The sequence below is a fragment of the Manihot esculenta genome, chromosome 4 (genome assembly GCF_001659605.2).
Source record: "Manihot esculenta cultivar AM560-2 chromosome 4, M.esculenta_v8, whole genome shotgun sequence".
NCBI lineage: Eukaryota > Viridiplantae > Streptophyta > Magnoliopsida > Malpighiales > Euphorbiaceae > Manihot > Manihot esculenta.
In genome coordinates, this window is record NC_035164.2 from 28743479 (window position 1) to 28815086 (window position 71608).

At 34.2% G+C, this 71608-nt stretch overlaps 6 protein-coding genes across 10 annotated transcripts; 3 read left to right on the forward strand and 3 right to left on the reverse strand.

The window, feature by feature from the left end:
• Positions 1–10807: 10807 nt before the first annotated feature.
• LOC110612615 (purple acid phosphatase 2) lies at positions 10808–14287 on the forward strand. Its single transcript, XM_043956002.1, has 8 exons — positions 10808–11230; positions 11435–11635; positions 11740–11851; positions 12157–12386; positions 12775–12913; positions 13142–13362; positions 13653–13774; positions 13859–14287. The coding sequence occupies exons 1-8, from the start codon at positions 11045–11047 to the stop codon at positions 14058–14060; spliced, it is 1413 nt and encodes a 470-aa protein (XP_043811937.1). The 5' UTR covers positions 10808–11044; the 3' UTR covers positions 14061–14287.
• A 797-nt stretch (positions 14288–15084) lies between these two features.
• Positions 15085–21215, reverse strand: LOC110614097 (chromatin remodeling protein SHL). 5 transcript variants are annotated; one of them, XR_006350476.1, is made up of 6 exons: positions 21050–21215; positions 20627–20972; positions 20116–20184; positions 19261–19388; positions 16692–16827; positions 15085–15473 (listed from the first exon to the last, which is right to left on the reverse strand). XR_006350476.1 is itself a non-coding variant. In XM_043956003.1 (5 exons), the coding sequence occupies exons 1-5, from the start codon at positions 21120–21122 to the stop codon at positions 15447–15449; spliced, it is 651 nt and encodes a 216-aa protein (XP_043811938.1). In that variant the 5' UTR covers positions 21123–21210; the 3' UTR covers positions 15085–15446. The 5 variants fall into 5 exon arrangements, 3 of the variants coding, with proteins under 3 accessions (XP_043811938.1, XP_021611264.1, XP_021611265.1); XM_043956003.1 differs by lacking the exon at positions 19261–19388 and having other exon boundaries at positions 21050–21210; XR_006350477.1 differs by lacking the exons at positions 15085–15473; positions 16692–16827; positions 19261–19388 and adding exons at positions 19402–19528; positions 19679–19856 and having other exon boundaries at positions 21050–21213.
• Positions 21216–36531: 15316 nt separating this feature from the next.
• On the forward strand, positions 36532–37716 carry LOC122723466. Its single transcript, XM_043955618.1, has one exon. It carries the CDS (start codon positions 36532–36534, stop codon positions 37714–37716), a length of 1185 nt encoding a protein of 394 aa, XP_043811553.1.
• Positions 37717–39354: 1638 nt separating this feature from the next.
• Positions 39355–49540, reverse strand: LOC110612616 (RNA-binding protein 28). The gene is made up of 19 exons (XM_043955963.1): positions 49258–49540; positions 48504–48641; positions 48280–48340; positions 48089–48125; positions 47800–47930; positions 47336–47419; positions 47143–47221; positions 46309–46442; positions 45371–45510; positions 45031–45081; positions 44861–44943; positions 44711–44765; positions 44502–44616; positions 42096–42615; positions 41801–42014; positions 41593–41663; positions 40983–41151; positions 40715–40844; positions 39355–40612 (listed from the first exon to the last, which is right to left on the reverse strand). The coding sequence occupies exons 2-19, from the start codon at positions 48615–48617 to the stop codon at positions 39888–39890; spliced, it is 2913 nt and encodes a 970-aa protein (XP_043811898.1). The 5' UTR covers positions 48618–48641; positions 49258–49540; the 3' UTR covers positions 39355–39887.
• A 3893-nt stretch (positions 49541–53433) lies between these two features.
• On the reverse strand, positions 53434–59735 carry LOC110613397 (protein CHROMATIN REMODELING 35). Its single transcript, XM_043956074.1, has 7 exons — positions 59490–59735; positions 59334–59395; positions 58163–58605; positions 57274–57459; positions 56766–56924; positions 53780–55530; positions 53434–53690 (listed from the first exon to the last, which is right to left on the reverse strand). The coding sequence occupies exons 2-7, from the start codon at positions 59368–59370 to the stop codon at positions 53687–53689; spliced, it is 2580 nt and encodes an 859-aa protein (XP_043812009.1). The 5' UTR covers positions 59371–59395; positions 59490–59735; the 3' UTR covers positions 53434–53686.
• A 4741-nt stretch (positions 59736–64476) lies between these two features.
• Positions 64477–71243, forward strand: LOC110613399 (SUMO-activating enzyme subunit 2). Its single transcript, XM_021754494.2, has 11 exons — positions 64477–64793; positions 64914–65003; positions 66448–66531; positions 66617–66835; positions 67446–67547; positions 68080–68538; positions 68645–68874; positions 69248–69341; positions 69440–69622; positions 69714–69811; positions 70653–71243. The coding sequence occupies exons 1-11, from the start codon at positions 64761–64763 to the stop codon at positions 70981–70983; spliced, it is 1923 nt and encodes a 640-aa protein (XP_021610186.2). The 5' UTR covers positions 64477–64760; the 3' UTR covers positions 70984–71243.
• The last annotated feature ends 365 nt before the right edge of the window (positions 71244–71608 follow it).

The window sequence follows — 71608 nt, forward strand, 5'->3', positions numbered from 1 at the left end:
ATGGATACTTCTGAGACTCTCTCCATGTCAGGTGGCCATTTAATTCTTTTCGACGTGTAAGTAGACAGGACTGCGAAGTGACTGGCCTGCTGTCTTTCTTCTTGTCAGATCTCCAAACAGGCGGCTCCACTTGTCATTTGTATTGGAATATGAGCTGTGAAAAATATAATATATATATAATGTGAAAATTTTAAAAAGAGAACAAATAAGAAGACTTTTGTGACTTTCTTTTGTATTATTGGTGTAATCTTTTTTAGGAGTTGGTGTAATTTCGTGCATGATTAAAATGTGTATATATATATACACACACTCCACACATGGTGAAATTTTTTTTAGGAGTTTTTGTAATTTCGGGCATGATTAAAATGTATATACACACTCTCTTATCCGTTAGTGACATGTAACGGTCCCTCTATTATAAAACCACTCCTCTTGTCACTTTGGTTTGTATGTATGGATACTTCAGAGACTCTCTCCATGTCAGGTGGCTATTTAATTCTTTTCAACTGTGTAAGTAGACAGGACTGCGAAGTGACTGGCCTGCTGTCTTTCTTCTTGTCAGATCTCCAAACAGGCGGCTCCACTTGTCATTTGTATTGGAATCTGAGCTGTGAAAAATATAATATATATATAATGTGAAAATTTTAAGAAGAGAACAAATAAGAAGACTTTTGTGACTTTCTTTTGTATTATTGGTTTTTAGGAGTTAGGTGTAATTTCGTGCATGATTAAAATGTGTATATATATATACACACTCTACACATGGTGAAATTTTTTTTAGGAGTTTTTGTAATTTTGGGCATGATTAAAATGTATATACACACGCCACACAAAATATATTTTTATAATCAATAATATATTCAACGGACACGAATTCATTCTCTCTTAATTAAATATCTCAAATTTAAATTTTAAATATAAAATATTTTTAAAATTCAAAAAAAAATATTTTACTTTAATAATTACTCAACATCAATTTAATAATTTATACACTAATTTAATTTTAATTAAAATAATTTTAAATCTAATCATACACTTATTAAATAAATTCAACATTAATTATCCATTAATTTAATAAACCCAATACTGCTTATTTATCAATTCAACAAATTTAACATCAATATAAAAAAAATTAAAAATAATAAACATAAATCTTGATAAAACAATATTTTTCATAAATCATCCATAAAAATATTTACAACTTCAATTTATTACAAAATTAAAACTAATCTTAATTCTTTTGATTAAATTCAAAAAGGGAGAAAGAGGCACCGAAAATTAAAGAACTGCGCGGCAGTAGCAACGGGCAGCGAGCGGCGGCAAGCGTGGAGCATCGCGGAGAAGAAAGTCGGCATCTCGAGTGGTGGCAGCGTAATATTATTAATTTTGTAATATTATTTATAACATAATTTTTATTATAAAAAATATTTTTAATTATTTTTCATCATATATTATTATAAAATTATATTTTATTATTTTTAACTTATTAATTTTACAGTACAAAAATTAAATAATATTAGTAACATATTTATTGATACACTGTTGTCATATATTTTTTACAAAATTCTATCACTATTACAAAGATTTGTTTTTAGCAAAAATTATTTATTTTTCTCTTAAATAGCATAGTAATGGAAAATTCTCATTTAAAAAATACATAGTCTAATATTCTCGTGGATTCATATATGTTTGATCGCAACATAAGGCCATTTTATTTTTTCTGTGCTTCTGTTTTTTTATAAAATAAAATTTATAAATTAAAAAAATTAAAATTTTTCTTTCCAAGTAAAAAAAAATTAATAAGAAAATATTATTTATTATATAATTCTTCTTATTATCCAAATGGTTATAAAATATAAAAAATATTTTTTTAGTATTAATAAATAGATTTATTTTAGACTGGCTGCCGATAGTTTTTTATTATTATTGATATGAAATCATTTCGTTTAACAATGCTATAAAATTCGGGAAAAAAAAAATCCTATAAAACACCAAACTCCAGCACTTAAGCCCAGCTAACCGGAGCCAGACCAAGGAATGACCCAAACCCAATCCTCCACAGCCCTTACCCAGCAGCACGTCTTCTTTCTCCTCAACCATCACCACCAACGGATCAACACCCGTTAGTATTCTTCTCCCTGGAGTGCGGCATAATTCTATTTATTTCATAAAAAATATTTTTTAAAAAGTACTTTAATACATTTTTTAATCTTTAAAATAAATAATTAATTAATTAAAAATATTGTTATAATAAAAAATTAAATTAATTTTTCCACATTGAATATCTTATAACATTATTATATATATTATTTTTAAATTACAATGAAACTATAAAAAATAATTTTTTAATATTTTTTAAAAAATAAACCTTTTATTTTAAATAAAAATATAAAGAAAAGAAATTAATTTCGTTAGAACTTTTTAATTTCAAATCAATGGAGGGAATAAGTGGTATTTTTTTAAATCAGTAATTAACAACTAAATTAAGTAAAAGAGATGAAAGAATTGGTAAAATTAAAAATAAAATTTCTTACTTTTTTGGTACAGCTAGATTTTATTAGATTCAAATTTTAAACCTTTAGATCTCGAGATAACTACGATATCAAATAGTTAGAAGTTAATATCTATTTTTTTAAAATAAAAATAAATAAATAAAAAATTGAGATACGGGAGATTTAATAGGGTGTGTACTCATAATAAGAGTTTAATCTTATGAGGAAGTTAATAGATATTGATGGGTTGTTGAAAATCGATAGAGTTTAATACTGATTCGGATAAATTAAGGTTTGAAAAAAAATTTCAATGAGTAATTTTTTCAAAAAATTATATGTTTTAAATATGGTTGATTCAAGAGTATTAATATTCTGATTATCTTGGTACTCTTTGATTTATGTCCCATCAGATTGAATGATGACATGTTATGACAGTTATGTCAGACGACTCATTAATAACTATTAATCGATTAATAAATATTAAGTCGGTTAGCTGATACCATATTCATCGTGTATATCATATCAATCAGTTTTACTGCATGCTGCAATTATAATTTTAGTGATGTGCCGAGGAGGTGACCGGTATTTTGGAAGTCGACTCCATTCTCTATTCTCACTAAATGTGCTCAGTTCACTCAATTCACATTAGAGGCTTCTCGATTACTGAGATCGGTGTAAATTTATATTTAATTTTCATTCGTGATTTGAATCTTGAAGTGGTCAGTTTGTCTGTTCTAGAAAAGAGTAAAGTCAGGAATGTTAGTGGATCTTTATACTCCATATATCAGGTTTTCTAGTGTCTTATTAAACCGGATGGATGGATTCGCATATGATCCTTCTAAATTTCATGTACACATATCATAATTTAAAAAAAAAAAAAATTATTTTTCAGACCAGAATGAAAATAAAAATTATGCACTTAATAGATGTGGTAAAATTTATTGCACTATATTAAGCTTCTGCTTAAAAGAAAAAAAATTAAAATTAATATCCGGTATTATTATTATTATTATTATTAAAGTTAATTTACCTTATAGTCCTTAAAATTTAATAAAATTTACAATTCAAATTAGGAGGGTTCATGAATCAGTTCGATCTATAAAATCTCTTATTCAATTCAAACCAATAAATTTAGTTAAATGATTAGTATAAATATTTTATATGATTTATATATTTTTTTTATCGATTAACTAAAAAATAATTATTTTATATTCAATATATTTGGTTTAAATACAATTTTAATTAGATTTTTTTATTTATATTATTATTAAAATATAATATTTTTATTTAATTATTTTTATTTTTTAATTTTTAAAAAATTAAAATTAGTCACATTTCTAACAAAAGTTAAAATAATATACATAATTATTTTAAAATTTATGAACAATTAAAATTAACCATATTTTTGAAGAAAAAAAATAAACTAATATGTAAAAATTATTTAATTTTTTAATTCATGCAAAATTTAAACGTAGCTACATTTTTTTAAAAAGAAACTAAAATCATGTATAAAGTATATTTTATTTTTTAATTTTTACAAAATAAAAACTAATCACATTTATAAAAAATTAAAATAATATACAAAAATTAATTTAATTTTTTTAATTTTGAAAAGTTAAATTTTAAGTTATAATTTTTATTTTGAAGTTAACTTTTTTTTTTTTAATTTACAAATTTTAAAAGTATAAAATTTATAAAATTAATTAGATATTTTTTCTTTTTTATTATTTAAAATATAATATCTAAATTTAATTAGTTTATTTTTATTTAATTATATTTTTAATTTTTATGATATTTTTTAATTTATATTTTTCAGTTGCGTTTTTATTATATTAGTAAATTAACAATTAAAATCTGAATTTTTTTTTATAAATATATAAAAAATATATTTTAATTGAGTAAATTTGAAATATATATTAAATAGTTAATTTTGATAAAATATAGAGATATAATAGTTGTAATACCCAGCTAAATTCCGGCGTCGGAATTCCAAGATTCCGGCGTCGAAATTCCAACCTTCCGATGAAATTTCCGTTGGAATTTGAAATTTCAGATGTCGGAACCTCTTTCACAAAATGAATTTTTATTATATTTTTTCATTTATATTTTTCAGTTATGTTTTTATTATATTAGTAAATTAACAATTAAAATCTAAATTTTTTTTATAAATATAGAAAAAATATATTTTAATTGAGTAAATTTGAAATATATATTAAATAGTTAATTTTGATAAAATATAGAGATATAATAGATGTAATACCCGGCTAGATTCTGGCGTCGGAATTCCAACCTTCCGATGAAATCCCCGTTGGAATTTGAAATCTCGGATGTTGGAACCTCTTTCACAAAATGAATTTTTGGTTTTACTGATGGTTTTTGTGTTAAAGATTTAAAAAAAAAAAAGAAAAATATTTTTGGAAGAAAAACCAAGGTTCGGCCGCCGAATATGGTGCGGCCGCGGAGCTCTCGTTTTGGCCCCCAAAGGTGGTCTGACCAGCCATCTATAAGAGGCCTCCAATCCAAAAATGGGAGGGTTTCTCTCTCCATTTTCGGGTAAAGGTGAATTCTTGACCTTCCATTGTTGATTTTATTGTTTTTCTTTCAAATCCTTCAAAATATTTATGAGTTTTCTCTTGTTTTTGAAGTTTTAAACTTGAATATAAGATTTTAAAGTTTAAAGACTTCAGGAGACCGTTTCTCCTCAACTCCAAGCTTGGGTCACATGTACTTTAGATCTTCAAGAGGTAAATGTACATCCTTACCTTTTCCTATATTTTGAGTAAGTTTTAAAAAGGGTTAAGGGTTAAAAATACATGAAATGGTTAGATCTAAAGTGTTAGGGTTTGTTTTAGCTTTGATGATGAATGTTTGCTCTTATGAGTTTTTATTGTTGTTTGTTGGGGTTTAGGTTAGTTTTTATGTCCCCTATGCTTGATAAGTGTGTATGCATGTTTTGAGGGGTTAGATGTGAGGTTTTAAGAAGTTTTGGTGGCGGAGTGCTTAAGGCAGAATCGGATTCTGCCATTCTGGAGAATCCAGGTTCGACCATTCTGGAGAATCCAGATTCGGCCGCCGAACCTGCCTATGGAGGCAGCCTTTGGGCGCCCAACCTGCCCTCGAAATGATGGACTTTTGGATCTGGGAAGACTTTCGGCCGCCAAACCTGCCCCCGAAGGTTGGTGACTTTCGGATCTGTGATGGGGTTTCGGCCGCCGAACCTGCCGCCGAAAGTCCCCTGTCCAGCCTTCCTTTGCTTGTTTCCTATGCATGTTTTGTTATGTTTTAGGGGATTTTGGAGAGTTGTTTAGAGTCTTGTTAGAGTTATGTTTGGTCCCTCACTTGAGTTCATTTGTATAGGATTGGACCTTAGAGACCGTAGAGGCCAGCAGTGAGTTAGCTGCTACAATTTTAGTCAAGCGTCAGCCAGAGGTGAGTAGAACTAAACTAATCTATTGTTTTAAAGTAATCAAACTTTTTGAGCATGTTCATGCATCACGAATGCCATGATATGTAATAGGTTGTTTGCATTAGAATTCATGAATATGATGCATTGCATAATTTACTTTTGTTGTGGATGGATATTGGATGACCCACTAGCCCTCGAGCAGATTATGTTATGACGGATACGGAAGATAAGGGCTGCCCATTCTATGCGCCCTGGCACTATGTAAGAGAAAGACCAGGACTGCCCATTCTACGCCCCTGGCATTTATGGATATGTTATGTTATGTTTAAGCGAAAGTCTTGAGGAGCTCCGTTGAAGGCCGGACACATTGGATATGTAGAGGATTACTGGTGATAAGTCCATCTTGTTGTGAATTGTCTGTGCTGTGACGCATTCCATATGAGCATATGTTTATTAAACTGTTCTTATGTTCTGCTCACTAGACTCTTATAGCTTATTCATTTTCCCTAATCCCAGGCTTGCAGGATCAGAGATAGCACAGGGAGTCAGCTTAGTGGCTAGTATAGCTGAAATAATAGAACAATTGTGAACATGTAATGTTTAATGGATTAATATTGTGCTTGACCTAGTTTTCTTTACCTTGTAATCCATGTTAACATGATCTTTATGTAAAAGTTTTAAATATGTTTTATATTTGAACCAAACTTTAGGAATGTGATGTTAACCATACTAGAGTATTTGATGAGAGATCTAGTATGTGTTTTATGTTTTCAGTATGATACATGCATAGGTTGAGCTCAGTTTGATAAAAATATTTAAATTTTTATTATAATGTTTGATCATGTATGGGATTTCATCAGGTACACATGATGTATAGTAGAGTTGCTACGGATTTCGACGACCTTAAGTCGATCTGAATACTAACGCCGGTAGCAGTCTGGTTTTCGAATCGTTACAATAGTAATTTATTTAATGGAAAATTTAAATTATAATCAATTTCAAAAGTTATTAAATACTTTTGACTTAAATTAGAAAAATTAATATTTATTTCCTAATACAATAAGACTTAATATTTATTTACTAATATGATAAAAAAAATGGTCCTCTTTTTTCCCTGCATTTTTTAAAAATACGCTAATGTAATTTTTTCATGAAAAATAAATAAAAATTTAGCTTGTAAATTATATAAAAATAGTAATAATAACAATATTAACTATTATTGAGCATGAGCGGATATGTACATATGTTATTGGATGGAAGAGGAGGGATAAGGGATGGAGATAAGTGGAGAAAGGGGGAGAGATGAGTGAAAAAAAAAATAAAAATTTATTTTATTTTAATTTTAATTTGTTGTTTAAGGAAGTTGGTTTGAGTATTCTAAGCTGGTTATCTATACTCTAAGGTGCAGTGTTTCAGATTCTCAGGTTGGGCTTTGTGCTGAGGTTAGGCCTTTGAACTTTTAACTTGCTTGCAGGGGGAAAAAGTAAAAGAAAGAAAGAGAGAGAGGAAAAGAGAAGACTTGCATAATGATTGGAAGTGGAAGTTTTAGACATAAATAAAGAATAGATGGGAGCTTTTTTTTAAAGGACTTCTCCACCTTTTAGCCTATCAGCTTCCTCCATCCAATGTGGACTTTTCTTGATTTCAGCATCAATAGAATCTTGAATCTTTATTGCATTGACTTCCAAACCCTATTTTACTCCATTATTTTTTCTTTAGTTGATGACATGAGTCAGAAAATATTTTATTCTATTTATCTCCGAAAAGTTTAGGGTCTTTTTAAATGATTTTTTATTTATTACCATTTTATATTTAATACATATCAAATTTTAAAATTTTAAAATAATTTAAATATTTATGACCATATAAATTTATAAAGATTACTAATTATTAATTATTATTATATTAATATAAAAATTAAACAAATATTTAAATATTTTCAATAATATAATTACAAACTCATTCTCATAACTAAATATTTGCAAAATAGCAACAGTTGAAATATGACAAAGTTTTATTTCAAATAAATTTCTAAATCCCAATTTCTAATGTTTAATTATAAAACTTAATTTGGTAATAGAAACTTGAGAATTTTAATTAAATTAATTAACAAAATGAAATTTTTTATTGTTTATCAAATTTAAAGACTTATCAAATGACATCTACGTATAATGAATGAACTCATTAATTATAGTATTTAATTCAAAGCTTGGACAATTCTAATGGGTCAGCTATCTTGGCCAGACCATACCCTAATAATGAAAATATTTTTTTTAGTTGAAAATATTTTTTTAGTGTAGTTTGCTTCGATCGAAAATTGAATTTAAGACATTATAATTTTAAAAAATGAGTGGAATATTAATGTGCTAAAAATTATTTATAATAATTAAAATGTTTTGGATCACCTAAATTGCCACACCTAACTTTCCTTTCTACTATCTCCTTTTAATATATATTAATAGTTGTATTTCATATGCGAAAAATAATTAAACAGTTATTTTATATTCAACAAAAGCGATTTTAAAACTCTTATAAATAACTTATTTATGATATTTAAAATAAATTTTTTAGATAAATTTCTAAAAAAATTAAAAAATCTAATATATTGCGTTTAATCGAAATTCTGATTTTACAGTTTTGGAATAAAAACTTTATCATCTCATTTAATAGAATTTGAGAGGAGGAACATGAAATTCAAAATTACAGAGTATTCTATACTCCCCAATAAAAGAAGAATTGATTTATGGTCATACACTAGTAAATAAATACAAAATTTTTATTATATTTCGTGAAATCCATTTACCTATAATTACATTAAAATATGTAAAATAATAATTTATAAATGCTATTTTAAATTTATTTTTGTAAGAGTGATATATTTAATTGATAAAATAATAATGTCGAATCTGTCAATTTAAAATAATTTTTTTTTTAAATTAAAAGATTTTATTATAGAATAAATAAGTATCGATTTTGAGATCTTAACTTTATTTAAATTAAATATCAAGTAAAATAAAAATAATAGTTTAAAATAAAAGAAAGAAGAATAAAATTTGCAATTAGAGAAATTGATTTGAAGGAAAACTTAAAGAGCACTCACATGTTTAGTCTAATGGAAAGTATATCTGAATAAATATGAGAGATTTCATGTTCTACTCTCTTAATTTCTGATTTTTAATTTAAAAAAAATTGTATTAACTCAATTAAATAATTTCATATTTACTTGCATAATTAGCTATATGCTTTCTACCTAGAAGTGATCTAATTTCTAAGAAGACAACAATAAAAATAGCATTTTTCAAAAATAGAAATTAATTAAAAATATAAATAAAATAAACAGAAGAACAAAATCTCATAATTTTAAATAAATCTCTATTTGATTAACCTCCGACTAAATAAAAGAGTTTAATATCTAAAAAAATAGAATATTTTTAAGATAGATTTTATATAGCTTTTTTCTAAATAAAAAAAAATTATTCACATTTAAAAAAATAAAATAAATCGATTAGTCCTATAATAATTTTTATTCTAATCTCGATTTGATTGTATTTGCATTTATTTAAAATGGTTTTAACTCTATACCGTTGATAAAATAAAAATTTTATAATCAGTTAGTCGAGTTTTGACTATAATTTTAAATTATGTTGTACCTTTCAAATGAAAATAGATTTAAAACAACATTTAATTTTTTTTTATATTTTTAATTCAAATTTTATTTAAAATAAAATTTTACATAGAATTTAATTATTTATGTTAAAATTATAGAAAAATTATATAATTTAATATGAAAAAATAGTGAATTTTGTCAGTTATTATAAAATAATAAAAAAACTATTTATGTAACAGTCCGGACGTGATCCCCGGCACTGTTACCGTTCACGGCCCAGGGCTATCCCTCGCCTGGCCCTCTCGCCACCTCGAGCTTTCCACTGGCCCCGTGAACAGCTCTTAACATCCATTCACCCTCACGGGTTCCTGGCAGGATTTGTCCCCTTGGGTTCTTGCATCGAATGTATCCTTTCCCAAATGGATTTGGCCCAAATTTCCCTTTGAAATTAGGTCGTCTCCCCCACTACTCGAACCCTTAGCATGTTCTAAGTGATTATAACATTAATTAAATTTAAGGAGATTTCAAATTCAGCCCCAATTTTTTACTCCCTTATAGAAAAACTATTAAATTAATTAAAAAACGACAACCAAATCGATCAAAAGCACATGTTGATATTAATTCCAAAGTGCAAGTCACTAAAACAAAAAATAAATTAAATAATTCTTAAACGTTTGTAAATAAATATATTAATTCAAACTTTTAAATAGCCAGACACTAGCCTGTGCAATGCACGAAAATTTCTATTTTGAAAAATTATTAATAAAATAAAAAATAAAAATATAATATATAAATTTAGAAAATATAAAATATAAGAATTTAAATTTAAGAATATATTTTAATAAATTTTTGTGAGAACTTTAGTTCATTATCTCCAAATATATCTTTATTAAAATTTTTAAGTTTTAAAATTAGATGTTTATAATAATTTTAGATTTATCTAGAATTTTTTTTAGCTATTAAAAAGTCTGTAGATTTATTTTTTAATAGTAATTTCTTATTTTTTTATATTCCTATTTTTATACTTGTCATTTGCTTGTTTTTATCTTTTTATTATAACTCAATTATATATTATAACCTTATTTAATAATTTAATTTTATAATATTTATATACATATATGTTCATATAGATGTTATATTAAATTAATTTTTAAAAAATTAAATAGTTACATGAATAAATATTTGCTGATAAAATTTAAAAAATATATATATATATATTAATTTTCCTAGAAAACTACGATTTTTTCCTTTCACATTTGATTCAACTATATAAGTCTTTGATGTGATGTGATATGATATGGTTATATTCACATTCTGATCTCACCAGCAGCTAAGTTTCCAAGAAGCGGCCGTTTTTGTTCAAACCAAGAGGAACCATACTGGTTTTTGTTTGACAATTTGAAGTCTCTGCTTGGTATAATCACTGAATATTCCCCGTATTCTAAGCTGCCCGACAAATTTTTTCTATCCATTAATATTACAAGGGGAGGACTTGGGGACTAGGAGCTTGCAAACAGCTCGAGAAGATCACAATCCAAGATGGGTTCTCGTTCTTTTTCTTGTTCTTGCTTGTTTCTTGTTGTTCTTGGTTTGGTTTTGAATGTGGCAGTGTTGTGTAATGGGGGCAAAACCAGCAGCTTCGTTAGGCCAGTGGAGAAAACTATTGATATGCCTCTTGATAGCGACGTTTTCCGAGTCCCTCCTGGCTACAATGCTCCTCAACAGGTTTCTTCTTCTTTTCAGTTTTCAGCTACTGAGGAAATAGTTCTTTATTTCCCATTTGGGATTTTGGAAATGGGATTTGGGAATTTTTAGTTTCTTTTTTAAGTTTAAGCCTAATCTTGGTTTCTTTTTAAAGAAATTCTTCTTGATAGGAAAAAAGAAAAATGGTGGGTTGTTTCTTTAATTTGTTGATGTGTGGATGATTAGGTTCACATAACACAAGGAGATCATGATGGGAAGGCAGTGATAGTTTCATGGGTCACTGAAGATGAGCCTGGTTCAAACTCGGTGATTTACTGGAGTGAAAATAGCTCACTAAAGAAAGAGGCTAAAGGGCAACATTATACATATAAATTCTACAATTACACCTCTGGTTACATTCATCACTGCAACATCAGAAACTTGGAGGTAATTTTTGGATTGTTTGTACACATTAATAGTTTCTTATAATTTTTTTTTTCTTTCTTTCTTGAAAATTTGAGTTGTTGAATGGAATCATTTTCTTTTGGCAGTATAACACCAAATACTACTATGTAGTTGGGATTGGTAACACTACAAGGCAATTCTGGTTTATAACTCCACCTGCAGTTGGCCCTGATGTACCCTATACATTTGGTCTCATAGGTACTCATATGCTTTTTGGAAGTCTTCTTCTTGTTTGATAAAATTACTGATACAATGGTATTGGCATATGTGCAGTTTGTGTCTGATAGGAAATTTCATGGTTTCTTGTTTTGTATAGTTAAATGAGGTAGCCCTAGCGTAGAAATGTTCAAACATAAATAACAGTTCAATAGAAATTTACTGCTTATTGTGACAGACAATTTCCCATATTGAGGTTTGTCACTTAGGAAGGATGATTTTCGGTGAAGAAGAGGGTTTGAAATTTTTACTTGATCTTGTATCCTCACAATGGGAATTATTTGCAGGGGATCTTGGTCAGAGTTTTGATTCAAACAAAACATTGACTCACTATGAAATGAACCCACAAAAAGGACAGACTGTTTTGTTTGTTGGAGACCTATCTTATGCAGATAACTACCCAAATCATGACAATGTGAGGTGGGACACATGGGGAAGGTTTACAGAGAGAAGTGCTGCTTATCAACCTTGGATATGGACTGCAGGAAATCACGAGATTGATTTTGCTCCTGAGATTGTAAGTAAATATTGACTTGAACTTGTTGTCTAATTTGGAGTAACATCTTTAACGTTTCTGAATATCTGAAATCTAAAATTATATAGTTAATAGAAATGCTTCATCCCACTAAAGCTTCCTTTATTTGATGGATTTTTGGGATGTGAAGTCTAAATATTGTTGTAACTTTGCTATTGTGGTTTGTTATACATTTGGAACTTGTGAGGACTACCTCCATTATCAAATGCAAGGATATCCCCAATTTTAGTGTAATAATTACACGTGGCAGTATTACTTGTAGAAGTTGATCCTCAATCTCAATTTATTGTAGTCCAGATTTATATTCTCTAAATGCGTACAAGTTACTCAAAGAATCGGGTCCTAATGAGAAAATGTACTATTGTTGCAGGGCGAAACAAGACCATTTAAGCCTTACACTAACCGCTATCATGTCCCATATAGGGCATCAGGGAGTACTGCTCCATTTTGGTACTCAATCAAGAGAGCTTCAGCATATATTATTGTATTGTCTTCATATTCAGCATATGGTAAGAACAGTTTTCTTTGGGTATATTGTTAAAGTAAAAGAGCACCTATGTATATGGTCTAATCCAAACAAGGGGTATCTGGGTATGGAAAACTGAATATGACTCGAACATTCTGCGAAATGTTTAGATGTTTCTGTTTTCAGAGGCAACTAATATATCATGCCACTTTGTTTAGATCTGGTTCTGGGTATTCTGGTATTTTATTCCTGTTTATCTATCATGTTTTAGGTAAATACACTCCTCAGTATAAATGGCTTGAAGCAGAGCTGCCAAAAGTTAACAGAACTGAAACACCATGGTTGATTGTTCTTATGCATTCCCCATGGTATAACAGCTACAACTATCATTACATGGAAGGAGAGACCATGAGAGTTATGTACGAGCCATGGTTTGTTAAGTACAAAGTTGATGTCGTCTTTGCTGGCCATGTTCATGCCTATGAACGATCTGTAAGTGTACCTTGATCCCGTGTCCAATCAGTTCTATATGAACTTGTTTGTAATTGTAATGGTTTGTAATCTTCAGTACAGTTGTTGTAGCTTTTATATTTTGAAACCTTAATGGTGATCACTTGTACTATCAATTTTGATTCAGTTCTGTATGAAACTAAACTAAAATCCAAAAACTTCTGAAGCTTTAGTTAGAATACAGGAAGCTTCACTTAATGTCAAAGATCAAACATGACATATTCATCCTGACATATGTCTATAATCAAGATTTACATTTCATTCCTTCGTAGGAACGCATATCTAATGTCGACTACAACATTGTGAATGGGAAGTGCACTCCAATAGCAGATCAAACTGCCCCGGTATACATTACAATCGGCGATGGAGGAAATCTTGAAGGCTTGGCTACCAAGTAAGATCAGTACTACTTAATGTTCTTAACATGTCTTGCTGTCGAGCAGCATAGTTGAACATAATGTCTTGTTCTGTAATGCAGCATGACTGAACCACAGCCAGCGTACTCAGCGTACCGAGAGGCGAGTTTTGGTCACGCCATTTTCGATATTAAAAACCGAACCCATGCTTACTACAGTTGGCACCGTAATCAGGATGGATATGCTGTAGAAGCTGATTCTATGTGGTTTTACAACAGACACTGGCACCCAGTAGATGATTCTACAAGTGCCCAAACAAAGTGAAGAAAATAAATTTTTTTTTTTTCCTGAACTTTGAGGAATAATTAGCCATGTCAAAGTTGGCCATACTACAAAACCTCTCTCTTCAACCTTTGTTTTTAGCCTCATTGCCTTTTCTGAATTTGTTTGGTCAATCTTCTACAATCTGAAATGCATATTGTATCACAATGAGTCGGAGGTTTTCTTCTACTCTGTAACTGTTTCCATGTGATATGAAATCTGTTTTCTTATTTCCTGTGATTCAGATAATGAGATTAAATCTATATATATTTGTAAAGAGTTGTCATGTGGTGCTTTCTAAAAAGAGTTGCTTGCTATTTCTCTTTAAAATTTACCTGTGGAGCTCCTTTCAATTAAATTTAGTTGTAATTTATTTTTTTTTATCCTTAAAGTAGCTTTAATGATGGTTATTTTCATTTAATTAGTGGTAGAAGTACGTAATTCAAATTATTTAAAATTATTAATAAATTAACATTGCAATTGTAAATTTAATATAATTATATTTCAAGTATTTGTTTAATTCTGTTGGAAACCCATTAGTGGGTAGTTACTATGGGACCTACTCATATACAAATATCCATATTTTATTGGCTTATCCTTTATAGCCTACATAGAAATAGAATCATTTTTCATGCAAATGATTTCTTGAGATGCAGACAAAATAACCATAATGCAATATAATATTTTTGATGTAGATGATTTAGATATTAGCATCTGCAAAAGCGGACATATTGGCAGAAGCAGTTCGTACTGGGTGGTCAGAACAGAACAGAAATGGACAAACTAAGCATGCCTAAAGGATATTGCTTCAAAACTTCTGCAAATGCAAGAATTCTTCAAAATCCTCCCAAGTTTAAACGAATTAAATTCCTCCATGTTTGAAAAAGAAATAAAATGAAGTGAATTATAAAATTCTTAATCTCAAACAATAGGTATGAGTCAAATAGGAGGAAAATTTGCATGGTAACATTGCTGGCTATGATCCAATGCTTGTAGAAGCCAGAACAAGTTGCAACAAGAAGAGGCATAAATAAAGATGCTTGTATCTATTTGCTATTCAATAAAGTTAAAATAGTTTTGGTTTATACACAAACCTAAATTTTATAAACAAGAAACCAGAATATTAGAGATCTACGTAACACAACTATAAACAACCAAACACGTCCTCGACTTCCAAAGGAAAACAAGGTGACAACCTCAAACCATATAAACATAACAAAGGTTTTCAAACCAGTTTCCCTCTGCCATTGACTCGTAAATTAATACAGCTTGCTATGCAAATATCTTTGCCTCCGTGTTTGTGTGACGCCTACACAAGTTAAAGAAAAGATAGTACTCCACTTCCTCCTTTATCCACTCTATATCAACATATTCTTTTTATTTACTTTATCACCTGCGTCGCCTCTTTGTTTCCACCTGAAACAACAACAAAACCCACTAGTATTATTCTATGCTATTTCTACTCAAATTCGACAGTGTTTCTTTTCGCGTGAACACCATAGCAGAACCTCATCCAAAGCTCTTTCTCATAAGATGACAGCATGCTAAAATATATTAACTTTAGATCCTCTCGAAAGCAGTTTTAACACAAGCAAGGCAAATAGAAATATGCTATGAACCACTTAGCACACCGTTAGGATAATAGACCTTCTACATGTACAATTTTATGCACCTTTTATGCTACTGCAAATCATAGTATTCTTGACAAAATCAAATTTGAAATTATCGATACATCAGATATTTTCCACAGTAATGCAGATATTAAGATGGATATTTGATAACACAATAATAGATAAGATTAGAAATGAGATATTATCAAAGAACATATGTATCACATACTGAAGATCAAATGAGAGATGGTTGTTTAAGATGGTTTGATCTTGTCAAAAATAGAGTGCCAAATACCCAAGTATAGAAGAGTGATAAGTTAGTAAGCGAAGGAGATGAGGAGTGAAAGGAGAAGTGGGATACCCAAGATGATTTGGAGGGAAGTAGTATCAAAGGATTTACAAATCTTAAATGTTAATGCAGACATGGTGTCTAATAAAGCTCAATGGCAGTTAAAGATTCATATTGCCGATCCCAACTATTCTGGAATATTAGTCTTAGTTGATTTATTCAGTCTCCCCAATGTGAAGTCCTGATTCGTTTGCCCTTCTGTTTCTGCTTCGTGTTACCATGTCTATATCCATGCATCTTGAGAAACAAGGGAAAAAAAAGGAATTGATTCTCTTTCCTTAGCATCACATATCATCAGTGTTGCCATTCACATGTTCTGCATAAACTTTCAGCAAACTCTAACAGATGCATCATCCATGCAACAGACCACATGTACTCCATAATTCACATCCACAGCCTATGCCTATATCCAACCAAGTACATGAATTTCTATTTCAATATCATACTTCTTATCCAATAAAATAAATAAGTAAATTTTGAAGCATGTCCAATTGTGTGGCAGAAGTTGATCTATCATGAAGCCCAAGCAATTATATACCTATTGGCAAATGAAGTGCATAAAGGTGGCAGAGACAAAACCATTCTATCATTCAGCTTGCTTACAAATTAAAAGATGTTCTTGGTTGCAAATAAATGCAGCAAGATTTATACGAAACTCTCAGAAGGTGGGAATACCTTTGTATCTTGTGTTCTGGAAGTAGCATGGGAATTTTGCAGCTTCTTTTGACCTTCAGATGAACAATTCTCGCAAAAGAAGTGATCAAGTCTTTTAGCTTCCTCTGCAGTCATTTCTATGCATGCAGGATGAAACCTGAATGAAAAGTAGCATGTTGAATGTTGAACCAGAGTTGCACAAAGTGGAAACATTTGCAGCATGAAATGTGTTCTATAACAAAAAGCAATAATGTGAAGACAAACAAACCACAACTTCATGAAATGGCATGTGAAAAATAAGCCCTTTACAAACTCTTTTTTTTACTATTTTATAACAAGGTCTGGCAGAAAGCATCAGACCTCAATCTAACAAGTTCCTTGAAGTGAAGGCCTGGATATTTCTCAAGGTTACAGAACGTTTCCCATTTCTAAGCCACAAGAGTAACCTATCCATACTTCTGTGCAAATACTTCAAAACATTGAGCAGATGACTCATACTTCTTTACTTTTTAACATTCTGGCATTATCATTGCTTAATGCAACAAACTTCCCACAGTATTCATCTCTAGGAATGACTTTATTAGCCTGTGGATGAAAAACTTAACATTGATAGTAAACAAAATATAACCCAAGCTTTCACAGGCTTCAAGAGAGTACAGTGCTTGAAGATATGCAGTAATTCAACACAGAGAATAGTGATGACATAAAGCTTTTCAACAAATGAAAAGATGTTAATTCTTTCTCAAACATTTGTCCTAAAATCCATGTGAAGAATAGTGTTGCAAAGGCAACCCAAGGAAAACATATGTGTGTGTGCGCGCGCAATGTATCCCTTATGGCAAGTAACAAACAAACAGTTCTCAACCCGTATCCCTTATGGCAAGTAACAAACAAACAGTTCTCAACCCGTTGTGTGGACATGAACAGTGCAGTTATAAACAAAAAGTAGTTCAATCAGTCCATTAGTCACCAGATTACTAGCTTTAACAAATACAAACCCTCTGTTGTTTTAGCAAGGATCTATATCTCAAAAATTTGATGTTGAACTTGCACTCCACCACCATGCTAGAGATATTCTAGCAATAAATTACCCATCACACCATTAAGGTTTTTCATGCTAAGTTATCAAAATGGAAATATAAGCGTGTAACATAATAGGTTCCATTGCCACCTAACGGGGATGCTGAGGAGTTGAAGTCTAGGACTTTCACAATTGTCTAGGATATAAGATTATTGCCATAGTTATTAAAGGCTCAAGGCGAAAAGGAGTCTTGTGGCCTAGGCACAAGCTCATGCTTAAATGAGACGAGGCGCAAAAAGATATAAAGAAAAAAATAAAGTAATAATAGATGCTGCTTTATTTAAGCAAACTTATTAAATTACCAATCTACAAAGCATTAATAAGCATAAAAAAGGTTTAAGATAAAGACTTTACCACTAATATCCTTTTTTTAGAACTTGTTAGAAAATAAAATGAACATAAATTTTTGGATATTCAAAAAAACCCTTGAGATCTTTTGTATTCACAAACAAATCTAAATAGCCCTGTTAGTGCCAAAAAAATGAAAAAGCACTTCTATATAATCTGGAAATAGAGGACCTAATTTACATGTTAATATTACTTATAAATAGATGCCAAACAATCATGGAAACAGTATGTTATTAACTTCTTTGAAAGAAGATAAATCAGAAACATCAAAACAATGTTGAAATAAAGAACCCAAATAACTTTGAAGTGCTATTTAAAAAAAAAAAAGATTTCAGATAAAATAGGAAGAGTCAATAAACTAGTTCAGATGAGAAAGATAATAAGAGGATATGAAACCAATACTAAAAGGATCATAAGCACTGAAAGTGGAAATATGAGAGGTTTGTGTTCATGGGTGTGGGGTTCTGATGATACTTTAGTGACTAGTTATTACAAGCTATACTAATGTAGAAAACTTCTTAATGTGTCAGTATTAGATTCTAGTAGATTGGCAAATTTTGAGGTAGAGTGGTTGGTTTTTTTGCCAATGGAAGTGCTTACAGAAGGTGGAAATAAAGAAGGCGCTTGTCTCTAAGGCCTTGAACCAAGAACAAGACACACCTAGGCACATAAAGCGAGTGCCTGGGAATGTAGCATGCCTTTTCTCCTGTAGAGGCACTAGGATTGGAAAGCCTAAGGGACGCCTTTAAATTTTAATAACTATGCTTAACACAAAGGAGTGTGTTTGGTAAAAAGTTAGGGGGATAATAAATGCAATTTCTATATTTACGCATAATGTAAAAACCAAATAACACATCATAATAGTGATTATTAATGGCCATTGTAATGGCAATGGAAGAGGTGGAGGTGGAAGGTGATAATGGCATGAAACTGCTTCTTTTTCCTTTATCCAAATTAACCCAGTGCACGTAGGATGAAATGTTAGCTTCTCTAAAAATTTTCCCATCCCACCAAATATAGAGAAAGGCTAGTAAAATGTCATTCTTATTCCACTAACAATAAGCATCCATTAAACTCATTCAAAAAACAAAAGTTATTTATCTATAATATGTACAAATATGAATTTAGAAGAGGAAACTAATTATCTAAGCAAAGCATTACCCTAGATTCCGATGGGACAGCACAAATGAGACCTAAATTGAATCAATTCCATCATTGCACTCAATAGGGGGCATACTTTTAAATTGTTGCCCCTAAACTCTCTCCCTTCTTGAATTTCTGCAAGAATGCTTTTATACCATATTATATTAGTATCTCAAAATTAAAATGCCCATTTCTTGTTTAGAAGAAAACTTATGAAATCTAAAAGATGAGCATCTCCAGTTTCCAAACAAATATATAAATCTCCAAGTTGCATTCCATATGTGACCTGCCACATTGATATAAATAAGACCTTAGTATACCACACTTGCAAATTTTTATTCAGGGACTAATTAACTAGGTATACACGTAACACATCTAAACTCTGCCATATAATAACATTCTGAAAAAATATTAAATGTATGGAATGACGATAAACCTCGAGTAAGGCTGGTTCCGGAAAAATATAATTCATCAAGTACCAAGTCCCCTAATCTTTTAAATGTCTCTCCATTGCTATGGCCATCATGTTAGAACCTAGCAAAAATTGTTCAAAATCTGGTGCGATTTCAGCCTATCAAACTTGTAAGTGGCCCCACCATGTCAGAGTTCCCTGCCTCCTCAATTGAATGGAATATGATGAAACAATTAATGAAGGGCAACACTAACCTACGCATATCTGGCTTAGATAAGTCACTATCTGTGTTTCGAACGTGCAGCAAGGATAAAATCAGAGATGATTGACTAACTACTAATTCATGTTATTCACAAGAAAGTTTGCCTTGGAAATGTCCAACAATTTCAAGAAACTAAAACCATACGTGAGTCAACTCCAAAAGGGGTTCAAATTGAACTATACAACAGCATGCAACTTACCAGTCACTGCAGCCTTCACATTGAACCATCAAGTCATCAGGGTTGTAAGGCATCTCGCATTTGCAATACCTACAAGAGAAAAACAAGTGGCATATCGGCAATAAACTCCAGTTGTAGCAGAAATAATCAAACACCAAGCTCAAAAAACTTCAGTACTTATCCTAAATGAAACCAATCAGTTCTCATCACCCCATGAAATAAATTTGTTAATTCCATGAATCAAATGATCGACCGTCGATAAATTAAGGTCATATCCAGAAAACATATCTTGGAACATATAAAATTACTAATAACTAAGCCAGGAACACCAAAAACAATCTCGAATAATCAATAATTAAATTAGCTAAATTAACTTCCCCCCTTTAAAAAAAGGGCCAAATTACCAAAACCACAATAAATCGACCTGCAAACTAATCAAAACCATAATTAGGAAATAGGAAATGAAAATAATCCTACACAATCAATGCCGGCAACAATCACAGAAACAAACAAACCAAAATTCGCGACATACACGGCGACTCTATCGGGATTGAATGCACCAGTGGAAGAATTGTACTCAAAACGACAGAAAAAATCCTCGTTCCCAACAGCGTCAAGTTTCGTGTAACTCTTAAAACTGTGAACCGTACACTTGGCTTCGATGGTATCAGCGCTCTGTATATCATAATGATCAGAAAGGAAGACCTCTTTAGAGCCATGAAATTGCCGGCGGCCGCCGATCGACTCCTCCGGACGGTAGTACCATCGGACATGGACCCTGACGTTGGCACCACGGGCGTCGGATTCGATCCGCTCGATCCTGGCAACGTAGGAAGAGTTGGATGGATCGGAGGGTCGCATCAAGACGCAGTCACCAGCTGAGAAAGAGGGAGGAGGGGGGAGTTAGGGAGTGTTTGTTTGACGAGAAAAGGAAAGGAAAGGAAAAAGGAGTTACCTTTAATGGTTTTGTTGATGTGCTTGAGAGTGTAGGAGTCAAGAGTGCGTCTGGGTGCCTTTAGTTTGGCCATGGAATGGAAGTGGAAGTGGTGTAAGTATGCTGTCTGTCTTTCCAGGATTACATATGACTCGCACGAAGACAAGAGAGAGATTGTGTGGAGAGAGAAAGAGAAACAGGAACACCAATATTTTTTATTATTTTTTAATTCTATTATATCTCATATTTTATTCAACTTAATTTTTTATTTTTTATTTTAAAATTACACCGAAACAATAAAAATAAATTATTTACTTAAAAAAATTTATCATTTTTTATTATTAAATAATTTAAACATTAAAAAGAATATATATATGAAATAAAATTTTATATTATTTTGAAATTATTAAAATAATAAATAGTTTAGAGAAAAAATTAAAAAGAAAATAATTATTGTGGAAGAGTGCAGTAATTAACTCCAAAAATTTAAGGCAACTTAAATACGAAGTAGTCGGCGTTTATTAACTTTATTAAAAAGGGTAATGTGGTAAATAAGGGAGGGAGCAAGGGGTATTTAGGGAAGCAAGAAACGAGGGATCCACGTCAACATTGTATGGATTTGGTAAGTATTGTGAGGTGGGTGTTGCGGTTGTGTTCAGGTTATACAGGGAAATTAAAGTTTGTTTTGGAAGGGAGCTCCGATTGTGTGTTGCAGACACCAATCTAATTTAGATAAAACGTATCTACCCTATTGCCACGTCAACTATCCTTGTGATGTCTCACCAGAATCTGCCACGTTGAATTGTGATTGGGTCACTGCTGCTGCTACCTCATCATTCCAAATAACTAGAATTTATGGGGATTTGATCTGCCATTTCTCTAATCTTAAGGCTCGGTTAGTTTGATAGAAAACATTTTTTAAAAATATGTTCTTTTATATTTTTTAAATATTTTAAAAAATTAATTACTAAAAAATATTTTTTTAATAATTTAACGAAAATAACTTTTTTTATTTTTAAAGATAAAATAATTTTTTACACTTTATTAATATACTTTATTTTTAAATTAAATAAAAAATATATTATTTTATTAAAAATATTTTTTATGTGCAAATAAATGAAGTCTAAATAATAAATTATTTTGTAATTTCTAGAATGTTACATTATTAATTCATTTGTTCTTATATTAATCAGTGTTAAACATAAATAATTTGATATTTTTAATTTTTAAATAAAATTGAAAGTTTAATTTTTATAAATAAAATAAATACTTATTTAAAGTATTAGAATTTTAATAAATTGAATTAATTTAATATAAATAAAATTTAATTTTAATTTAGTAAATTAAGAATAACACGTTGATTCTTATAACTTACTAATTTAAAGGCCTTTAATGTAAATGTGAAATTATAGGGACGTATTAGTTAATAATATAAAACCTTAAGGACCTCCAGATAATTCATCCCACTTTAAAAGGAAATAAAATAAAGATATGAAAATATTTTTATTTTCTATTACTGTTTTCTATACTAAAAGAGAAATATTTGGAAAGAAAGCGTATGTTACATAGCAATTAGAAATTTACTTTTGAAGTTCTTCCTATTTAAAAAATATAAAGAATCAACTTGTAAGTTTATTATGGTTTCTTTTTTATTGTTCTAACTTTTTTAAATGGAGAAAAATAATTTTATTTGTTTACTAATATAATATTTATAATAAACCAAAATTTTAATTTGATGAATTTCGTTTAAAAAAAATTAAGAAACTCTCTAGTTTCTAACAAGAGGGCATCTTTAATTTTTTTGGGAATTTTTTCATTCTTTGAGAGTTTTTTATTTTTTGTTGTTTTTGCAATTTCTCTTTGTCCGGTTTTAAGTAGAGGGAGCCTCCTTCCTTCTATTCAGAAGTGAGTTTCTCTTCGTCTTTGAGTATTTTTTTTTCTTTTTTTTATTCTTCAAACGATAGATGAAAATTAAAGATAATTATTTTAAATTCATTGTTCTTATTATTTTTCGGACTTCTCTATTTGTAAAAAAAGAGATTATATTTAAATATTTACAAAAAGCGTTTTTCTTAGTTTTATTTATATGAAAGGAGATCGTTGGATATGGTTTTCTCACCTTGTATTTCCTTCTTTTCGAGCTAGTGTTTGTTGTTTTGGTATTATAATTTGATTATGGAAGATTTTGTTCTTCCTTTCTCAAGAATCAAAACTATACTTTCGACCTAATTCGACGGTTACATGTGCTCTTTAAGGTTGAGTTTTGTTCTTCCTTAATTTCAAAGTTGTGGTTCTTTAGAGTTCTGATCAATACAGATTTTGTTTTTGTTCTTCTATCTATTGGAATTATAATTTTTGCGAAAGAAAGACTTTTTGCATTGTGAAGTTTTACTGGAATTTTTATATTAAAGTAAACGGTATGATTGTTTTAGGTTATTCGGATTGAGAGTTGGATTAATCTAGATTTAAATTTTTAGGTTCCGTAGTTATTTAAACTTTATTTATTTAAATTTTAATACTTTTTGTTTGCATTGATTTTTTTATATATATATACTTCTGGCCTTTTCATGCCATATAAATGAATATTCATTTTTTTTTAAAAAAAGACATTTTTTAATTCATAGTTTATTATGTTATTATTTTCAAAGAATCTAAACCAGTCACACAATAAATTAACCAGAGGTAAGTTCATAAGAATTAATTTTATGTCATCCAAAATGTTAATTAAGTTATCTTTATATGTTATATATAAACTAATATTTTTAGTATAAAGTATATTTAACATAATTCTAAATTCATATTAAAATCATTTTAATTAATTATAAATTTAAATTTTAATTAAATCCATGCAATATCAATTCAAATACTTAAAATAAATAACCATATTTTATTATATAATTTGTAATTATAATTAAATTTATTAGCATTTATATTTTATATGGTAAAATAGTGGGAGCATAGTTTATTTTAGAACAAACATTAGGCGAGTATAAATCAGTTTTAATTTAAAATGAAACTGAATTAATTTAATTTATTTTTTTTTTCGATTCGATTCAATTGTTTTAATAATATTTGAATTATATATATATAATATAAAAGTGAAAACTATAAAATTAATTTTTTATTTATCTACTATTATTATATATAGATAATTATATAATATATTTTTTATTTTTTAATTTTATAATATTTAGATTTATTTTCTTTTATTACTAAGATTGTTTATTTTATTATGTAAATTTTCAAGTTATGAAAATTTATTTTAAATTTATTAATATATTTTTAATGAATTTATGTTTTTTTAGTTGTTATAAATTTATTAAATATAAAATTTTTGATAAAGTAGAATTTTTTTAGAGTAATTTAAAAAATAAAAAAATAAAATTTTAAATTCTCATATACTAAATAATGAAATTTATTTTAAATAAATTAAATTTAAAATTCAATTGAATTTTATATAATTTTATAAGATAAAATTGAATCAATACGATGTAAGTTATAAAGACGAGGGAGAGCAGCACATCGATAAATTAAACTGAACTAAATTTTTTTTTGGTTTTATTTATTTTTTTAATAATTTTATTTATTTTGACTTTGATTATTTTTAAAATTCAGTTTGTAATTATTTTAATTTATCAAACCGAAAACTGTATGCTATTAATTAATATAATCATATTTAATTATCAAGAAAATAGGCATAGCATTATTTTTTAAAATTTTACTGTTCAAAGTAAAATTGATACAAATAATTTAGGAAGAAGAAGACCCTTTTCTGAAAATTTAAATAAACTAAATTAAAAGATAAGAACACGACAAAATAACCTTCAAAACTGTGGAATTAAGCTTTTGGATGTTTTACAACTGCTTAATAATTCAGGAACTGCTTAATTACCAAGAAACTGAGACACCTGTTTGCAAATTGAGTTTTACCTTGGAGTGAAAAGTCAGGGCCTTTAACAAATTGAAAATGAGAAGCTAATGGTGGAAGGGTGCGCAGAAGATGGGGGCCAATAGAAACTAGGATGGGCGTGGAAAGACAGGAGCAAAATTTCGTTTTTCGCGTGTTTTGCGGGTGTGGGGCTCCTCCTGGTCCTGGTCCTGGTCCTAACTAGTGAGTCGCGTCAACTTATCCGTTTGCTGACTTCACCGGCCTTAAATTTGGAAAAATTTATAATTTACTCTCAATATTATTATTATTATTATTATTATTATTAAATTAATTTCTACGTATTTTTAAAATTTATTAAAATATTATAAAATAATAATTCAATCTATTTTTTACTATTAAAAATATAATAAAAACATAAATTAACTTGCCTCGTATCTTTCTTCTCCTTTTTTCTTCTTCGTCTTATTCTTCTTCTTGTTCGTTATGTCATATTCCTTCTCCTTCTTTTTTTTTTTTTTTTTTTTCTTTTCTTCCTTATATTATTTTCTTTTTTTTTATTTCTTTTTTTTGAGACAGAGATTATTTCGTTAACGAAAAAAAATTCTAAAAATATTTTAATAGATCCGAAAAAAAATAAAAACATTTTAATAAATCTGAAAAAAATAAAAATATTTTAATAAATTTTTAAGAATATAAGAACTGATTTGTTAATAATAGCAATATCTAATAACTAAATAAAAAATTTTATTTAAGAATAAAATTGAATTTAAAAATTATTTTTTTTATCTTTCATCTATTTTTAACGAAAAAAGGACGAAAGGACTATTTCGTTGATAGAAAGAAAAAATAAAGACGTTTTAATAAATTTCTAAAAATATAGAAACTAATTTATTAATAATAATAATATTTAAAAATTAAATAGTAAATCTATCTTAAATTTATTTTTTTCTAAATACTCCAATCATATTACGATAAGTCGGCAGCGATGTTTACTCCTAATACAGATTATGTTCTTCGTGCAAGTATTTGTCAATGTTTGGGAGTACAGGAGGTGGAAAATCATGGTAATTATCTTGGCATGCCTTCGGACATTGGCAGAGATAAGAAATTAATTTTTAATTATGTGGTGGATAAAGTGGCGAAGCGTATCCAAGGATGGAAGACAAAATTTCTTTCTAAGGCTGGGAAAGATATTCTTTTGCGTACTGTTGCGCAGTCAGTTCCCAATTATATTATGTCATTGTTTTTGTTACCGATGAATACTTGTAAAGATATTAAGACTATAATGAATAGTTTCTTTTGGGGCAATGGAAATAACACTGGCAGTGGTATAAGATGGTTTCTGTAACAACCCGAAAATCGGACCGCTACCGGCGCTAGGATCCAGATCGGCTTAAGGCCGCCGGAACCCGTAGCAAGCCTAACATATAACCTGTAAACCTGTAAACCTGTATAATCCCATACATGATCAACAACATGCATAAAAATTTAAAACTTTTCCTTCAAATATCCAACTCAACCTGAACATACATGTACATAGTCATAATCATAATCGTGATCCCTCTGTGGGATCTCATCAATGCCCCAACGGGCGATACAACATGAGATGAGTTGGCTTTCATGAAAATACTAAAACATTTTTGATCATGTAATAAAAGGGATACCTCATACAAAATGTCAAGCACAATATCTAATCCTCAATATCATTACATGACTGAAACTGTACTTTTACATAACTTTAATACATTTATCATGTCCACACTATCTATTACATAAACCAGACTTCATTACTCTTGTAAACCTCCTGGTCTACCCTGTACCTGCAATCCTGGGGAAATGGGAGAGGGGTGAGCTACTAGAGCCCAATGAGCAGAATAATAAAACATTTAAATTATATGGATCATGGAATGCATCACATCACAGCTAATCACATCAAGGATGAATTTGTCACCAATAGCCCTCTACATGGTCCAACTGTGCCAGAACGTAGAATGGGTCCTGGTCTTTCCCTTACATATCATAACATAACAGTATCCAACTGTGCCAGAACGTAGAATGGGTCCTGGTCTTTCCCTTACATAGTGCCAGCGAACGTAGAATGGGTCCCACTGGTCTTACTTTCCATACCGTACACATCACATCGTCATATCATAGATCGAGGGCTATGGATCATTCAACATTCATCCACATCAACATTTAACATATGCAATGCAACATATTCGTGAATTCTAATGCAAGCAACCTAATTCATCACATGGCATTCATGATGCATGAAGCATGCTAAAAAGTACATTATTTGCTTTAAAACATAATAGGTTATTCCACTCACCTCTGGATAGCTCCGACCAGACACTGGGGCAACAGACTCACTGCTGGGGTCCTCGGTTCCTCGGGTCCGAACCTACACAGGTGGACTCAAATGAGGGACCAAACATACATGAACATAACTCTAAACTACTCCCCAAAAACCCCCTAAAACATCATGAAACAATCATAGAAAAACATGCAAGAAAGGGCTGGACAGGGCACTTTCGGCGGCAGGTTCGGCGGCCGAAAGTCCCTCCAGAGCCGAAAGTCAGGCAGGTTCGGCGGCACCTTCGGCGGCCGAAACTCCCAGACAGAGGCGAAACTCATGCATATTCGGCGGCACCTTCGGCGGCCGAAAGTCCCAGACAGAGACGAAAGTCTCTTTTCGGGGGCAACTTCGGCAGCCGAAAGGCCTGCCTCCCCAGCCATGTTCGGCGGCCGAAAGTTCCTTCGGCTGCCGAACCTGGTTTCTGCCAAAGGGCAGAAACTTGGCTCCCTTATGCATTTATGCCTCCAATCTCATCCAAACATGCACAAACCTATTCTACAACATTCCCAAGCATTCACAAGCAAACATACAAGCTCCTAGGGGCATCAAACCAACAAAAAACCCCAACTACAACACACAAGCAACTCACATTACTCAAAAACACATATAAAACCCATAAACATAACTATGACCTAAACATGCATTCTACCCTCATAAACTTCATAAAACTTACTTAAAACATAATATAAGCTAGAGATCGACTCTTACCTCTTGAAGATCGAGAGTAGAGGCGACCAAACTTGGAGTTGGGAGAGATTCGAGTTCTTGAACCTCAAAGCTCCAAAACTTTGCTCAAAAGCTCAAATCTTCAAAACGAAGTTAAAACAAGTGAAAAACTTGAAAGATCTAGAGGAAAAACATCAAAGATCGGTGAGGGGCGGCGGAAAGCTCACCTTGGCCGAAAATGGGGAAAAGCTCGCCCGTTTTCGGCTAAGGGACCCTTTTATAGTGGCTGGCCAGGCCACGTTCGGGGGCCGAATGTGCCTCCGCATGCATGCCATGTTCGGTGGCCGAACCTGGACTTCCCTCACTTGTGCTTTCGGGGGTCTAAAAGCACTCCCGAAGGCATGCATGTTCGGCGGCCGAACCTGAGTTTTCCTCCAAGGTTGTTTTAATACAAAAACTCATTTCCATTTTACTTAAAACTATGAAATACCTTAAAACATTTTATGAAAACATGTTTCTACCCTACTAGAGGCTTCCGACATCCGAGATTCCACCGGACGGTAGGAATTCCGATACCGGAGTCTAGCCGGGTATTACATTCTCCCCCCCTTAAGAATATTCTCCCCCCCTTAAGAACATTATCCCCCCCTTAAGAACATTCTCCCCCCCTTAAGAACATTCATCCCTGAATGTACCTCAACTAGCACACATGGCATGGCATAAAACATAACATACATACATAGCACATAAACACATAGAGATCTAACCTTAAAAGAGATGAGGGTACTGCTGCAGCATAGACTCCCGTGTCTCCCAAGTGCATTCCTCCAAATTGTGGTGGTTCCACAGGACTTTCACCATCGGGATTTCCTTGTTTCTTAGCTTTCTGATCTGGGTGTCTATGATCCGTACTGGCTGTTCAACATAGGTGAGATCCTCTTGGACCTCCACATCAGGCTCACTAAGAACCTTGCTCGGATCTGACACAAACTTCCTCAACATTGAAACATGGAAAACCGGATGGATTCTTTCCATTGAAGCCGGTAAATCCAGCTTGTACGACACATTCCCAATCTTTTGCAAGATTTCAAAGGGTCCAATGTATCGTGGGGCTAGTTTACCTTTCTTCCCGAAGCGAACCACTCCCTTCATAGGAGACACCTTGAGCAATACCAGATCCCCCTCCTGAAACTCTAACTGCCTTCTGCGGACGTCTGCATAACTCTTCTGCCTGCTAGCAGCAGTCTTGATTCTTTCTCTGATTATGGGTACTACCCTGCTGGTAATCTCTACTAGCTCAGGCCCTGCCAAGGCCTTTTCTCCAACTTCCTCCCAGCAAACAGGTGATCTGCACTTCCTTCCATACAAAGCTTCATATGGAGCCATCCCGATGCTAGCATGATGGCTGTTATTGTAGGCAAACTCCACCAAAGGTAGGTGCTGCCTCCAAGAACCGCCAAAGTCCAGCACACGCATTCTTAGCATATCCTCGATAGTCTGGATGGTCCTTTCTGACTGTCCATCAGTCTGGGGGTGGAAGGCAGTACTGAAATCCAACCTGGTACCCATGGCGTTCTGCAGACTCCGCCAAAATCTGGAGGTAAACTGGGGCCCTCTATCTGACACTATCGAAACAGGAACCCCATGCAGTCTGACGATCTCATCCACATATACCTGCGCCAACTTGTCCACAGAGTAGCCACTCCTGACAGGAATGAAGTGAGCAGATTTGGTGAGTCTGTCCACAATCACCCATATGGAGTCCACTCTGTTGGACGCCGCCGGTAACCCCACTACGAAGTCCATAGCTATATTTTCCCATTTCCATTCTGGAATAGGTAGCGGGTTAAGCATTCCAGCCGGCTTCTGATGTTCCAGCTTCACCCTCTGACACACTTCACAGGCTGACACGAACTGTGCCACTTCTTTCTTCATAGCTGGCCACCAATAAACCTTCTTTAGATCTTGATACATCTTGGTGGCTCCGGGGTGAATGTTGTATCTTGCATTATGAGCCTCCCTCATAATGTCTCCTTTTAGCCCGATGTCATCTGGTACACACAGTCTGCTCCCATAGCGGAGGATCCCTTTGCTGTCAAATCTGAACTCACTATCATTGCCTGACTGAACAGTCCTGGCAATCCTCACTAACTCCGGGTCCTCATGCTGTTTCTGAGCCACCTGCTCCAGAAACACGGGTGCCACTCTCATCTGGGCCACCAAGGCACCTGTACCAGACAACTCCATCTGTAGACCTTCCTCAATGAGCTTGTAAAACTCCTTCACCACTGGCCTCCTTTCTGCCGATATGTGGGATAAACTACCGAGTGATTTCCGGCTTAAGGCGTCTGCCACAACATTCGCCTTACCCGGATGGTACTGAATCTTGCAATCATAGTCACTCAGCAGCTCCACCCATCTCCTCTGTCTCAAGTTCAAATCTCTTTGACTCAGGATGTACTGCAGGCTTTTATGATCTGTGAAGATCTCACATTTTACCCCATAGAGGTAGTGCCTCCACATCTTGAGTGCAAAGATTACTGCTGCCATCTCAAGGTCATGCGTGGGGTAATTCAACTCATGCTTCTTCAGCTGCCTAGAAGCATAAGCGATCACCCTCTCATTCTGCATTAGTACACAACCCAGTCCCACATGGGACGCATCACAAAAGACTGTAAAGTCCTCATCACTAGATGGCAGAGCTAAAACTGGTGCTGAAGTCAACCTCTTCTTAAGCTCTTCAAAACTTTCCTCGCACTGGTCGGTCCACAGAAACTTCTGATTCTTCCTGGTTAACCTGGTCAGAGGAGCTGCTATCTTTGAGAAGTCCTGAACGGACCTCCTGTAGTAACCTGCCAAACCCAAGAAACTTCTAATCTCTGTCACTGAAGTGGGTCTAGGCCAGTTAGCCACAGTTTCTGTCTTCTTGGGGTCCACCTCAATCCCATTCTCTGACACTACATGCCCCAAGAACGAAATGCTCCTCAGCCAGAACTCACACTTAGAGAACTTGGCATACAAGCCATGTTCCCTCAGAGTCTGCAGAACCAACCTCAGATGATGGGCATGCTCCTCTGCATTCCTAGAATACACTAAGATATCATCTATGAAGACAATAACAAAGTGATCCAGGTATTGGCTAAATACTCTGTTCATGAGATCCATGAATGCTGCAGGGGCGTTAGTTAACCTGAACGGCATTACAAGGAACTCAAAATGCCCATATCTGGTCCTGAAAGCTGTCTTCGGCACGTCTTCATCCCTTATCCTTAGCTTATGGTACCCCGATCTTAGATCTATTTTGGAGAAACAACCCGCTCCTGCTAGCTGGTCGAATAGATCGTCGATCCTTGGCAGAGGGTACCTATTTTTGGTAGTGACTTTGTTCAACTGTCTGTAGTCGATACAAAGTCTAAGGGATCCATCCTTCTTCCTCACAAACAAGACTGGAGCACCCCAAGATGAGGTACTCTGTCGGATGAAGCCCTTTTCTACCAGCTCTTGCAATTGCTCTTTCAACTCCCTTAACTCGGCTGGGGCCATCCTGTAGGGAGGGATAGAGATCGGTCTAGTTCCAGGCATCAACTCTATCTCGAACTCTATCTCCCTAGCAGGTGGTAAACCTGGAAGCTCGTCTGGAAAAACATCCTGAAACTCTCTGACAACTGGCACCGAGGCTGGCTCCCTGACCTGACTGTCTAGCTCTCTCACATGAGCTAAGTACCCCTGACATCCCTTCCTAAGCAACCTACGAGCCTGAAGTGCTGATATCAGACCTCTAGGTGTGCCCCTCTTGTCTCCTCTGAAGACGACCTCTGACCCGTCCTGATCTCTGAACTTGACTACCTTGTCCCTGCAGTCCAAGGTAGCACCATGGGTAGATAGCCAATCCATCCCTAGAATGACGTCAAAGTCTGTCAAACCACAAGGTCGGCGGAGAGGCATCTTCCCTCAATAAAAACTGGACTGTACTGGCAGACTGACACTGCCACTGACGGATCACACTTGGGTCCACTGACCCATAGGGGACACTCTAACCCAGAGACTATCAGACCCAACCTCTCAACGGCTCTCAGAGCAATAAATGAATGAGATGCACCCGGGTCCATTAATGCATACACATCAGAACACCCAATGACGAGATTACCTGACACCACGGTGTTGGATGTGTTAGCCTCCTGCTGAGTCATGGTGAAGATCCTGGCTGGAGCTGATGGACCTTCACCTCGGGAACCAGAAGAAGAGGCTGCCCCTCTCCCTCTACCTCTGCCACTGCCCTGAGTTGTGGCTGGAGCTGCTGGCTGTGCCACACTACCAGAAGCTGTCTGCTGGGGCTGGCCCATAAAAGGTGCTCTAGGACACTCCCGAGCTATGTGTCCCTCCTGTCCACATCTGAAACATGTATTAGTCCCAGCTCGACACACTCCCCTGTGTGGTCTTCCACATCTCTGGCATTCTGTATCATCTGAGCTTGAGCTCGAGCCACCGCCAAATCCCAGACCGGATTTCAACTTGTTCCAAAACTTATTCTTCTTCGGCTTCTTGGTGGTGTTATCCCACCTCTTCTTACTTGAGCTCTGAGAAGAGAAACCTGGTCCTCCTCTGCCTGGGGTCTTAACCCCTGAAGACTGGGTCACTGACTGCTTCACTGACCCCTCAACTATAGCACTCGCCTCCATCCTTCGAGCCATATCCACCACAGTGTGGAAACTTTCTCTCTTAGCTGACTGAATCAACGAAGAGTACCTAGAATGCAGCTTCATAACATACCTCTTGGCCTTCTTCGTATCTATATCTAGAGCTTGCCCTGAAAAAGGCAATAGCTCCAAGAATTTATCTGTGAACTCCTCTACACCCATGTGCTCTGACTGCCTCAGTTGTTCAAACTCAATCATCTTCAGTTCTCTGGAACTGTCTGGAAAAGCCCATCCCGCGAACTCATTCGCGAATTCCTCCCATGTCATGCCGTCTAGTCTCGGGTCCACATAACACTTGAACCATTCCCGTGCCTTCTTGCACTTTAAGGTGAACCCTGCCATCTGAATGGCCCTGTTATCATCCGCCCCTAGCTCATCAGTTATTGTCTTCACTACTCTCAGGTACTCAAAGGGGTCATCCCCTGACTTGTATTTGGGAGCATCCAGCTTGAGGTAATCTGTCATCTTTACCTTGCTCCCACCAGCTGAGCTAGGTCTAGGAGGTTGAGTAACTGGGGCTGCTGGTTCTGTAGGTGGTGGAGGTGGGGGTACAGCATTCCCCGAGGTGGGGTTTGCTGGGTTTGGATAGAAGGGTGAGGGTGGATAAGATGGGTACTGTGTATAAGGTGGATAGAAAGGTGGATAAGGCATGTAGGTAGGGTAGGGGTTAAAGCTGGAGTAATCCGATGTACCTCCCATCGAATACCCTGAACCCTGTGGGAAGGGTGGATAATGGGGTGGAAAACCATACCCCGAGGCCTGAACGCCTCCCTGTGACTCCCCTGTCCCTTCTTCCTCCATGCTCACATCCAGGTTCCCATCCCTCCTCTGCTCCTCTTCCATAACCTCCCTCACATCTGCCGAACTTCCTCCTCTATCAGTCCCCCTTCTACTAGCATCAAAAGACCTTCTAGGGTCCCTTGACACTCTTTCTCTGTTGGCTCTACAAGACATTGCCCTAGGCAATGTAGGAGGACGGGCGCTCGTGTCCTCATCCTCAGGTGGCACTCCAGTCAATCGTGCAGATCGACGAGTTCCTCTCATCCTGTTTTCTGAAAAACAGTACACATCATACAAACATTAGCATCATATGGTTCATGTGAGCACACATGAACCCTCATCACATATACATCATTCATATCATAGCATCAATGCACATGTATATAATCATGGCATTTCACATCATCATACAAGACAGGACTCCACATCCTATCCTAGTGGACATGATCTTTCCTATTGTGCTTGACCTTCTAGAACATCTATGAGCCCGACACTCTAGGTCCGATCCTATGAACCTAGGGCTCTGATACCATTCTGTAACGACCCGAAAATCGGACCGCTACCGGCGCTAGGATCCAGATCGGCTTAAGGCCGCCGGGACCCGTAGCAAGCCTAACATATAACCTGTAAACCTGTATAATCCCATACATGATCAACAACATGCATAAAAATTTAAAACTTTTCCTTCAAACATCCAACTCAACCTGAACATACATGTACATAGTCATAATCATAATCGTGATCCCTCTGTGGGATCTCATCAATGCCCCAACGGGCGATACAACATGAGATGAGTTGGCTTTCATGAACATACTAAAACATTTTTGATCATGTAATAAAATGGATACCTCATACAAAATGTCAAGCACAATATCTAATCCTCAATATCATTACATGACTGAAACTGTACTTTTACATAACTTTAATACATTTATCATGTCCACACTATCTATTACATAAACCAGACTTCATTACTCTTGTAAACCTCCTGGTCTACCCTGTACCTGCAATCCTGGGGAAATGGGAGAGGGGTGAGCTACTAGAGCCCAGTGAGCAGAATAATAAAACATTTAAATCATATGGATCATGGAATGCATCACATCACAGCTAATCACATCAAGGATGAATTTGTCACCAATAGCCCTCTACATGGTCCAACTGTGCCAGAACGTAGAATGGGTCCTGGTCTTTCCCTTACATAGTGCCAGCGAACGTAGAATGGGTCCCACTGGTCTTACTTTCCGTACCGTACACATCACATCGTCATATCATAGATCGAGGGCTATGGATCATTCAACATTCATCCACATCAACATTTAACATATGCAATGCAACATATTCGTGAATTCTAATGCAAGCAACCTAATTCATCACATGGCATTCATGATGCATGAAGCATGCTAAAAAGTACATTATTTGCTTTAAAACATAATAGGTTATTCCACTCACCTCTGGATAGCTCCGACCAGACACTGGGGCAACAGACTCACTGCTGGGGTCCTCGGTTCCTCGGGTCCGAACCTACACAGGTGGACTCAAATGAGGGACCAAACATACATGAACATAACTCTAAACTACTCCCCAAAAACCCCCTAAAACATCATGAAACAATCATAGAAAAACATGCAAGAAAGGGCTGGACAGGGCACTTTCGGCGGCAGGTTCGGCGGCTGAAAGTCCCTCCAGAGCCGAAAGTCAGGCAGGTTCGACGGCACCTTCGGCGGCCGAAACTCCCAGACAGAGGCGAAACTCATGCATATTCGGCGGCACCTTCGGCGGCCGAAAGTCCCAGACAGAGACGAAAGTCTCTTTTCGGGGGCAACTTCGGCAGCCGAAAGGCCTGCCTCCCCAGCCATGTTCGGCGGCCGAAAGTTCCTTCGGCTGCCGAACCTGGTTTCTGCCAAAGGGCAGAAACTTGGCTCCCTTATGCATTTATGCCTCCAATCTCATCCAAACATGCACAAACCTATTCTACAACATTCCCAAGCATTCACAAGCAAACATACAAGCTCCTAGGGGCATCAAACCAACAAAAAACCCCAACTACAACACACAAGCAACTCACATTACTCAAAAACACATATAAAACCCATAAACATAACTATGACCTAAACATGCATTCTACCCTCATAAACTTCATAAAACTTACTTAAAACATAATATAAGCTAGAGATCGACTCTTACCTCTTGAAGATCGAGAGTAGAGGCGACCAAACTTGGAGTTGGGAGAGATTCGAGTTCTTGAACCTCAAAACTCCAAAACTTTGCTCAAAAGCTCAAATCTTCAAAACGAAGTTAAAACAAGTGAAAAACTTGAAAGATCTAGAGGAAAAACATCAAAGATCGGTGAGGGGCGGCGGAAAGCTCACCTTGGCCGAAAATGGGGAAAAGCTCGCCCGTTTTCGGCTAAGGGACCCTTTTATAGTGGCTGGCCAGGCCATGTTCGGGGGCCGAATGTGCCTCCGCATGCATGCCATGTTCGGCAGCCGAACCTGGACTTCCCTCACTTGTGCTTTCGGGGGCCTAAAGGCGCTCCCGAAGGCATGCATGTTCGGCGGCCGAACTTGAGTTTTGGCGGCCGAACCTGAGTTTTCCTCCAAGGTTGTTTTAATGCAAAAACTCATTTCCATTTTACTTAAAACCATGAAATACCTTAAAATATTTTATGAAAACATGTTTCTACCCTACTAGAGGCTTCCGACATTGAGATTCCACCGGACGGTAGGAATTCCGATACCGGAGTCTAGCCGGGTATTACAGTTTCGATGGAAACGACTTGCAATTCCAAAGGTCGCTGGTGGTTTAGGGTACCGGGACATACGACAGTTTAATCTTGCTTTAGTGGCTAAGCAGGGTTGGAGACTTTTGAAGTATCCTAATACTTTGGCTTCTAAAGTGTTAAAGGCGAAGTATTTTCCCCATTCTGATTTTTTCCAAGCTCTTGTGGGTAATGGTCCGAGTCAGATTTGGAGAAGTATTTGTGCTTTTCGCTCTATTTTAACTTATGGCTGCAGGCGACGGATTGGGGATGGGCGCTCCACTCACATTTGGAGGACTGATCCTTGGATTTTAGAAGCTAAGTGATCCTTATGTTCGGACTGAGGTCGCTGAGAACATGCCTTTTGTTATGGTTTCCGATTTGATTTTGAACAGGACATGGAATGCCGAGTTAATTCGGACTCATTTTCAGCAGCATGATTCTGACAACATTTTGCGTATTCCTTTATCGCTTAGGGAATGCGATGATGATTGGTGCTGGGCTTTAAATCGAAAGGGTGAGTATGTTGTGAAGGAAGGCTATCGTGTGGCAATGGAGGATAATCTTGCTGCTATATCTGATCATAGTTTTCTGTGGCATCTCATCTGGAAAGTTGTTGTTCCAGCTAAGGTAAAGCTTCTCATTTGGCGTATTTTACGAAATGCTTTGCTTTGTAAACATAATCTTCGAGTTCGTCATGTGGATATTGATAAGTGTTGTCCTATTTGTGGTGTTGGTCTGGAAACAGACTTTCATGTTCTCTATGATTGCTCTTTTGCAAAATCTTGTTGGTTGCTGTCAAATTTAGGTTGGGTATCCTTTTCTTCTCTCAACACTATGTTGTCCTATGTTCTTACTTCTTTGTCTATGTCTCAACGTGAAGAGGTTTTTATGTTGATATGGAGCTTGTGGACACACCGTAATGATGTTGTGTGGAATCAGATTTTTCAGCAGCCTATTTACGTGGTTAATAGGGCTAGAGCAGGGTTGGAAGAATGGCAGCTCGCTCGATTACATTTTAGAGTTTCAGATTCTTGTACAAAACCACTAGCTGCAGCAGTTTGGCAACCTCCTCCCCTTGGACATTATAAATGCAATATAGACATTTCAGTACAGACTAATGGTTCATATGGGTTGGGTATGGTGGTCCGAAATTCATTGGGATACTGTTGTGAAGGTCAACATATGGTCGTGCCTGGTTTAATGGATCCTCTATTGGGTGAAGTGTTATGTTTTAGGGAGGCATTGAGTTGGTTGAAGTCTAAAAATTATTTTCCGGTTTGTGTGGAGACGGATTGTGAGCTGGTTGTTAACGCTTTGAATTCTCCACACTCTGATTCTTCATATTTTGAGTTGATGATTAATGATTGTAAGGCTCTTCTTCATGAGCTGCAGTATGTTTCGTTTGCTTTTATTAGGAGATCAGCGAATCAAGTTGCTCATACAATTGTAAGGGCGGCTGGTTCTTTTTCTGATTTTGATTGGGGGATATGCCATCCTTTATTCTTGTACGACGCATTATCCTTTATATTAATAATATGAACTGAATTCTCATTTTGATTAAAAAAAAAAAAAAACTCCAACCATATAAATGTTTGTTGTTATTGATGATTAGTAAATATATTATTAATTTTTAATTTAATATGGATAATATTTTTTCCCACTCATAAAACTACATTTACTTTTCTTTTTATTTATTTATTTTAATTTATAAAATACATTTTCTTTTAAGATAACAGTTTATCTGTGAATTTTCCAATACACTATATTATTTATTGAAAAACTGAAATTCATAAATTTAAAAAATAACAAAATCATTATATCAATTCAATTCATGAATTATATGAGCAATTCAAGTAAATTTGGGTGCATTTTAAGCAATGTGGAATTGCCGCTGTTGATAATTATAATACCAAAATTCTCTATAATAAATAAAGAATTCCATAGGACTTGTCTATGAACTAGCTAGGGTTAGGGTAGCTTAGTATCAATCGCCCTTTCTTTCAAAGCTTAGGAAACACCACGGGTTCTTCTCCCTCGATATTTCTAAAGAGAGATTAGTCGATTTCTCCATGCTTCATTCAGACAGCAGACCTCCATCACTTTACTACCTGAAGCATGGGTTATCTTTGTCATTTTTGTGTAAAAATTTTAATTTTAAATAAAAATATAAAAAATAATAATTTAATTTTGTAAAAAAAGAATTTTAAATTCTTTTACTTGATTTCAAACTTAAAATATAAAAAGTCAAAGTTTCAGCAGCGGCCGTCAGTGTTGAAACTTGGAGGTGTTGTGCCACAGAATTTCTACATCTTGTGAAAGGAGCTATACTTGTGCATGTTTATGGAACACATGTAAATTGGAGTTTAGCATACGCCAATATACTGAGAAAAGGCAGGTCTTCTAGCATATTATATAAAAATTTCTCGATTTTAACCGAATTAAATTAAAGTGATTAACAAACGAATGGCTCATAATCAAACTGATATCTTTGTTAATTAATGAAAATAAATTGTTTTTATGCTATTTTAGAAGTACAGAAACATTTTAATTAGTAAGATTCGGATAGTTATTTGCTCTTCTTTCATTATGCATATGGCTCAGGATTAAGCACTTCTCGTTAATATTTTCGCAAGTGGCAACTTCGATGGATATCCTCCAATTTCTTCGCATTTTGGTACCATCTCCGAGTTGGTTGGGCACAGCCAATTTGGCTATTGCCTCTAGCTTCTTTCCATAGTCCAATATCTTCCACTGCTACATAGGAACTCCATTAGCAAATTCATCGTAGATTCATGTCTTTCTCATGTGAAAAAAAAAGAAAAGAAGCCAATGCCCGTGAATTGGAAACTATTAAACAAAATCAAATCTATAAACAAAAAATAGACAAGAGGAATAAATAGAGAGAGGAGCTTATGAGACCACCAGCGAAGGCCTCTGAGAATGACAGGCCCTTGGACTCCTGTCTTCAAGTTCTCTTAAAAAAAAAAAGCATCAAATCTTCAAAAAAGCAACACAGAGAATCTATTATCTGGCAATCCAAAAGCAATGTAGCTTCACTGGTCCTGCAAAGTTACTCCCATCACCAAGGAGCAATATCAACTTTACCATTTGGATTGTACTTTACAAGAAATACATGTGCTTGGAAAAGAACATCTACAGAATAATAAAAAATAGAGGTAAAGGTGTAAATGGTCACGTCATATAAAAGTGGCTTCATCTTCACCCACATTACATAGAATTGGCATACCCTCAAACGAAAAATCACATCAATATCCACTCTTACACGCCCTTAGATTAATAATTTATAATCAAGGGTATGGTAATATCTTACATTAAATTATATTCCCATAGATAATTTCGTATTTATGAGGCATTTATCATGTCAATCGAATCAGTTACCAATTTAACAAGCAAAATAGATGTATCAGGCAGAAATCCACATCAACTGTGAAGGAACGTCACGTCATGTCATAAAGGCTTCAAACTATTGCTATGCCAACTCTCCATGCTCTTGGCGTCAATGCTTCAACCAACCATGATCCACCCATCTACATCCTCAATAATGATAGTAATATCATAATTGGACAGATGCCTATAGTACAAATGTGACTTTCTAAGTTCCCAAAATTGTTGAATTTAACGTCACAAAATTTCAAATCCCACTCATGACGGGAGTCCACCAATGAAACGCTACAAAACTTCACATTTCACTACGATTGAAACCATCTCTTGAGTGGTTTATTAGCTTGCTTTTCACCTCCAGGTTTCTGAGAACTCTGCTTTGAGAACTTGGACTTGTATTCTTCTATAAGCATGTCAAGTTTGTCTACTATGTCCCGCCCTAAGGGATCTTTGTTCTTTTTTGACCTTTTCTTTGAACCTTTTTCTCCATCTTCTAGTGCTGCTTTGCTTGACAGCTTCCTCTTTTTTAGCTTCAAATCTGCTTCCTTCGAAGGTTTGGATTCATCAGTATTTCTAGCTGCCATTTCACCTTTGACTGCACTTCTGTTATCAGGTTTCCTTACTCGGTGATCAGTTTGCTCCTGAACAGATCCTTTCACCTTCTGTTTTGTGCTATTGAATTCACCTTGTGCAGGAGTTCCCTTTTTTCTGCTTCCTCCATTGCTCTTGCGCTTCTTGTCATTTCTTTGATTTTTGGGGGAAGCTTCCTCAGAAACCATATTTTCCTCTTCATTTTTATCTAGTTCTGAGTCATTTGCTTCTATATTCTCAACCTGGGATTTTCGCTTTCTGGAATTCTCCTTTCTCCTTGGAATGTCATACAGTTCATGCGACACATCATCTTCTTGTACATCTTTCAAATCATCACGACTTTCCTGTTGCTGAGCTTGTAGCTTAGCATTCCGGAGCTTCAATTTTTGAACATTATCGAGTGCAAACTCCACAATTGGACGATGTTCAGGACCAAAAGTTTCTACAAAAAGCCAAAGATTGCATTGAAATCAGAAACAAAGCTGCTGCCTATCATCGTATTTGTAGGAATAACAGCTGGAAGAATGAAAATGAAACACATTACCAGGATTATTATTGAGAACCCTCAGAGCCACAAGTGCATGTTGATGCTCTGTAAATTCAACAAAGGCAACCCCACGAGAATTGGTCTTCAGAACGACCTTTCCCTTCTTCATGCTTTTCAAGAGCTTTATCTGCATCAGCAACATCAAGCAAGAGAAACTCATGTCTTTATAGATCTTGATATACACAAATAAAACAATAATAATAATAAAAATAAAACAAAACAATAACACCTAAAGCGGATTATTGACTGAAAAATTTTAGCCAACCTGTCGAATCATGGGCTTTTGCTTTGTAGCACGGGAGATAACTGCATCAATACAAAGCTTTTTCAGCTTTTTCTCAGTCATTGACTGGGGTAAGTTGTATATAACAAGCCTGGTCCTTGAAACATGAAAATTTGGAGATCGAAGCTTAGTCATCTTTTTTTCATGCAGCCTGCAGAGTTTAAGAAGCATCATGAGACATTAGCAAACACAGTGAAATTTTACAAGAGCATCATCATTACCAACAAAAATATTAAAAGAAAGATCATCAAACTCTAGCTGGCAGTATCATAATTCAAAAACTCTACACAGCTTCTCACTTCCTTTGAATTTAAAGGAAGTTTCAAGAAAAATTACCATCTGCAATTCTGCATTAACAAGCTACATATGAAAGTATGCATGTGAGCGTACATGTATTAGAGAGAGAATGCTATCAATAAGTTGGCGGTTGGAGCCCTTTCAAATTCCATCAAACCAATGTTCAATGTTACATGACATATAAAACAGCACTTGCATGCACCATTATGTACAACAGTTAAGGAAATTTTCTCTAATCCTATGTTCTGAACTCATTTAATTGAAAGCAGACGAGCAAGAAGGGAAAGAGACTTACGTTTTCCGCTTAGCCATATCACTTGCTGACATGCCTTCGGAAGCTGGAGTTCCCTCAAGAATAAGACCTTCCTAATAAGTATTTGCAGAGGCAAAAAAGAAAGGGCGCAGTGCATTAGAAGAGAACCATCATGGAATCATACCAAGAATGAACCAGGAATATAAAGGCATTTAAAATGGTGAGGACAGTGGGTTTGTTGAACATCAACCTTTGCCAGGTAAAGATTCCGGTGATCATGATCCTCAATTTTTGCCTTCTCCATTTCCTTATCATGGGCTGATTTCCTATCCAAGGCCTTCAAGACTGTCAATTGCCTACCTTTCAGTAAAATCCCCAAACCAGAGGCAACATTAGCTGCAGAAACTGCCGCAGTGGCTGCATCTTTTGTTTTAAATTTGAGAAAACCAGTACCCCTTGGTCGCCTGCCATGAGAGTAAGCATCAAATAAAGTTATTTAAAGAATAGGAAATATGAAAAACATGTGGGGGTTTATAACTCCGTACTTGGTGACTTGATGAAGGACAGGGACAAAGGATTTCACTTCCCCAAATGCAGAGAACCGTTGTTTCACTTCTTCATTATCAACATCAAATGGAAGATTGCTTATGAAAACTGTTCTTTGTAAATCGTCCTCTCCTTCTCTCTTTTGAATATCAGATGAACTGTTTTTGCCCGAGCTTTCAGGTAGTGTAATACCAGATGAAGTATCTTGTTTACTAGACTTCTCATTTGGCACGTCAACATTTTCATCTGAATTTGGCTTCTTCTTTCCTTTTGGCAATGTGGAATCATTCACATCCGAAGGAATGGTACCTTTGGATGAAGATGAGATCAAATTCTTTAGAACTTTTTTTGCAATGTCTGCCTCCGCATCAAAATCAACTTCGGCCGGCATGTGTTCTTTCTCAAATGAATCTGAGTTGTCTGGAGCAACATCTCCTCTATCATCATCGTCATCATCATTGTCCTCCTCTAGATCATCACTACTACTGTCACTGCTCCCTTCTTTTTCATTCTGTTGTCCTGTAAAAGAACCACCATTGCTCAACTACAATCAACATGAAGATATCATTTTCTAAGCATAAATGTTTAGATACTAAGCTCTATTAATATAATAATAAAAAAAGTTTATAGACAAGAAAGGAGTTGATATAAAAATAAAAAGTGAAATAGATCTAAGAGGAAAGATCAATATTTTTAACAGCCATTGCCTTATAGCTAAGCGATCAGCTTGATATCTGAGAGCTGAAGCTCCCCGCTCAAAGAAATTATTTCCACAATCACCAAACATAAAAAGCCTAGCACAGCCCTGTCTCCAGCTTTGATTTTTATAAGAATAAAAAAACAATATGTTTGAACCAAACTGCACCGTTTTTCCAAAAAGCCATAAATCACAGACCACATAAAAAGCAAGGAACAAATAATCATGATTTGATTAGCAGCAAGCAAAAAAAAATGCAAACATTTTTAACAAGAAAAACTACTGACCCAAGTGTGCATAGAAATTAACCAAAACTAAAATATCATCAATTTCAAAATGGATAAACAGAACTAGATAATTGGGGTATTAACCAATTATCTTGACCCTACAAAAATCATTGCAATATTTGTGCTTTTTACCATGATATTAGAGTATCCTTTGCACACTGCCTCAAAGTTTTTCAAATCGTAATCTATCGAAAGACACCCATGTATAGAAAAACTTCAACAACAAAAAAAAAAGTGATTTCTCCCATAACAGCTCTTTCTAATATGCATATAGGCACCTACATTAATAGAGCATGACTTGCATAACACATATTCCCACCAAACCCATCTAGATATAACTCCAGCAGTGACAAGGATATATCTGAACAAGAATATAGGTCCCAATCTATTAACTGGATCACCATAAGCATCAGCAAAATATTTGCCTCTATCCTGATTGCAAAATAACTTTTTGCACATTGCTTCCGAGTTTCTACAGAACGTAACCCAGTTAAAAGAAACTCATGTCCAAAACACTCTAGAAAAGTAAACATAATTTTGGAGGATTTATCCTCTGCAATAGGAATCTTCAAAATGCATATCATGACTCACTCACACTACAAGCTACAATAACCCACCTGAACTCATCTAGCTCAGATTCCCAACTCTAAAGATGTATAATCACATTCAAAGCAACACTACACTGGTGGAGTTATTTCTGGTAGGTCCATCTAAATCTTCAGCCTAATCATAAAAATAATACAGATCTTTTTGCATCTTGGATATTCTAATCCAAACTTTTAAATCTCAGCACAACTGGCCAAATTTCTAGGAGTTGAGATTGAGATTTTATCCAACTTTTGTCAACCAAATCTTAAACTCCTTTTTTTGACTTGTCTACATATACTATTAAAATTTAACTTCACCACAATTACCAACACTTTGGAATTTCATTTTTATACCCACTGAGCATCAAATAGTGATAAGATCTGGTCGTAGTAAGAAGAGAGTGTGTGACTAAACAACCTCCTAACTAGACCAAATGACTAAGAATTTTGACTCACCATGGACATCAAAATGAATTGTGGAAGTACTTGATGATAGTTGTAAGGTAGGATCAGCTAGAAAATGAAATGGTCAATTGAGAAAAAAGAATGGATAAAATTACAACAATACTGGTCAATTATGCCAAGATGTTTGGATAGATTTCCAAAATATGAGAAGATATTGGAGTACTTTTATGATTACGCCAAACTTCTTACCTTCTGCTTTCCCTTACTATGAAACAAACACACATTTTTTACTTTTCAAATTTCAAATGAAAGGGATCCATTCAAAATTGAAGGAGCAGCCATTCAAGTCCATTAAAGGAGAGATATGGAACTGAAAATAAGATTAGTAGCTACAAAAGAAAACAGAATTCAATTAAAAGCCACAATTACCATCTTCTGTAGCAAGAGACACATTGGCACCACTACTATAAATTTTCTTTGGGACAGCCCAGTCAACTGCCATGGGCCTTTTACCATACATTTGTGCGTTGAACTTTTTAATGGCCTGTAAGAGGGAAAAATATATATATAAAAATTTGAAATTCTACAGAGTCCACTCCAAACAGTAATAAGAATAAATGAATCGTAGCAAACCATACATTTTCTGCATCCTGTTTACATGTGAATTTGACAAATGCAAAACCCTTGGATAGCCTTAAAAAAGAAAAATGAAACAAAATTATTAAATATATATAAGAGTAAACAGTTCACAAAAAATGGGGAATATTCTGATTAACATTTTCATGTACCCTGTTTCAGAATTATGAGGAATAAATACATCCCAGACAAAACCTGCTGCTGAAAACACATCCTTTAGTTCATTTGCTTTGGCCTGCATCAATGTCCGGTATGCTGAGTTATAAATAAGCATCACCAAAATAAGCAAGGGAGGTAGTGAAAAATATTAGTGCAGAAGAACCTTGAATGGAAGATTTCTGACAATAATTTTCCATTTCTGAGTCCTGGAACCCTGGCCCATAAACACACAGAAACATATTAGATTATACCAGTCCTTTCTTTTACATACTATCTTTTATGCTTAAAGAATTTATACCACCCTTGACTCATCTTATAACTGTCTACACTAAAAAATTATCATCTTGTGAGGAATAAATCCATGAAGCTGACTCCTACATAGAGGAATCATTAATTTGTAGAGTTCAAATTGGGAACTTTAACTGAATCTCAGTATAGGATGAACTAATTATGTTACCATTGCATCAAAATTATACTGGTAACCCACTAATTCCCACAATTACCTCTCCACCTAGCTGGCGTGCCCATACAATTCCTCCCTTAATTTGTTTTTGGTGTATCATGGCCACAGCAGACCGTGCTTCTTTGACACTTGTATAAAGTACAGCTGATGCACTCAATCTGCATCCATCTTGAGCAAGACCTGGAAAATTTTGGCATACCAATTTATCATCTGAGAACTGAACAAACTAATCCTCAAACAAGTGTATTAATGTTTCCATATTTTCTAGAGTAAAAGCATCAAGTTGATCCTTAAATGATATCCACTAAATCAATTGAGCATGTCAAAATTGAAAGTATTGAAATATAAATTAGATAGCCTGCTGCATTTTGAAAAACCTCTAGAAAATTAAAAGCCAGCTGCAGAGAGAAGCATTATAGTATTTATGTTGAGAACATAAAACATATATTAGGACCACAGGATAGTTTGTTCATATGAACAGACCACCACCACATTGTTGAAACTATAAATCATTTCAACAGGTAATAACAAAACAAAATTTAAAATTTTATTATGAGAAGAAAAGGAACTTTATTTGGGTCTTTATATAATAATATCATCACAGATCTATAACAAAGATAACAGAGAAAATATATCATTGTTGATTCTAAGAAAGCAACATGATGGCCATAAAACTCAAAATCTTTTAGCTTTAAATGGAAGTAAGACATCCTACGAAGCCTAATGGAGGCAGATTATGTTTCAATTGAATTGCAGACTCATTATCAACACGCTTTAACTAATACCTGTAACACAATAACGTAAGCAGAGACGGGATAACTAGTGCAAGACAAAATATTATACATGATACCTGACAGCAAATGACAAATTCAAATGTGACAGCATCTTACACAATGTTACCATCTAAATTGAGTTATTCATGTTGATTACAGAAAAATTTATAATTACAAAAATCTCAGCCCAAGTAAATACCCTTACCATGTTGCTGAAGCTCTTCCTCAGGAAGAGGATAAGTTACAGAGCATACACTGCCAACCTCTTTGGCACAACGATGAACCTCTTCAGCCATAGCATCATTCAGAAGACTCCCAAATATTACAGTCCTAGCAACCCTATATGAAAATAATAATAATCATTTGTGGTCTTTTGATGAATGGCATACATATCACGCAAACTAGAACATGTATCACATAAAAAATGCCTACAATTGAGAATAAAAAGAATACAGGATGGTCATGATCCTCTTTCAATTCGAACTACAAATTCTGCTGTCAGGAACCATCAATCTGGTTAATATGCCATACTGTATCCTACCACCTTACAGTCAGCTAGAAATTTATTTCACCATTACACCAAGCTTTAATTTCATTTGGTCTACACACATTATAAAAATGAAAAACAACCAAAGGACTATAGCAGTCCTAAACAAGCAAATAACATGTCAAATTAATATGTATAAGAAGTTACTGGACTTAATTTGGTAATTTTTTATTTTGCAAGTGACATGGATCCAAATGCTTGTGGGCATTTAACATAATAAGTCAATTATATTTTGTTTCACCTTACACCAAAGTCTTTACAGCTAAGTTTGAAGCATCTATTTAACTCGGAAAACATCAGTAAGATTTCAAACATAATTTTTTTGAAATAAATAAATAGAACCTGTTAGACACTACTTGGAAAAGCTTGTTTGAAACTACCATTTAGCTGCTTTGAAGTTTTATCACTACACATGTTCAACTTAACTTCCTCAAAGATGTGCTTTTCTCAACAACTCAAATAAAACCAAATATATCCTAAGAAAATAAGTACCTCTGCTTTTCAGAACAGCTCTCTTTGTCAGCTAATTCATTGACAAGTTTCACTGCTTGTCTTGGTTTCTGACGCTTCCCTAAATGTTTGCTCAAAAAACCAAATTCAGATAAAAAATAAAAATAAAAATAAAAGTAAAAGTGAAACATGAATATTTCAAGGCATATTGACAAAATATGTAATAGCACTTAACCTGATTCTGGTAAGTTTAACGCATCCTTATCCACACTAGAAATGGCATCATTATTGGTTTTTGCAGCACCATCAGAGTCATCCACTGATTAAAATAAATAACAGAACATGTTCAGCAAAGTAGCATATTTCTTATTAGGCTAAAAGGCCAAATTTAGGCCCAAACTCTACAGCGGGGGCCAAAAATGCCAAATTTCATCTTTTCATCCAAATTTGGATCCTGACCTATCATTAAAAGACCAGATAAGGCCATCAAATATCAATTTAATGATAGTTGGATCGAAAGATGAAATTTGGTATTTTTGGCACCAATGTATAGTTCAGATGCAAATTTGCCCTTTTTTTCCTTTTTTTACACCCCATTATATAAGAATATTAACAAAGGAAGAAAAGAGCTAGAAGGAAAGTGATGGGAAAAAGAAAAACTCAGGAGGACTGAAAATAAATGAGTCATGAATCATCAACCTTGAGCTGCCTTTGTTTGACGCTGCTCTAAGGGAGAGCGACTTTTAGCTTGTTTAACGACAATTTTCTGCCCTCCAACAGGTGAACCATTTTTTAACTTAATTGCACGGTTAGCATCTTCTTTAATAGCACTGGAAATGCACGGAAACAAGATACAAAAAGGATAATGAATGAAGATTCTTCTAAAGACCATCACAAATGAAACAAACCCAGAATCCATAGAGAGTAAATTATCAAAACAACCATTGAGGAAGAAAGAAGATAAATAAAACCTAGCTATTCAACTTACAATTGAACAAAACCAAAACCACGGTGTTCAGTTGACCCTGGAAGATGAATAGAAAGATAAGCAACTGATCAATTTGCATTCTAAAACCATATCATAAATCTCATATCAATCTCTGAGGACAGCCAAACTTCTAAACAAAAAGAATCACAAATTGAACAAAAAGGGTTACACTAATAAGAAGCTTTGCTTACCCTTCTGGGTAACCACAAAACAACGCCTGATTGGTCCTATGTCACTGAAAGTTTCTTCAAGCTAAAACAAATAACAATTCGTATAAATAAGTAGCCACTCCAATGAACCAGCTACATTATACTGTTGGTTCATAACTTTATATGCAAAATTTCTGAAGTACTTCTACCCTATTCTGAGGAAACAAACAAACAAACACAGGATAAGCAAGGCAAAGGAAAAGTACCTGAGAGTTGGTGAATAAGCGAGGCAAGTTAGATACGAACACAGTATTAGGGCTGTTTTTGGTATCAGATCCTTCATGGCCACTTTCGGTCGTATTCTTCTTCTTCTCTCCCATTTTGGTTGATTGGAGTGGCGAAAGCTATTGAAAATAAAATGTAAAAAATAGGGATGGTACAGGGTAGGGTACCGCGAAATTTTAAGTGCTCAAACCCAAATCCATATATAAACACACTATACCAAACACTTTCAAAAATTAGATTTCGCTACCCATATCTGTCCCAACCCCTTTTAACATTACCCATTTACTACCCGACATTACCCAAACCCGATCAACTCATAATCGCAACAACACAAAAAAAAATCACAAAAAGTCTCACACTTCAACAAAATTAAGAAACCCATCTCAATCTCACAAAAACAAGTCTGAATGAAATTAGTGTTTATTTCAACAAACTTTCAATAAATTTCAAATTACAACCCTCAGAACATTTATTTTTATCTTGGCATTTTCAAGAATTTCATCAATCTCATATTAATATTTCAATAAAAATCAGAAACCCATTTCAAATTCTCAATAAAACAACTCTCAATTCATTCACAATAATCTTTATTTCAAAGAAGTTTCAATAAATCTCACAAATGCAATTTTGACATAAAACTTCATATTTCCACAAATTTTAGTAACACACATCAATAGATCTCACAAATCTCAGAAAGCACACATGTGAAACCACAATCTCAAAACCCATCCAAACCTGCAGTGACAGAGGACGCGGCGAGGAGCAACACCGGAAGGCAGGACTGGACCAGCGGATGCAGCGACGAGGACCAGAGGAAGCGGCGGAAGAGAGCAAAGAAGCAACCAGGACCAGTGGACGCAGCAACGACGTTTACAGCGTGAAGAGAAGAGGAACGATCGGATGGAGGCGCGCGGCTGTACCAGAGGCGAGGGGGAGAGGACGAAGGGGGAGGAGAGGGGAGGGGAGGGCGGCAGTGCTGACACTTGAGAGTTAAGAGAGAGAGACTTTAGGGGGGTTTAAGCGTTGCTTTGACTGTGTTCGGTTTTTGGGTCACAAAAACGTACCGAACGGTGCCGCAAATGAAAAAATAAATAAATTAATTAATTAATTAAAAAAAATAATAAAAAAAAAACAGATCTTGTTGGAATGAAATCTTAAGCTAAATCAACCTAGTCGAATTTGTAAAATTCAAACTGGTTTATTAAAAATTTTTGAAAGATCAAGCTCTAGTGTATCGCTCAAGTTCCGCCCATGATTTATATATTAAAATTAAATTTAGTTTGAATTTGATTTATAAAAAAATTATTTATTATAATGATAAATTTAATTTAAGAAGTAATTTAATAAATTTAATTAAAAATTCATTAATAAAACTTAAATATAATTTATAATACAAATTCAACATATAATACAAATAATACAAAATTTAATATCAAACGAATAAAGTGTAAAAATAAATTCGTCCTAATGCTATTTTAACTGTTTATATTTTAGTTAGAAAATCTATTAGATATAATTATCTCTCTATTTGAGATATTATTCCCTTTATTTAATGAAATTTTATTAATACAATCAGTAATTTTGTTTTAAAAAAAGTTATATGATTTCATTATTTTTATTACTTACTCAACTAAGTAACTTAAATTCAAATTTCAACATCCATATAACCTTAAAAAATAACTCTATTAGCAATATAAATAAATATATTATTATCAAATTAATATTATAAATTTTTAAAAAATTAATTTATAAATAAAAAATAATTTTATCAATAAAGTTCAACTCTAACCCCTACATATTCTCCTTATCCTTTAATAATAAAAAAAATTAATTGCATATTATTATTGAGAGATAAAAACAATAACGTGTTATTAAACTTACATTTTTTTCTCTTGATGTTAAAAAAGATTCACAATCAATCAATTACACAAATTGAATATTTTTTGTTTCTAATAATGCTTTATGTGGATTGATAATTATATTTTGGGTAAACTGTAATTTAGTCCCTCTAATTTAGTGAAATATAACCTTTTGTCCCTCTGTTTTAAAAAATCTTCAATTTAGTCACTGTGATTTTTAAAAACTATGACATTAGTCCCTCCCGTTAGATTTTCAGTTAAATCACCGTTAATTTTACTTGAAAAGACTAAAATACCCATTCTCTCTCCTTCCTCTTCCTCCTCTTCTTCTTCTTCTTCTTCTTCTTCTTCTTCTTCTTCTTCTTCTTCTTCTTCTTCTTCTCCTTCCCGATCTCCTTCTTCTCCTTCTTCCTCTTCCTCCTCTTCTTCTTCTTCTTCTTCTTCCTCTTCTTCTTCTTCTTCTTCTTCTTCTCCTTCCCGATCTCCTTCTTCTTCTTCTTCTTCTCCTTCCCGATCTCCTTCTTCTTCTTCTTCTTCTCTTTTCCGATCTCCTCCTCCTCCTCCTTCTTCTTCTTCTTCTTCTCTTTTAATTTTTAATTCTACCAAACGAAAAGACTTGAAATTCTTCCTCTTTCTCTTGGAGAAAGCAACAAAAATGTCATTAGGTTCCTTGCATTTTCTATGAATTCTTATTTCAACTGAAAAGGGCATGAGTTCAATTGTTTCCAATGTCATTTCCCATTGTTGTAAATGCTAGGGGATGATATTTTTGAAAAATTTTACAGAGAAAGGATATTTTCTTGTGTTAAGACCTTTCTCATCGAGGACATTTCAAAAGAAAGTTTCAAATGGAAACATTTAGAGGTTTTATAGATAATTAAATCAGGAAATTTTTGTATTAAGATTTATTTCCTTGAATTTAATTGGATGGTAGTTGTTCACTTGTTTGGATAATGTAGAAAATGACCCAGGTTCTTAACATACTCCATCGTGATGCAGATTTTTGAGGGCCAAAAAATTTGATCTGGAAAAAGCAAAGCAAATGTGGTCTGATATGCTCCAGTGGAGGAAAGAATTTGGCACCGACACATTAATGGAGGTAATAATCAGAAAAACAAGTTCAAAACGTAGACATAGAATATTATTGTGCCAGGAACCATATAGTTCTGACTTCATTTGGCTGTTTTTTAGGAGTTTGAGTTCCAGGAATTAGATGAAGTTGTGAAATACTATCCACAAGGATACCATGGAATTGATAAGGAAGGAAGACCTGTTTACATTGAGAAATTGGGAGAAGTTGATGCTAATAAGCTGCTGCAAGTCACGACATTGAATCGATATGTGAAGTACCACGTACGAGAATTTGAGAAAACATTTACTTATAAGCTCCCAGCATGTTCAGTTGCAGCAAAAAAGCACATTGATCAGAAAAGAGAAGAAGAAGAAGAAGAGGAGGAAGAGGAAGAAGGAGATCGGGAAGGAGAAGAAGAAGAAGAGGAGGAAGAGGAAGGAGAGAGAATGAACATTTTAGTTTTTTCAAGTAAAATTAACGGTGATTTGACTAAAAATTTAACGGGAGGGACTAATGTCATAATTTTTGAAAATCACAGTGACTAAATTGAAGATTTTTTAAAATAAAGGGACAAAAGGTTGTATTTCACTAAGTCAGAGGGACTAAATTATAATTTACCCTTATATTTCCAGTGTTAAAAAAAAGATTCTGAAATAATAATTGTTATAGGAATTGGTAATATATTGCGAGCCATCTTTAATAATATCTTAAATTTAATATTATTCATCTTCCATTATTTTAAAGTATTAAAATTAAAATTATCTTGATAAATATGAACCCCTATTTCCAAATACATATCTAATTAGCACTCTCCCTAGGTAAAGTTGTCTCAGTTCCGCATGTACTCACGGACTAGCATCAGCAACTAATTAGCTACTTGGAGTTGTGCTTTTGGACCTATTTAGCATCTGCCTAGCATCTTTCATGGTATGAATTGATAATTCAAAAAAATCACAATTTTTAAAATGGGTATTAAAATAATAATTCAAAAATGATTCATTGATATTAAAGGAATTTTAGAATAATAAATTTAAAATAAAATATCTTTTGAAATACATAAAATCTTTCCTCTTTATTAGATAATTACAAATGATTCATAATAATTTTCTTTCTATTGTTGTCATATATATATATATATAACTTTTTTTATATCTATTTAATCTTTTGTCCTAAATAAAGTTAGATTGTACTTTTTTAGATCACTTTTTTCTTTAATTAAATAAATTTCTTTGATTTTTTGCTTGATTGTTGAAAATGAATATACTATAAACAATACAATATAATATAAAAAATTTTAAATTACAAATAAAAAGTAAATTAAAATATAAAAACAAGAAAATGTATTAATAATCAATGATATTTGATTTTTTATTTAGTTTTTGTAAAAAAATAATTATAAAAATTATAATTTATTTTTATTAATTTATGATTTCTTTTAATTAATTATAGAATGAAATTATAATTTGTATATCTATTTATAATTCATGATTTATTTATAATATAGGTAAAAATATAAAGGGAAAATTATTAGATAGACAAAAATATTCTTGGTAATAATCTTCATCACATGTCCATTTTGAATTGCTTCTTGTCTGATTATCTATAAAAGAACACAATGCCCGTGTTGCAACAACTGCATGTTTTCTTCCTCTTCTTCAGGAACTCTTCTTCTGCTGGTCCAATTTCAACTAAATAATTCTTCACCCACATCATCCACACAATCCTTTGCACTTTCTTTCTACATTCTGTAATAACCAAACAAGATTTTGATCTTTTCAAATCAGACAATACCTTCACTCCTTTGTTTCTGTGTTCACCTCCATAGCACACAAGTATTATGCCATACACATATGAAGCTGCCACATGCCCTTTATTGGCTGCTTTCTCCAAGAATTTTAGCCCAGAATCATGTTTCAATGGACTAAAATAATCTATCAAGCACAAATTTGTTGTATGAAAACTGAACGGCTATCAACTATATGAAAATGGTAAACTAGAAGCTATCAACTATCCTTTCCACTGTACATCTTTCTTGCCAATTGGCTCCCAAGAAGCACACTTAAATTTGAAACTTAACACAAAAGTTTGAACAAAAATATTATGGATCCTACTAATATTTTACATACAGTAAAAAATATAAACAAAAACAAAGCATTTCTACATTGATCTCTTTTACTTTTCTTCTGTAGCATTAACATTTCATTTCTCTTTCACTTCCCCAGCCTGCAGCCCATCACCTGAAATACAGAAAACAAATTCAAGGCAGAACAATTGAGAGATCTGTAAATGGGAATTCAGTAGAACAAGAATGGATGTGTGTACTCACCTTTTGTACAGTTCCCTCACATCTTCCCTTAATAGAGGGCTTTCCAGGAAGAGGTCGCCGCACTCTTTCAGCTCAACTGTCTCCACCTCAAAATCCTGATAACCACAGTACTCATTCCATTCGAACCACATTTTTGCAATAACTTCCTTTCTGAAACAAGCACTATGATCTTCCTCTTCAGGTGAATCAGCAGCAACTAATCTATAAGCATACACTTTCTTCTTTTGGCCTGGACGGAATGCACGCCCTATAGCTTGCCGAGTAACTGAAGGATTCAGATGAACATCCAAAATAAGAATGCGAGATGCCCCAACAAGAGAAATTCCCTCTCCACATGCCTTAATTGATCCGAAGAAAACTCTTGCTTCAATGGAATTATTAAATTGCTCCATGGACCATTCCCGGTGATCAGAACTTGATTCACCTGAGATTACAAATATTTCTCTTCCTAAAATCCAACCCTTCGCTTTTACTGTCAGCCTCTCTAAAAATTTTAATGGCGTGAGATACTGACTGAAAACCAACAGCTTTTCTCCAGCTGACTCACATAAGTTTAGGATATTAAGGAAGAATTTTGCTTTTGCTCCATCTCTTACATTCAATTCCTCCAAAAATTCATCCATTTTGGCATCAGTCATGTCAGTATTTTCAGACACATTGTACAAATTTGGGTGCAGATAAACAGCACTCCCAACAGAACTTCTCTTGAATTTCCTAGCCCACTTCTTCTTCAATTTCTCAACCTCTTTCTTCTGTCTTGAACTAAGGTTGAGCACTATGGTGAAGTCAACAAGTCCAGGAAGCTCATCCAAGAAATCTCCTTTGTAATAATGAAGGACCTTGCTGGTCATCTCCCGAAGATCCTGAATGATACTCACTTTCCTTCTAAAATCTTGATCTTTCTGTATTGTGTGCTCAACCAAGTCATAGAAAATTGTCTCCCCAGTTTTCAGATGCTTCTTCACCCCTTGGAAATGTACCTTGCTCATAATACGTTTGACAATGCCCCGGGAATTATCCAACCTCAGAAACTTCGGGCGAACAAGATTCAATATATTGAATACCTCTTTGACATGATTTTGGTAAAGGGTGCCAGAAAGCACCACCTTCCTCGGTGTCTGCACCTTGGCAAGTGATTGCAGGACATCTGTGTTCTCATTCCTTGGCGTATGCCCTTCATCCAAAATTAAAATTGTTGGTCGCTTGAGCAATATCTCTTGACAATTAGCTGCAACCTTATTGTTTACATCATCACAGACAATTGTGGAGAACTGCTTGTACCCTAAGAAAAGTATACTCTTGTGCTCCACCCACTGTTTCAAGACCTCCAGTTGCTGTATACGATTATCTGCTTTCACACTATAAAAGTCGAGTAGTGGGATATCCTCAACCTGCCATGTCTGGAACTCCTTTTTCCATGTGGCTATAATTCCTTTTGGAAGCACCACTAGTGGTCTAGCATGTGGATATTTGGCTAGGAAACTCTGCATGAAACTGATGATCATGAATGTCTTTCCAGATCCAGGAGCATGGGCCAAGATGCAGCCCCCAGGATTATCTGTCACCAGGTTACTTCGAAGGAAATTGAAACCTTCCACCTGATGAGGTTTCATTTGCTTCATGTGCCTTGGATGAGCAGAGATGTCAGTCACCATCAAATCTTCTTCGGATAATTCAATTCCAACCATCTCACTTGAATCTCTGTCCTTGGCACTCCGAGACTCTGGTGCAAATGTTCGTGTACTCTTTTTCTGAAATGAGATGAGAAATCAAGGTCAAAAAAGAACTCCAGATAAACAGCAATTAGCCAGGATAACAAAATCCCAAGTCCTTGATACATGGGCATGTTGCAAGCTTGCAACATGCCCAACAATATATAAAATTGGTCAATGGAGGGGAAGAAAAATGCAAAAGTAATTATCAAGAGAACACAGGAATTTAACAAGGTTCCACTTAAAGTCCACATTCATGGCAAAAATGATAAAAGATTTCACCTAGAAAATTGGAAGAACTCAAACACAGTTGGAAAATTGGGAGGACATAAGACCACTCAAAATGCTATTTGCTGCAATACATCAAATTTTTCTCACTCACAAGCTTGCTTATTCCATGTTTGACTTGTGCTGGTGCTTCTCACATTATACATGTGCTCTTATGCAGTCAAGAGTTGATCTCCAATGCCAAGCTCTGGACTTTGCATTGAAGAACATGATCACCATGTTGCTTTGGCAATTACTTAATTTGAACATGCATAAAGCATGTTCCTTCAATAAGCTTTTGCATATTTGATCACAATTCTCGGCATCAGTCAATGGCAAAGTTAGATTTATGTTCACATGTCGAGAGGCAATCAATAGATCAAATTATATGATGTAGTATAACAATTAGATGAAAAAATTTATAATGACAACAGAATCCAAACATGCTTACTGATATGCACAGTTTTCTAAAAGTAGCTACCTTGCCATACAGCAGGAATTCTTCTTTTTCAAAGATCTCCTCATGGTGTAAAAAGGTGCCATAAAATGCTTAAAATAAAGATTTTAGGTTCAGTTGAAAAGCAGAATATCTCAACTTCCACACAGAAATCTCCAAGACAAGCAAAGGTTGTAGCAAGGATAATTTGTTTAAAGTCTACCACAATCCCTCTCTAGCCACACTCTAATGATTAGTTCAGTTTGTTGCTACCACAATCCCTCTCTAGCCACACCCTAATGATTAGTTCAGTTTGTTGCCTGCTCTGTGCATAAATAGACGACTTCATGGGCATTAGGTATGATGCCTCATTAACCACTAACCAGGAGAAAGTAATAATAATAGGAATAGCAACACAAAGAACACGACACATTACTTAATAACACAATTAACTTAGTGCATATGCATTACATGGCACTTCAACTTCATATATGTGAATTGAACTCATCAATATTGAAAACTAAAAGCATTGCATATGAGATCAACAAGAATACATAAATGATGACCTTACTTTGTTAAACTGAACCTCAATTATGGTCTCAATTCCTCTCTGAATAACCCCACAAATGCGACAAACATAACCAAGATCATCCTTCAAAACAGAAGAGTGATCACAATATTCTTCATCTTCTTGTGTGTCTTCATCAGATGAAGGATTTTCAGCAACATCCTACCAAAAACAGCAGAAAATCATTTATGAATGCAAGAGAACATTGAAAGGAATATTATTCAAACCAATATTTGAAAGTACTAGTTCTGAGTTCTGAAGAACAAAATAGAATACTAGAATGCACTACGTCTAAAACAAATAAATAAAGCATAGTAAGAGTCTGTTTGTGAATTCTGTCCCTTAACCTAGGTGACGTATACAAATAAGAACAGAGCTTGTGCAACATGAACGATTTAAAAAATAAAACAAAAATGATGCAAACTAGACCTTAAACATGATGATTATGAAATGGTTCTTTTCATTTTTATTTTCTTTAAAACCTCCATTTGTGTTTCCCATTAATAATTACCTTAGAACATTCCAATGCCAATGACATCTCATTCCAAATATCTCCAAGACCATCATCTTCAGTTTTGGATTGATTATCATCATCAAACTCCTCTATGCCAACAAAAACACCTTTATCTCTCATCTCTAATTCACCAGCCAAGCTCACCAGCTTTTCGTAATTTTTTCTATCAGGATGGATCTGAATCTGAATACCAAAAATGACATCAGAACGAGTATGAAAACATAGTGAAAGAAATGAAATAATCACAATAAGAATAAAAGAGAATAAAATTTGGCAGTGCCTATTTTTGCATCATTTGATAGCATGTGATGTTTCATATTCCCCGCCTTCCCTCTTCAAGGATGCTTCATCAATTAAATTAAGGTGACTCGCTTCGAAGGCAAGACAAGAAACAAAAACTCTTCCTAACTCCCAGGCAATGTGAAGTAAAGGAATCAAACAACAACCATAAAGTAACTTGTCATTTGTCAAGACTCAAAACCTATTAACATTCACTAACACCTCAGAGAGGAAGCAGATGTTATAGAAAGCACCAGCAGCTCTGCTCTACACAGATAAAGACAGCAGTTGAGCAACTTAGTCAGCAAATCATGAATCATTCACTCCAACAAGGGAAAGCAGCTATAAGATTCATCCACAGAACACACCTTGTGACACTATTAACCAAAAAAAAAAAGATGTGCATAGTTGCAAACATGTTAATGGCATTAATTCTATAGGTATAGCCCTAAACAAAGTCATATAGAGTCACAAAGGAAAATGTCCTATGTAGTTCACCCAGCTAGATTGGGATTAATACTTAGTTGAGCTGTATACATGTGATCTTTTTATTATTACTCGCATTTTCAAGTCTACAAATTCAAAATTACATGTAATAGAAACTTACTGCTGTGTCTGCAATAAATTGCCCAGTGGACCTTGCCAAGACAACCTCCTGGAAGGGATAAGTCGACCTATGGTCTATATCATCTTCATCATCTGAATCCAAAATCACAACAGGCCTTGGTTTTGTTTGAGGATTGTTTGTAACACTATCATCCTCCAAATCAATAACATTTTCTTGTGACATTGAAGCATCTTTATTTGGGTCCTTTTTCCCATCGAATAAGATAGTCGAAAGCCCAGGATGCTTCTTCAAATAAGGGCCAAGCACTTGAAGACTCCAAGAAACGAGAGCTTCAATGTCACTTGTAACACTGCCATATTTACCAGAATCCAACTTATCTATGAAGCTAGAAATGGCAAAAGGGTCAGAATAATCTACAACACTACCATTTTTATCACCATCATCAGATAGTTTCATCCTTTTGTGTCCCTTGGAATATGATTCTGTTAACAATATCGAACACAAGAATTAAAATGGAAAGCAGTTAGAAAATCAGATACTTTTTTCAATATGCTACATTTTTTTGCACAATGAAGCACAAAGAAAAAGACAGTAAAATAAAAGGGAACTAGTGCACTCAGTGAAAAATTTAAGAAGTTATTGATTTCGCTATGGTGATTGATTAAGAATTTAGATACCTAAACTTTTCAAGGTTCGGGGAATCCAAATCGAACCAAATGACCATATAAAACTGTAATGGAATGGAAAAAGAACCATTACTATAAAAACAAAACTGAAGAACCTATTTCAATCTATTATGTTTTTTAGATATATGTTTTCAGATATATTATAACATTATCTTTCACTTCTTTAATAATGTTAGTCACAAATGCATTACATTCTTTAAAACGAAAAAGGAAAAAAGCTATAATTTTGGCGTTGGAATCGAGACTCAAACTGAAATCAGAACCAAAAAAAAGTTTAACCGAAACTAAAGCCAGAACCATACCAAAATTTAGTTCTAAGTCTGATTCCTAAAAATCAAATAACCCACAGTTCTGTTCCTAGGAAGAACGGGAGTTGGACGACCCTACCCCTACCCCCACCCCCATTTGTTCAAAATAGGTGCATTAACAGAAAATGACAAAAAAATGGTCCATCATTATGAAAACCCAACATAACACACATATGCAGAAAGAGCAAGCACGAGAGAGATAGAGAAAGAAAGTACCACTAGGAGTCGTATGAACCATCACAGGAGTCTCCATTGACAACCAAATTAGAGCTTTAACACTTCAAACAAGGGAACATAGAGAGCAAATCAAATAAAAAATCCACCAAAACAAATGCGCAGGAGAAAGAAAGATACTGATACAGTGATACTTACCGCTATACACAATTCAAGAACACACCGAGAATCGAAAATCTAAACTCCATCAGCAAGCGAACTCATCGATTCTCAGCGTAATTTAGGTCACATTCGCTTTTATCAATCAATCATTTTCCTAATCAACCCTCTTTTCCTCCGTAAGTGTGCTCTTTGTTGCCGCAGCTCAGCAGGGAAGCTTAGGCCTTAGAACCGATCGCAAGAGAGAAATTCTTGTGTGTGGCCTACTCATGCTTTTTAAATTGCATCTTGTAACAAGTGGAAGGTTAATTGGCTTAAGCAGCCTAGATGAAACGTGGTCTAATAAAAGCTTTCCGCGTGGGTAGAGGTGGTAGTAAAACAGTGCCCGGATGCAGCAAATACAGTGCTTCCACACGAAAGACGAGCAAATGTCAATGTGTTTGCTTTTGGTGTTCTAGGGGTCCCACATTACGACAAGTCTACGTTTGGACATGAGACTGCTTCGCTCTCGTTTCAGATTAGAAGTAATTCTGCTCCTGTTTGAGGATATTGTATATTTTATTTGGAAAAATTACCACTGAGTGGAAAAAGGAATTGTAAAATTTAAATCTTAATTAATAAAGTCAAAATTTTTTAATTTATCTAATTAAAAAAATAACGATAATTATATTATAATTTTTAAAATTTTATATTAATTAAATAGTAATTTTTTAATTTAAATTTATATTAAAATAATAAATTTTATATTTATCATATATAATAAATATTTGTTGCAAATAACTTTCTATTACACAAAATATTATGTATAAATATTATATTAAAGTATTAGAAAACTCTACTTTATATCAATATGTTAAATACAATGAAATATTATATATTTTAATCTATAAAATTTTATCTTTTATATATTTTAAATTTTTATTAATTTATAATATATATATTAAAAATAAATAATAAAAAATAAAATTAATATGTATATGATCGAATCTCTCGTAACATCTAATTACCATTATAAAATATTATATAATTAATTCTCATTACACTTATAATCATAAAATCTCTTATTCATTAACTAACTGATATTAATACTAGTCGAATTTTCAAGAAAGTTACTAACTATATTTATTTTACTAATATATAAACGAAGTTCAATGTACACATCCTAACATATTTTTCTAAAAATTCAAATTCTCTATTTATATTTATTTTTTTTTGAAAATTTACTGATTTTCTCTTTTACTTTTTGCATATTGAGAGATCATATTCACCTCATTTTCGGCCACATCAATATTTATAAATACTAAAATAAAAATTTAGTTCCAAGTCATTTTTGTTAGTTGATAAGTTAAAATTATATGTGTAAAATATTTTTTAAAATAAATAGATATGATAATTTATAAATAAAACTAACTTATAAAATAAGGTGAGTGTCATTTTAATCTCTTTATGTAAATTAAAATAAATGAATTAAATTGATATTGATATAGAAGCCATCAGAAGAATAAAACTCAAAAGTCTGATAAAAAAACCTATGATCCAAAAATTCAAACGGTTTATTCTATAGTTCCATTTTAAACCAAACCTCAAATAAAGGTTAAGAAACGAATCATTGTCTTACCAAAATTTAATAATGGATTCTGAATCTTATTAGAATAAGATTACCGATAAATTGTATAAACAGACAATCTATAAATACATGATCGATTTCATTATTATTTGATATTTTCTTTAAGTCAATTTTAAATATCGTAGATTTTACCCACCAATCACTCGATACTCTTATTATTTTACAAATACATTATTCGAAGAAAAAATTAAAGTATTATCAACATGTTTTTTTATATAAATATAACAGGAATACTGAATAGATTTATTTTAAAAATTTAAAAGCGTTTTAATAGGATTATTAAAAAATTGAGATTTTTTTTTTAAATGAGGATTGAAAATCGAGAGAAAGAAAAATATGAGATCTCTCAAATTTACTTAAATTTTTTAAAAAATGAAGATTAAATAGTGAATTTTAAAAAAATACAAAACACTTAATAAAAATTTAATTTAAATGTAACGACCCGAAAATCGGACCGTTACCGGCACTAGGATCCAGGTCGACTTAAGGTCGCCGGAATCCGTAGCAAGCCTGCTATACTCTCTGTGTACCTGTAAAATCCCATACATGATCATACATTTTCTGTCAAAACATAAAACTTTTCTCTGTACCAAGGCTCAACCTGTACATGCACTAGCTCTGAAACCCCTTTACTAGAGCTTGTTCTAGATGGGTTAAACTCATACTATGTTAAGCCTGGTTGTTCACATACATGTCATGAAAACATTTACATTAAATACATAGACCATGTATACAAAAGGGATTTACAACATAGGTCAAGCACCATACTCTACACTATACAACAAGAAAACATCGCTTACAATAGTACATGTCCACTCTAAACTATTACAACTTTTTACTCTTCCTGTACTCAGCTGAACTTCCCCTGACTTCTGAACCTGCAAGACTGGGGTTAAAGGAGAGGGATGAGCTATACTAGCTCAGTGAGTAGAACAATAAAAACATGTTAATAAAATATGCTCACATGGAATGCATCACATCACAAGTAAATCACCCATCTCAGACGGACAGATTCAAAATTCCCTCTGTTCTGTGCCCGGCCCGCGAATGAGCTACTCAGGACTTCTCTACGCACCCTATGGTGCTCTGTGCCCGGCCCTCTCAGGGCTCCTCAGGACTTTACTCGGAGGGCTAGTGAATTCAAAACTATGTCCGATCCGTACAAGCATAGAATAATGCAATGCGTCACATTAGTGTATTCTAGTGCACTCAACCTATTACATATCATGATGCATGGAATATGTTCAAAGCATTTAAGTTCTCAAGTTAAAACATTAAGTTTAGTTCCACTCACTTCTGGCTGACTCTGAGCTGATTCTGAAGCAGTATTCACTGCTGACCTCTTTGGTTCCTTTGGTCCGTTCCTACACAGATGGACTCAAATGAGAGACCAAACTAACTCAATAACAACTCTAGAATACTCCCCAAAACCCCCCTAAAACATCCTAAAAGAATCAAGAAAAATATGCAAAAGAAGGCTGGACAGGGCACTTTCGGCGGCAGGTTCGGCGGCCAAAAGTCTCTTCCAGAGCTGAACCTCAAGCACTTTTGGCGGCACTTTGGCTGCCGAAAGTCCTCTCCAGAGACGAAAGTCCCTACCCTTCGGCGGCCGAAACCCTCCTCCAGAGCCGAAAGTTCAAACTTTAGGGGGCAAGCTTGGGTAAGCTTAGGCAGCCGAAACCACCTCCTTAGCATGTTCAGCGGCCGAACCTTCTTTCGGCGGCCGAAACTGGATTCTCCAGTAAGGCAGAAACGTGTTCTGCTTCATGCAAACGTACCCAATCTCCACTCAAACATGCAAACCACAATTCCACAACCTGCATATACTCAAGTATAGGCACAAAGGGGTCCAAAACTAACTTAAAACCCCAACAAACAACACAACTAAACACATAAGCATGCTTTGACCACAAATCAACCAAAACCTCAACTTACCCTAAACATGCATTTCTACCCATAAACCTCCATAAAACCTTCATAAAACATGAAAAGAAGTTCAGGATCTTCACTTACCGCTTACAAACAAGAAGATCAAAGATCCCAACGTGGAGATATGGAGAAACTCTCCCTCAAAGTCTCCAACTTCAAAACTTTTGATTAAGTTGCTCAAAACCTTCAAAACAACATAAAACCCATAAAAACTTTGCAAGATTTGTTGAAAACATGAAAATCACCCAAGGAAGCTCATGGTCTCACCTCTGTCTGTGAATGGAAAGAAAATCTTATCCATTCACCGACCTAGGGTCTTTTATAGGTGGCTGGCCAGACCACCTTCGGCGGCCTAACGTGAAACTCAAACTCATGCATGTTCGGCGGCCGAACTTTCACCTTCGGCGGCCGAACTTTGCATTTCTTCCTTGGCTCTTTTCTTTCCAAAACTCATTTCCTTTTGGACTTAAACCATGAAAACATACTAAAATCCTTTACAAAAACATAAAGCTTACTCTACTAGAAGATTTCGACATCCGAGATTCCACCGGAAAGTAGAATTCCGATGTCGGACTCTCGCCGGGTATTACAATAAATCTATTTAATTGAATGGCTTAAAATAGTAAATTCAAATCCAAGTTCATCGGTGAAGATGGAAGGATAGGTTATTTAAAAAAGAAAATTATTATTTAATTTTTATGGTATAAAAAAATTTATTAATTGATTTATCGATATTAAAAATACTTAGTGATAAATTAATGGAGTGATTAATTAATTTATTTTTAAAACATTAAAAAATTTTAATATATTTTTTAAAATTAAAAAATTAATTAATAATTTTTTCTGTACAATAAAAATCAAGTAATAATCTTTGTATTAGAAATTACTAATTAAATATCTATAAATTAATTAAACATACAACTATTATATAAATAAATAAAAAAATTAAATTGTAACTATTTGGAAAGAAACTTTTAACATTAATATATCATAGTTACACATATTTAATATATATATTAAATTTTACATAAAATTAATTAATTTTAAATATAATATATATATATTTTTTTGAAGTCAAATATAATATATTATTTAAATATTTTTTTCAACATTTATAGGAATTAGAATATAAATTTATACACACTTTATCTTATATATATAATGAGACAATTTGTTTATATGGAATAAATAATTATAAAATTATTAAGTCAGCAAAATTAATTGTGATGTTAATTTTTAAACAGCTATTGGGATTCAATTTATTTTTCAGCCATTTAAAGTTTTAATTTTATTTACCATTTAACGCGATCAGGTTAATCGATTCGTAACGGTTCATCGATTCAACAGCCGCATCAATCAATTCATGCGGAATCAACTATTTAATCGGTTCAATTATAAATTCGGACCGGTTCGACTGATCCGTTCGGTCCGAGTTCAATAACCATGCAATAAGGAGTAGGTGGGGTTATGGCGGCTCCCAATTTTGTCGCAGATGGGATAGGACGAAGAGACAGAGTGGAGTTTGCTTCCATTTCCAAGCAATTACCTAAATCTTTACAAGCTTTCTCATGTCGCCCTTTCATAGACCCAGACCAGATTCTCCACCTTCTCTCACGTCGCGTGTTCGATTCTCCACTCTGGCTTCTGTATCTCTCTTTGTACTCATTTTTTGTCTATAACTAACCATTTCAATAACAGACTCGTCCAACTTCTTCTTCACTCTTCTTTCTCTGTTCTCTCTCTCTCAAACCTAAATGGATTCCCTCCACCACTCATCTGCTGTCAAGGTGCTATAATTACTGTAACTTGCTTCTATTCCTTTATTTTTTCTCCTGTTTTTTCATTTTTGTGGTTGCTCAATTGAAGGGAAATTTTATGGGTTTTGTTCGTTTTCCGGGTCTTTTTAGGGCGCCAAAGTCCTTATGGTTGGAGCAGGTGGTATTGGCTGCGAGTTACTCAAGACACTGGCTCTCTCTGGCTTTCAAGATATTCATATCGTGAGTGTTTTACTTTCCCACATCTTTTTATTAAATGGGCTCTTTTTTAAAAAAAAATTAGGTTTTTGGTTTTCGGGGTTGTACCACCCGGTGTTTCTAGGGTTTAAACAGACTGACTACTCGTTTTTTAGCATCATTTAATGTTTTGGGGATTATTGTTTCATTTGTTCTTAAATTGGAGCTTACCCCCTCATGTAATTCGTTATGAAAGAGTTTTGTAGTTGGTAAGGGTCTGTAGAAAGGTTTCTAAGAATTTTTTTACAAATTACAATACGAGCTTATGAAAGTTGGAAACACCAATGTTCATGAAATGACTTCCCGGTGATGCTACTTGCGTGAAAAACGTATATTTTGGTGTTGCAAGTACAAGGTTTAAATAATATAGATTAAATGTAAACTTGAGATGGTAGTGCAATTATTTGGTAGCTAAAGGCTGTCTTGCATGTCAGACATGGAGCTGGCAAGGTTTGCAGTGTCAATGAGGTGTTGAGAGTTTTTTCCATTTCAGTGGCCCTTTGCTGTGTTGTCGTGTAGTGTCCAGTGAAAGCTAGGGTAATGAGTTGGCAGTGTGTGGCATGAGGACTAAATGTGGTCTTAGGGTAGTTGCAAATGTGGTTCTATGTTTACTGATGTTGGTTGTGACTTGCTAGGCAGATAGGTATAATATACAGCTTGAGATGGTGAGGTTATGGTTCACTTATGGGTTTTTGGGCTGTTAAGAGGAAGTAGCCATGGATTGCTGAAGGAGGTGCATCAGGAGGTAATGGTCTCTAATGGGTAGAAGTCTTTATGAGAGAGTTGCTGAATTTTGATGTGTTGTTAGGGTCAAACATTGTGGTGGAAGTGGTTTTAGTGATCTATGTACTAATGGGTGATAGTGATAACTAGGAGGAGTCGCATAAGAATTAAGACGGTGGGTAACTAGGTCAATGTCACTCTTCACCACCCTTATTAAAAAAAATGAGGGATCATAGGTTGGTAGATCACTTCTGCTGCTGTAAAACTGTAATTGCTTTATTTTGCTAATTCAACTTAAACCTTGAATTGCACAATAATATTCTGGAAGTAATAGTATGCAAGACCAAATAATTGCTTTATTGGCAATTTATATCTTGGTTGTATCATGACTTGAATCAGTAGCAAACCAACATCACATCTGAGAAGTAAGCAGATGCAGGACCAAATGATTGCTTTGTCATTGGGCTGTTATTTTACCTATAGTTACATAACTGCTTTTGTGGCTAGACATCTATTTTCTTATGTAAAGTAATTTTATTGTTCCTAATATTTAATTTCTTAAAGCCCAATTAAGGAGATATTAAAACCTTAACAATGAAGAAATGGTTTTCCTTTGAAATTTAAATTGCAGTAAGAATTTGCTTCTAGATCTTGATCCTTGATCTTTTGAATATTGCTTGATGTGTTTTCTTATATCCTTATGTAGATTGACATGGATACAATAGAAGTCAGTAACCTTAACAGACAATTTTTGTTCCGGCAATCACATGTTGGACAGTCAAAGGCCAAGGTAACTGTTTGTCATCATCATTTTTCACTCACATGGGAAGTGTTCGCATGTACATTGATATTTTTCCAATAAATATTTGATTCAGGTTGCTCGGGATGCTGTGTTGCGATTTAGGCCTTACATAAGCATAACACCACATCATGCAAATGTGAAGGACTCTGACTTCAATGTGGACTTTTTCAAGCAGTTTAGTGTTGTTCTGAATGGTCTTGATAATTTGGACGCAAGGAGACATGTGAACCGTCTTTGCTTGGCAGCTGAAGTTCCTTTGGTTGAAAGTGGGACTACTGGGTTCTTGGGGCAGGTGATCTAATGTTACATATTGTCCTTTGCCAACTATTTACTAAGACATTCAGCAAGGAGACATGGATTGTGGAAGGAGGTGCCAAGTTCTAATTTTAACTTAATTTAGCCCAGAAGTCAAAATTTCTTGATTAATTTTCTCTATTTTTTTTTATTTAGATGAAAACTCATGAACCTCAACATCTTCTTTTTTGAGCTAAATTTCTTGATTTAGCCTTAAAAATTTAGGCAGTTCAATATCCCAACAAAGTACAGGGGTAAGATTGAGCTTTATGCATTTGTTTTTGGTCTTCAAGTTTTTTATTCAAAGTGGTTGTATGACCAATAATTTGAAGTTTCTGGCTTTTTTTTTTCCTTTTGTCAAAAGATATTTTGCTTAATGAAGGAAAAGTAGATTATGAACAGGTTGTGAATTTGGAACATTAAGCAGCTGATGAATTGGTTCTGCTTCTTTCAATTTACTTGATGCAGCTAATTCTGATTAACCATTATGCATATACGCACAATAAGATTTTATGTTTGGAAGTTTATATTTCTTGATGTTATTTGTTCGTTTGTTTCTGATGATGATGATGATATATATTTTTCCTTCTTCCATGTTATGGCGTCAGGTCACAGTGCATGTCAAGGGAAAAACAGAGTGCTATGAGTGTCAGCCTAAACCTGCCCCAAAGACATATCCCGTGTGTACAATTACTAGTACTCCATCCAAGGTATATGGTTACTGATCCTTCTCACCATGATATTTTTAGTATTATTTTGGGGAATGGTGATGGTGGATGCTCCCTCTGGGTTATTTAGGCTTGGAGTTGAAAAAATCAATTAAACATGCCGTAACTCTTTAGCTTATCATAAACTTTAGTTAAGAGGAAATATTTCAAAACAAGGAAGAAAAGTGGAATCATATGGAATTAAATTTTGAATGTCTCTGAGCTGGCCCCTTTTCTCTTCGTCGTCTTTTTTTTTTCTTTCTTTCTAAGAAGTTTTTGGGACTCTCTTCCATTAGATAGATGTTGACAAATAGCTATTTGTGAATGGTGTTTACTTGTGTGTTGACTTCCAAGGTTCAGAAACTGCGAAAATCATGGGTTACCAACTCCCTTTTGAATGTGGAAATTGAGTAATTGACTTATAAGAAAATGTTTGATCTCTGAGAATTATGTTCTTTGCATAAGTGTCAAGAAATATATCAAGACTATGTGCTTCATGTGTTTGATATTTTGTTGTCTTGGTTTAAAATTGCAGTTTGTTCACTGTATAGTTTGGGCAAAGGACCTTCTTTTTGCGAAGTTGTTTGGAGACAAGAATCAGGAAAATGATTTAAATGTACGCTCTAGTGATGCTTCCAAATCATCGGAACATGGAGAAGATGTATTTGAGCGGAGAAACAATGAAGATATTGAGCAATATGGAAGGAGAATATATGATCATGTGTTTGGTTATAACATTGAGATAGCCTTGTCTAATAAGGAGACTTGGAAAAACCGGAATAGGCCAAAACCCTTATTTAGTCGGGATGTCCTTCCTGAACAACTGAATTATCAAAATGGCAATGTTGATAAAAAGTGCGCAACTGATGATCTTTCATCAGTGTCTGCCATGGCATCTTTGGGCTTGAAGAACCCACAGGACATATGGAGCCTTACAGAAAATTCAAGAGTGTTTCTTGAATCTTTGAAAGTATTTTTTGCGTGCAGAGAAAAGGTTTGCTTATATGTTTGTTTTAAGGAATTGATAGACAAAATTCTTGAACCTACATGATGGTATTTTATTGTCCTTCCCGATCAACAATTGAGACTTTTTGTGGCAGGAGATTGGAAACCTGAGTTTTGACAAGGATGATCAGTTAGCAGTGGAATTTGTTACTGCTGCTGCAAATATTCGAGCTGCATCATTTGGGATTCCTTTGCATAGCCTTTTTGAAGCTAAAGGTATTGCAGGTAATATTGTGCATGCTGTGGCAACAACTAACGCTGTTGTAGCTGGTTTGATTGTCATTGAAGCTATCAAGGTGTTGAAAAAGGATATTGATAATTACAGGTGTGCGGCAGTTCCTTTTTCCTCCTTATGAACTTTCTATTCTGTAGATACATATCAGGTGGCTTTATCCTTAGTACTCTTAAAGATGGTTGAGAGGTATGTGTGAGGGACTGAGGCTGCTCTTTTTAGCTGTTTCTGAATTACTCTACTAGTCAACTGTCAGCTAAGCCTCAGTCTCCAACTTCTCTGTTGTTTCCAAACTAGGATGGGGGGCATGATGCTTTCTTTGTTTTCCTTAGATGTATAGTCTGCCTATCTTTTACTTTTGTTTTATGAAAGACTAGTGGCATTTGGTGTCTATAAATTTTTATGAGTTCTGAAAAATGTTATTTTGCAGAATGCTTGTTCTAATCTTATTCTAATATCCATTCAGGATGACATATTGTTTGGAACATCCATCCAAAAAGATGCTTCTTATGCCAGTGGAACCCTTCGAGCCTAACAAGTCATGCTGTGTTTGTTCTGAGGTAGAGCTTCATTTGTTTACCATAGAACTTTGTGGAAGTACCTTCACGTGTTTGGATAAATTGGTTTCATGGTGCTTATATTCTGATGGTTGCGACAGTCACCGCTAGCACTGGAGATTAATACTCATCGTTCTAAGCTGAGGGATTTTGTTGAGAAGATAGTTAAAGCCAAGCTTGGCATGAACTCCCCATTAATTATGCATGGATCAAACCTGCTTTATGAAGTTGGTGATGATCTTGAAGATGATATGATAGCAAATTATACTGCTAACCTTGAAAAGGTATTTAAACAATCAGTATCTGGATATTGGATTCCTAAAATTTGTTTTATTTTATTTCAACATGTTGTTCTCTTCCACCGTTCTCAATCAGGTGCTGTCTGAGCTCCCTAGTTCAGTTATTGGTGGGACAATGCTCACAGTAGAAGATCTTCAACAGGAGTTCACTTGCAATATCTATATCAAGCACAGGTTTGTGTTTATCTTATTCTTTAGTAATTTTGACATTATATTTAAGTAAGGTTTCAATTCTACTTACTTTTCAAATATCTATTTTATTGAAGGTTCTTTTGCATCTGACCTACTTCTAATATTATTAACTTGGTTATGGTATGGATGGTGGATGGAGGGCTTCTTTATTAACCTGTTCTGGAAGTTCTTGATGCTTGCATATTCTTTCTTAGCTTGTGCACATTTAGCAATCAGATCATTTTAGTTTATTGTCCTCAAGCTCGCCTGCAGTTACATTGGTGATTAAATCAACATGGTATCTGGTGTTGCTTCGGGGTCTTATAAAATACTTGGTTTTTCTGTTGTCTATCCAAATTAAGAATACCTTGACAGTTTGCTGTAACTTGTTGGCCCCCTGATGATGATAATAGTAGCAATGAAGAATATCAAAATTTGTTTTTGTTGCCATTCACGTTGATCTTTTTTATATGTTTTGTATTTGATTTTGAGGGCCAATGGTCTCATTACAAAAACTTATTTTAAGTTTTGTGGGTTAGAGTCTTGGCTCAAATTTTCTTTTGGAGAGAGATGATGGTTCCTATCCGTTTTAGCGAATTGTTAGAAGTTATGTTTTGTAGTTATCAAACTAATTCTATGATGTTATATGTAGATTAATCAGAGATCTCTCAAGTTTTAGTGATAATAAATGGAATGCTGCTAGGGGACATTTGTGGAAAATTACTGTTAAAAAACAATTTTGGTTTGCAGATTTAATGTGATGTTTTGGCTGCTTTTTCTATCTTTCCTCTCCTGACCTTGGATTGGCAGCTAAATATTTTTATACTTTCTTGATTCATCTCAGGGAAGAATTTGACGAAGAGAAGGAACCTGATGGAATGGTTCTCTCTGGATGGACACAATCTCCTCTTGAGAAGAAGGATGATAACAAGTCGGTTGGAAATGGTGGGAGCACATCGACTTCAATGCCATCAGAGGGTCAAAGTGTTGAGCTCGATGAAATTTCAGAGGGGACTGAGATTTGTAGTAAGAAGAGAAAACAGCCAGAGGTATCAGCAGGTGAAACAAATAATAAAAATGAAGTCGAAAGGCTTGATGTTGTTGACGATGGTGAAGAGGAGATTGTGATACTCGATGGTTGGGATACAAGCAACAAGAAGAAAAAACTGCAGTAAGTTTTTAAAGCTTCAAAGTTGTTGAACCTTCTAACATCCTAATTTTGTAAAATTAGGGAGAAATGGTGATTCTTTGGCGGTCATAATCACTATAAGGTTGCAGTTTACTAGTGTTTTTGGATGAGTGGATGCCATTAATTGTATCCCCATTTCCTTTTTGTGGCTTACTGGTGTTGTAGAGATTAACAGAACTGAAAGCAAATCAGTGTTCAAATTTGTTCATAAGATTTCATTGTCTTAATATACCGAATTACTTGCAAGATCACAATGTCTATACAATTGAAGGAAAACATTTACATATTAAATTTCAAAAAGTTTACAAGACGCCACATGAAACATTAATTATATATGTTGTATGTGCAGTTTCTTGTATTGATAACTAAGAATCCCTTGTGGGTAAGCGAACTACAAAATAGTTTATAACTTGCTTGGATGGTTGATTAATCTACACACCAACACAAGGAGGGGCAAATTGGGCGGTACTGGATACCCTTCGACATGGATACGAGGGAATTGGCAATTCCCTCCTCTCTGAATATTTCTTCCTTTTCTTGGCATCTGGGTGTTCTTTTTTCTTTAAATCTTCAAGACATTGAACATCTGCCATGCACGTATATGATTTGGA

Coding starts and splice junctions, on each gene's coding strand:
- LOC110612615 (XM_043956002.1), top strand. CDS start 11,045: ATGGGTTCTCGTTCTTTTTCTTGTTCTTGCTTGTTTCTTGTTGTTCTT. Junction 11,636..11,739: donor GCAACATCAGAAACTTGGAG/GTAATTTTTGGA, acceptor TTCTTTTGGCAG/TATAACACCAAATACTACTA. Junction 12,387..12,774: donor TTGATTTTGCTCCTGAGATT/GTAAGTAAATAT, acceptor CTATTGTTGCAG/GGCGAAACAAGACCATTTAA.
- LOC110614097 (XM_043956003.1), bottom strand. CDS start 21,122: ATGGCCAAACTAAAGGCACCCAGACGCACTCTTGACTCCTACACTCTC. Junction 20,973..21,049: donor CATCAACAAAACCATTAAAG/GTAACTCCTTTT, acceptor CCTCTTTCTCAG/CTGGTGACTGCGTCTTGATG. Junction 20,185..20,626: donor AATCCCGATAGAGTCGCCGT/GTATGTCGCGAA, acceptor TTTCTCTTGTAG/GTATTGCAAATGCGAGATGC.
- LOC122723466 (XM_043955618.1), top strand. CDS start 36,532: ATGCCTTTTGTTATGGTTTCCGATTTGATTTTGAACAGGACATGGAAT.
- LOC110612616 (XM_043955963.1), bottom strand. CDS start 48,617: ATGGGAGAGAAGAAGAAGAATACGACCGAAAGTGGCCATGAAGGATCT. Junction 46,443..47,142: donor AGCTGTTCTGAAAAGCAGAG/GTACTTATTTTC, acceptor ATTTTCATATAG/GGTTGCTAGGACTGTAATAT. Junction 45,511..46,308: donor GGAAGAGCTTCAGCAACATG/GTAAGGGTATTT, acceptor AAAATTTTCCAG/GTCTTGCTCAAGATGGATGC.
- LOC110613397 (XM_043956074.1), bottom strand. CDS start 59,370: ATGGAGACTCCTGTGATGGTTCATACGACTCCTAGTG. Junction 57,460..58,162: donor AATTTATTGCAGACACAGCA/GTAAGTTTCTAT, acceptor TTTGGTATTCAG/ATTCAGATCCATCCTGATAG. Junction 55,531..56,765: donor TTGAGGTTCAGTTTAACAAA/GTAAGGTCATCA, acceptor ATCTCATTTCAG/AAAAAGAGTACACGAACATT.
- LOC110613399 (XM_021754494.2), top strand. CDS start 64,761: ATGGATTCCCTCCACCACTCATCTGCTGTCAAG. Junction 64,794..64,913: donor ACCACTCATCTGCTGTCAAG/GTGCTATAATTA, acceptor GGGTCTTTTTAG/GGCGCCAAAGTCCTTATGGT. Junction 66,532..66,616: donor TTGGACAGTCAAAGGCCAAG/GTAACTGTTTGT, acceptor TATTTGATTCAG/GTTGCTCGGGATGCTGTGTT.